Raw genomic sequence first — 72,089 nt, 5'->3', positions numbered from 1 at the left:
ATGTTTCAGCACCAGTATTTGTCCAATAACATCACAAAGTTTGTTAAATACCTGCAGTATTAAACAGCATCTCCAAATCAATAGAGCTGCATGTGAAAAACAGCACTGGTGACTCCATTAGTAACTTGTATTTGTAAATGATCCCTGAGATGGAGACAGGATCAAATGGCAAGTCACACTGTGCATGTTGTTTTACATCAGACAGGTGAGCTTTCACACGCAAAGTCATGGTTTAGTTTGTTTTTCCCAGCTGTTTTTTGGAGTCTCCAAGTGATGTGTGTGCATTTATTTCTGACATGGATACAGGATTGATATGGATCCAACAGCAGTCATACTGTTGTTTTATTGGTGGTAAAATAGCAGTTAGATTATCATCGAACATGGAGAGAGTTTTTAGTGTTTAGGAAATCATAAATAAACAAGGCTGTCTATTATCTGGACACTTTGATAAGCTGCTATTAGTGTAGATTTAGTTTTTTATTTAGCATTGCATTACTGTGCATTGTACAATACAATGTGATTGGAATCTTGTGTGAATGATAAATATTGCATGCATACCACAGTGACATTGTTCATAAATGATATATTTCCTGAGCATATTACCACTGCTAGAACAATATCCTGGCACATCCCACAGATGCTCAATAAGATTTGGATCTGGGGGATGTGGAACTCTGGTGATCTTAGGTCTGCCGTGTTCGCCGGGCCACTCCTGAGCTGGTTTTTGAGTGTGTCAGGGCGCATTGTCCTGCTGAGGGTGAGCCATGGGGGGTTGGGGGGGAGAGGGGAAGGAGTGTGAAGGAGTGAAGGAGTGTTCTGTAGAGTCACAATGACTTTTGTTTGCAAAGCTCTTATTGTGTCATTTCTGACTTTCCCTGAAAATTTCATCCAAATCCCTTAGTCCGTTTTTGAGTAATGTTTCACATAGAGAGACAGATTCACAGACAAAGGTATGCAGATCGTCACATAACTCCACCGTTCCTTGGTGGAGTAACAATAATAAATCAATACTTCAATCACTTTCATGATATCCATTTTAATTGCTGCTCAGACATCTTATCAGTATTTCTATTTCGCCTACCGCTTCAACTATAACTTCATCTGTTTCAGTGTCTCAGATGTCGCAAAAGCCAAATTTTCAAGAGACATCAGTTTGCTTATTGGTTAAAAATTACTTTCTGTGGGTTTTCTCTTCAGTATGTGGTGAAGGCTGCTCATCAGGAGCAAAAACACATATTTTCTGTCATGTTGTTCACCATATTAAGATGTTGCATCATGTCGGCCTACCAAACAATTTCAAGACAATTCAAATTTCCAGTGAGTAGAATTACTGGAACTCTATTTTGCTAATTATTTTGGTGAAGAAAAAAAATGGGACAAAGCAAATTTACACAAAATAATTAACTAGAATATCTTGTGGCACAAAAGATTTAGGCCAAAGCTGTCTTCCGTTTGCAGAATTTGGGTTTTGACTGCTGTTGTGGAAAAGCAATATCAGGATGGCGTTCCCTTCTGAGAGGCAAAGTCAATACCTGAGACAATTCATTTTCTGTCACCTTATCCTTTACTTTCACTGTGCTTCACTCCCAGTACTTTGCTGTCCCAGGAGGTTTCTAAGACAGACAATGGAAATATTCAGAAAACTTCAGAGCTGATGAGAAGAAACACTGAACTCCTGTTTCCTTTTATATACACCTAGCTGATCTTTTCAGAGTGGTGCTGAAATCCCAATGCGAATTTTCACTCTGCTGAAGTTTCTCATCGACTACAGTCTTTGACATGCTTTGCACTGTCTCGTCATGTTCTCATTTGCCTGAGCATTGTCATTCCCTCTGGACATAAGCACAGACAAGATCACACTGTTTTATATACTCTGAACATGTGTTTAACTTTGTCAATTCATTGTTAAGTTTTAATAGCTTTCCATACCTTAGTTGACACCTTTTTGTGGATTGTTTCTCCTGAATACCATTTATTAAAATAAAAATGAATATCCTTTATTTAAACTGAGACTGAATATTCATTTCTAATTCAGTAGTAGATGACTCCTCTTCATTTTGCCTTCCATTTGGTTGCTTATGAGAAACATGTGTTGTTACGTCATCTGATCCATTAAAAGAATGTATGGCACCCCAAAGATGAAATGTTTTTAGTACAGCTCTGGGTGTCTCTTTTCAATTTCAATAATACATACAATTTTAAACTGTATGATTAGGAAGCAAATATGTAGCCAATCACATTTCCTCTTTACTCCTCCTCTTTTATTGGTTTTCTGTGTAAAAGAGAACTCATAAGTGGGATAAATCTAATTCAAAAAATGAGTGTGAGACAACAAGCTTGAGTCGTGACACACTAATGCTTTATTTACTTAACCTCTTTGACGCCTGAACTTATTTACAATTAAATAAAAAACATTTTTGTAGTGTTTTTGCCGATGCTAAAATAGGTGGAGATTGTTAATTTGTCTATTACACATAGAACATATACATGATAATAATAACAGATATGCAATGATAAGGTCCAACTCCGACCGGTCCTACAAGAAACCAGTGCTTGCAAAAGGTTCTGAGGTACATGTTGAATATGCACAAACCACCACTGGGGGAATGGATACGCTATCTTCTGCAGTCTGAATGAAGGTGGTATGTGGCGAATTCGCTACAACAGGCATCAAGGGGTTAAAACATAATGAACAAATCCTGTCACAACCTCAACACAGCAGGCGTTCATATGGAAAGCTATTCAAACTTGTTAACAAAGCTAAAGTCGTACTTCCAAACAGTGGCTATCCTCTCCACCCTGTAGCCCTTTAGAACCTCCCCTTGTAGTATTTGATTGCTGCACATGTAACTAAACAAGTCTGTCGTGGTGAATTAGCATCCTTGAATATGCAGCCATTAAAAAAACGTAACCTCTGTCACAGAATTTTCTAACATCAGTCATCTCAGTTGCCATAAATAACTATAGATGAAATTTTTACTGAGCAACACTGCAATTACAGTGCTGTCTATCATGAATGTTAGCATTCTTGTCTGCTGTTCCAGAGAGGGTGATATTGTTGGCCAGCAGCCGCAGTGATGGTTTTACTGCTGTAACAGCTGTGAAAACAGAGCAGTCACTGAGATACAGGCAGCCGTCTGGCACTTCAAGGGAGCTCCCTGTGGCACAGTAGCACAGAGCAGCTAACACCTACGTTACAAGGCCTCCAGTACGATACAAGGCCTCCAGGTGTAGCTGCACCTTCCTCCCAACAATGACGTTCATCCGAACAGACCAACTTAAAGATTTTGACAGATTGAATTCGGTGCGCGATGCCCTGAAAGCTGAGAATTTCAAGTTCATTGTAATATGAAGAGACAATATGAATTTCTTTAACCAATCTTTTTTTGACCACCTTTTGCTAAAAGTGTTTGGCTCTTAAACAAAGAAGACTTTATTATGGGAACTATTAATTTAAAGGTAAAACAAGGACAGCAGTTGGTTCACTTACTGTGTGGGTGTCTAAGGAAGAAAAAAAATCAATATTTAGAGTTGCAAAAATCAATAGATTTTATTTTAAAAAGTGGCCAAATGGATACATGGGTTGTGAGAGGGTCACTTGTAGTGATGAACCTACAGTTTGATTTGACATCAACTGGTCTTGTAACATCACCGAGGTATTGATTGTTCTCCAGACTTCTGCTGAGTTTATTTTTCATAAGCCAAAGCACACACACTCTATATGTGGCAGAGATAAAGAGGTCAGAAAGGAGCTGAAGGACCAGGGCGAATGAAAGCATGAAGGTCTGTTTTTGTCAAACAACTGGCAACTATAACTTGAATATCATTATAAAGCAAAAATTTTACTGGGAAATAAAAAACAAAAATGTATGAAAGATTTAGAAAACACGGGCTAGCACAGCTGTTATACTCTATACCTGTCTTCTTTCCTGGAATACTGCATCTGTTCTCTCTCTGAAGCAAGCTGAAGCAGGAGCAAGGACTTTCTTTCTCGCTGCTCCATTAAGAAAAGATTTGTCCTCCTAAGAGCCCTCAGCTGTTAGTAATGGTGCTTGTGTGTTACCCTCAAGGCTGCCACTGCTCCTTTGATTCCCTTCAATTGTCAGCTAGTCCTTCAATCAGACATGAGTCCCACATTTTAGCAAATCTTTTTTCCTCTTTCTCTCTCTTGTCTATGGGTTTGTGACTACAGTGGCCATGGCTGGAATAATAATGTCACAGTGGAGCAGATACTGAAGTTAGAGACGAATGATAGATAGATAGATAGATAGATAGATAGATAGATAGATAGATAGATAGATAGATAGATAGATAGATAGATAGATAGATAGATAGATAGATAGATAGATAGATAGATAGATAGATAGATAGATAGATAGATAGACAGACAGATAGACAGATTTTGCTTGCCACAACTGAATTTAATTTTCAAAATTCGGAATTATTGCTGAGAATGCAACACATTTTATGTAAAATAAAATACGAATTTATTTTCTGATTAATTACATTGACAAGTTAATTCATATTAGTCATAATAGTTTAGTATTTTTTCTGTCATTTTATTAATATTTTTGTGAATTTAAAAAATACAGAAAAATAAAGAAAATATTTTTGCAAAATTTTGATTTCTTTCCCCCATGTACTTAATCTAATCTATCTCTACAGGCCCATTAAAACTTGCAACAGGACTTGCAAATACTTTTTTTTAGGATTGCCTCAGAGCTAGATATTATTCTAGTGAAAATAAAGCACCATTGTCATACATATAAGCTTGCAATGATAAGAAAAGCTGAGATAATGCGGTAAGCAGAGCATAAATCCAGTTAAAGTGTTAAACTCTCATGCACCATGATAAAGAAATACTGATTTGTCTTTTGTGTTTAGGACTTTAGAGGCCTTCCACTCTGACTCAGCTAGTCCTGTCCTCTATTCATCATCAGTTCAAGTGGGTGGAATGCCAGTCATAATTTTGCACAAAATGATCTAACAGCAACCCCATTCAGCCCCCCACAGAAAATTAACATTTCAACATTTTGTTCTGTGTAAAAACCTTACAAAAAAGTCCTATGAAAATTGCTTCACTTATGTTGTAACACCACAGTATGCTGCACTCTGCATGTTCATCTGATCATGAGCTGTAGGCTCCATTGTGATCACAGCCAGCTGTAGTGAAGAGACCTCTAAGTGCAGCATAGAGAGGTTGATCCATCCACTTTCTGTAAGGGAGGTAAACACAGATGCTGCTGAGACTAAATGTCCACTTAGAGCCAATCACCAAGACAGTCAGACTGATAGAGATGAAACCCGATCACCTGGCTGCTGCTGAATGATCGACGAGGAGAAAAGGACAACTGATTGAGGGTGTGTGTGTGTGTGTGTGTGTGTGTGTGTGTGTGTGTGTGTGTGTGTGTGTGTGTGTGTGTGTGTGTGTGTGTGTGTGTGTGTGTGTGTGTGTGATGGGATGTGCTGATGGCTCCTCCACAGTGTGTTCAGGACCTGCACTGATAATGCACTGGTGTTCTTGTGTTTATGGACCCTTGAATAGACATTGATCTCTACAACGAGTAGATCTGAAAATTGTTCTCCCGTTTCTTTTCTCGCTGACATTGACACACAAACGGCCTGGAATTCACATTCATCTCAAGTGCGAAAACCTTTTTAACCGTTGTGAAACCCGATCAGGAGAGGGACAAAAGCCACTGAAGTGTGAAAAATCACTTGAGACCAGAACTGTCCTCCATCTATCCTTGATACCCTTCCTCCTCCTCCTTCTGCTCCCTCTCTTCTTGTCAACTTGGGTCTTCATTTATATCCATTTCAAATGTGCACCATGAGACTGACAACATGTGGATGCTACTTTCCACAGAGAATTTAGGATTTATAAAGACAAATGTGCTGGGAGCGTATGTGCACCTGTACCAAAACACTGGCCCATGTGTAGATGAATAATTTGGTGACGAAGACGGTGAGGTAGTGAACTGAAACCAGATTTTATTGGGATTTCACTTCATAACAAACTATGATTAATAGATTTGTTTTATCATGACTATTCAGTTTAAAAACGTCACTCCATTTTAAAGATGCAGTCCAAACAACATTATAATCCTTCCCATCTCCATTACCATCAGTTCCAAGGCTGAGCTACAGGTTGCAGTCCTCTTGACAGCTCGCTCTGGTGCTTCCATCAGCTGCTGGATGATCAGCACATCACCAAACAATGCTGAGACACAGGTCACAATATATCCAGGTAGCCAGCGCTCTCAGGTCAAGCACAGCCGAGTGGCAGTGAACTCACCAGTGTTCTGGCACCGGCTAACTGAAAGTGAGCCAGCTATGGCCCAGTGATGGCTGCCGGATTTGGCTCGACTTCAGTTGTACGGATTCATAGACATACAGACCCAAACTGGATCAGGTGGAGTGTTGGGGATAGGTCAGGAGTGCAGCACTGGTTCGACTGAAACTGCCTTTTTATCATGGATCAGCTATAACATTTTTCAGACCTTTTTATGATATATTGCAGAAAATGGCCCTAAAAATCATATCCTACCTCTCACTACATTTCATATTTTTTAAATATATATGTCAGGGTACAGACTGCGATTTGGTAGAGTTGGAGTTTCTACCAGTAGAGATTGCGATTGGAGTCTCTACTGGTAGAGATTACGATCACAATCTCTACCAGTAGAAACTCCAATCCTACCAGTAGAGATTTGTCAGGGCTAAGGTTAGACTTTTAAGGTTAGGGTCAGGGGTCAGGGCAGGGTTCAGATTTAAAGTTCCATCTCTACTGGTAGGATTGGAGTTTCTACTGGTAGAGATTACAATCGCAAACTCTACTGATAGAGACTCCAATCGCAAACTCTACTGGTAGAGACGCCAATCGCAATCTCTACTGGTAGAAACTCCAACTCTACCAAATCGCAGTCTCTACCCTGACATATACATTGACACATCAATAAAGCACTTTCACAGTCAATATTATGTTATTTTTATTTGGGCCTATTAATATTATTAGTAGTACTAGTAGAAGTAGAAAGTAGTAGCAAGAGTAGTCGAGTTTAACGCAATGGCCCTTCTATACTGCACTGAGAATTTAAATGCAGTGTTTGCCACATTCTGTTTGTGCCCTCTCATCAGTCATGTGTATATTTCATACTCCATATGATCTGTAACAATGCGATTCTTGACATCCACCTCCACATTTGGTCACTGATTGTGATTTATGGAGGAATAATTGTCGAAAGAAGTAAGTAGACACAGCTTTATACTATAAGTTTTTCTTGTTTGTTTTGTTTTAGTTTTTTTCTTTGCACACATAATTTCAGCCTTTTGCATACACATGAACATTTGGTAGGGATCCTATGCACACTTTTATAAATAAACCTCTAGGCCTCAGAGGTACAGCTACGTCTGCAATACATTTCAAGTCTTCTAGTGCATAAAAACTAATGCAGCTAACACATCCTCTGGGTCACTGCTCCAACTCAGCAGCATTATCTTTGTCCTGCACAATAAAATACAGGGAATGTGAGTTCTTTTCTTATTTTTTGTGTTTTTCCTTTCCATTTAGCAATTTGAACATATTTTATGTGAAAGTATACTAGTGTGGGGTCAGCCAATGTTTTTCTGTCTATATGTCAACGTGTGTACTGATGCTGTCCAGTAGGTATGCATGTCTATTCAAGTGTGATTTTCTACACACATCCATGCAACTGTGCTCTTGTGGGTGTAGAAGCAGTGGATTTTACTTAAACAGATATAACAGGACAAACGCTGAGTCAGGGCTGGAAGGCCACTTGCGGAGTGTCTTGACAGGGCTGCTTTGATGTTGAATCGAGGTGGCCCAGTGTCAACACAAGGTAATCTTAGCAGAAGGAAGTCTTTTATTTTCCCTTTGCTCTGTAAACACAACTTACTCCAGAGCTGTGCTTGCACATTGCAGGCATCAAGGAGCTCTCTTAAGGCGTATACGAGACGAGGTACCGCACATCCTCACAGAAACTGAATATCAAAAAAGTTGTGTCTTTAAAAACATACAACAGGGAGGCTAATGAAGATTGCACACATTAGAATAGTCATGCAGTGCCGCTACATTTTTTTAGGAAAGTGATGACATAACCAGAAATGAAGGATTCTGGCACTTTTCTGCAGGCTTCTATTCTACACACACACAAGGCTGCATGTGTACATATTCAGACAACTGAACAAAGCAATCCTCCACATTGGTTTGTGCTATTCCACTGACTTCCTACCAGCAGCAATGAGCACAGAAAAACAGCACTGAGCTAACTTGGGAAAAGTGGAGGAAAATGGTGCTCGTTAGTAAATGTGGCTCCAAACCATGTTGAGTTGACAATATTTTAAAGGTCGGCTTTGCAGATGCTTCATGGGGAACGTCATGCATTCAGAATATCTTTTAGGCATCAATCCTGTAGTATTGAGAAAAATTAAATGGAAGCCTAATTTTTATTTGCAGAAAAAACCCCGTAGAGGACCTTTAAGGATATAAAATAACTTAATACGCATGATGCCTACTGTCTGAGGTACAATTTAGTCATAAAAAGGCGAAAGCTGTCTTCACTTCCTGATATCAGTTTTTATATAATTGTTTTCTCTCTCACTGCTATTTCTCTGTTTTCCGAAAGGAGTTGTCAGATGGCACCACAGAGTCTTTTTGCCCTATATTATGATTGCACTACCAGCCTTCCACAAAATGAATCACTTCTCAATGCAGACAGGTGCACAGCTGGGATCCTTGGCAGGACTCTTTACTTTGTTCGCAGCTATTCTAGCTACTCTGCGTTTCCTTTTTCCTTTTCTTCCCACCTGATTAATCTCTCTGAAACACGTCCCAGTTTTGGTGACGCACAGCCGGTGTGCTATAAATGAGTACAATCCCACACCATAAACTGTGGAGCAGCCATACCGTGAACAATAGGGGTTTTAGAAGGATTCATTTAGAGAGGAGTCATTGGAAAGACAGCCAGTTAAACTAATGAACAAAAGAGACAAAAGACCGACAGAGAGCAGAGTTAGTTCGTCCTGTACAGCAAGGGCTTTTAGATATTGTGGCTTGGCGCTATATAATATGCTGCACAGTACAGCGTGCTGCCTTGTTAGCGGGCCATCACATCTGAAGCAAACTAAACAGTCTGTGAAAACATCAGGTATCTGTCATGTTGCTCCAGTGAACGGCTTGCATGATGTGAGTAGAATAGTATTCATATGTCAGTGTCTGCCTATTAACTGTACATGTTGAAGTGTTGCACAACTTTGTTTAAATGTACTGGGAGGGAGTGCACACACCAGTGCTCCAGTTTCACCTCATAGCTCTCCTTGGCACTTCATCCATCATCTTTATACATGGGGGAAACTGTGAGTACATTATTTTGTGTATAGGCCTTTACAAGCAAAAGGAATTACAGACAGCCTCTACTTTATGATCACCACGTTCCCCCATGCCTTGCTGTCTTAGTCACTGTGGTATCTGATCTGTTACATGTATTACTTAATAAGTTAGTAGACTGGAATCTGTTTTGTTTGTTATAGTATTTGAAAGGAGATGCAGTGTTTGCTCTGGTGTCTCTGACCACAGATGGAACCTGCATTATATTCAACCCATGCCATGGGAAAGTGTTCTCCTGTTTACAGAGCCCTGTTGGAGGTGTTTTTATGAGGGTTCTTCTGTCTAAAATACTGATTTAGGGATTCTTCAGCTGTTGTAGACACAGGGGGTTTGTTTGGGGATACTCCTCACTTGTTTCCCGTGTGTTAGACAATAAATAACCATATGTTGTATTCATTTACATGTTAAAACCTATAAAACCTGATTACTGGTCAGTGTCGGCAGGGATTCAATTGGCCGACTCCTTCCAGGCAGGTTCTGTCTGTACTGATGCTGCTCTTTCCTTTAATAAAATACTTTTAAAGAAAGTCAGTGTCACGGACGTCACTCCTTCACCTGCACATCACGGACACCAGAGAGAGAAACAACGACACCACTGTTTTGCGTTACAGGCTACAAAATAATAGGTGTGTTGAGTTTTCCTCTGCTGTGGTACAACTTGAAAGAACTGCTACCTCTGGGTGTATTAAATAGATCTGTGGGGCAGCAGATACAGCAGGTCGTCCTTAATTGCAGCACTGGTGGTTCACCTCTGGCACCTCCTGTCCAGATGTCAAATTGCCCTCAAGCAAGACATTTAACCCCCGACTGCAGCTCACACCGTCAGTGCTTGAGCATGTGTGTGTGTGTGCGAGAGAGAGAATTAGCAAACATGAGGCAAAGAAATTTAAATAAAGGCACTGCATAAATGCCACCAGTCAATTTAACTCTCCTAGCGATGTGAATACTAACACTAGAAGCAATAAATGAATGAACATTGTGGTTTAGATCATGTTGGAATTTATAGATTTCTTTGCTATGACAAAAAAAAGTATGAAACTCATAATAATATCTCATCATTTTTCAGGTAGCAAGTGGGGAAGCTACAGTGGACTGCTCTCTAGTGCTTGAAGTTTCCAGCTTGTTGAGCATTTTGATGCATGCAGCTTCACATCTTGGCCACAGTTGTGTCAAAGTGATGATGTGTCACAGTTGGAAACATTACTCTCATAGGCAGTTTATGGATATCTAAGAGGAACACACATTTTCTCTCACCCACCCATCCCTTATTCACCTCAAGATATGCTTTTCATAATTTTGCAGTAGGCGGAGAGGGGTTTAAATAATAACTGTAATAATTATTTAAGTAAATAGTGTCAATTTGCTGCTTCTATAATTAGTGGGCGTGAGATGCTTATTACTGCTGCAGTTCCCTTTAATGATTTAGGCTAAATCTGTAGTACATAATGGGCTGGTTGCACTTTAGAATCATTCTGCTATAGGGGGAAAACATGCTTTGGCATGTTTGTATTTCTTTAAACAAATGGCATTTATCTTAGATGGAGCAAAGCAGAGGATGTGGCCTTAAAATAGGTACAGGTGGAACTGCTTTGGAGGAACATTCACATGCAAGGAGACAAACAGTGTTATTAAAATGTAAAATCACCCGAATAAAAAACTAGCAGAGCTACCTATTGTACAATTCAGATCCTTTGCAAAACTTGAAATTTTCTGTGTGATGGGTTTCTGTTTTAGAGGCTGTAGTTGTTGTTGTTTTTTTTTACCATAGAAAAGTTGATTTTGAAAAAGTAACATGTACAAAGTGGAAGAAGAGTAGAAAGCTGGCTGACAGGAGTGGCAGGTCCAAAAAAACAAATCAATTATCACATTAAAATCACTTGTAAATTTATATGTCCAACTGTTCCAGTTTCAAATCTTTTTTTGTGTTTTTTTTTTTTTTTTTTTGCTGTTTTCCATTTCCTTGTAATGCGCTAGTATTTTCCTTTCTCATTCTCTGCCTCTCTTATTTGTAATCAACACATTTGCAGAGGCAATACATAAATGAGCTTTGTTGTAGGTTCCAATGCAGCTGTTATGTGGTAAATTGTCCTCCGACAGAGAAAAATACATGCTTTTCAGAGTGCAGAAACTCTTCAGACACACTCAAGCACACAATTGCTGACGCATTAAAAACACCCACGCACATTCATATCAACACCAGACACATGCATTTATTAATTATGTGAATTCATAAACACCTTAAGGAGACACAACCAACTGCATCTCAGTCACAGGAATTTTATTAATAGGCACTGATGTTTGTGTTTCTGTGGAGGACAACAGTGCAGTTTTGAATCCCACACTGCTGGTGCTACAACACTGTCTGAGCTCTGAGGTAGCTCAAATGGTGTTAGGAACTGAGTCGCAGTCCCCCAGTGTATATTCACCTTTAATTAGAACAGCGACACACTGGCACAGCAGGCAGGGTTGCGGGGGAAGGAACAGTGTGTGTGTGTGTACATGTGCATGAATGTAAGTGTGTGGCAAAGTGGTGCTGGAGGAGAGAAAGCAAATGAGCTGAATGAAAGATGAGTGATTATAATTTTTTCAGTAAAAAAAAAGGTACATGTGGTATGGAGGTATTTCAGGTGCAAAATGTTTGAGCACCTGTAACATTGAATTTGTAGTTGTGTACATTGAATTTGTATGTGTATCAGCAAATCTGGCTTCCCACACTCTATGAGTTGTGTACTTGTAAAATAATTTCTTGTGTGTGTCGATTTTTTTTCTTCCCACAAATACAACACAAAAATACACATTCACAAAATCGTAATTACAGGTGCACAAATCATATTTACAGGTGCACAAATCACATTTACAGGTGCACAAATCCTTCTCTACAAGTCACATATTTCAGCACTGACACGCTCACATTTTGCACCTATTGTTGCAGGACACTAAGTGCAAAACATACTTGTGCACCCGTATTGTACGAAGTGAAGCTGAAGTGGGAATTTGAATATGTGCAAATCTGAATGTGAACTTGTGCAATAAGTATGTGAAATAATTTATCACGAAAATAGCTGTGTCCTCTAACACACGAACACAAATTGCTACTTACAACCACTCGAATCCTCCCCACCAGTCACACATTCTCTGTTTTCTACAGGTGCAAATCAGAAATCGTACTTCCGGTCCCGCTGAGATATTTGGTGCAAAACTACAAAACGATCCGATCTGTGTATAAATTCTATGCTCTGAGATTGACTGACTTTTCGGCCAGTCAGAGAGACGCTTTGCCCACCCAGCCAATCAGAGGTTTTTAGTCCGTCCGAGGTCGCTTTACCGACTTCCGGGTGTGGAATTTCACGATGGAGAGAGTGTAGGCCAGTGGTCGGCAACTGGCGGCCCGCGGGCCAAAACTTGTCCCTCAGGAATAATATCTGGCCCGCCAAATGATTTTTAAAATTTGATTTGGCACGGAGCCAAGCCAGTCCGTCACCGCAACACGAAACTCGCTTGGTCGGCTGCTGCCGGGCATTTCCGTGTTTGTGCTACTGGTTGGACACGGTTGTAGCCAGATTCCACTGAGCAACAGTGTGTGCAAAACATGTGTGTGTCTCGGGAGTCATTTTTAATACATCTGTGATCAGAATTGAGAAGTGTGTCCCAAGCAGCGGCGATCAGCTGTAGAAGCTACGCTGCTCGCGGTACCTCACCCCACCCCTACCCGCTCGCGGAATCAGAGCGCAACCCCCTCGCAGGTTGGCCCGCTGTTCGATTGTTTACAAACATTCTGGCCCGAAGCCCCATCTACTTGCCGACCCCTGGTGTAGGCTTTGATTTCAATATACTAAGAGGAATGGATAAGTTATTTGAGTCATTGGGAAATGCGCATTATAGCGATTAGAGCAGACCAAAACAAGAACTCCCTACACTCTCTCCATCGTGAAATTCCACACCCGGAAGTCGGTAAAGCAACCTCGGACGGACTAAAAACCTCTGATTGGCTGGGTGGGCAAAGCGTCTCTCTGACTGGCCGAAAAGTCAGTCAATCTCAGAGCATAGAATTTATACACAGATCGGATCGTTTTGTAGTTTTGCACCAAATATCTCAGCGGGACGGGAAGTACGATTTCTGATTTGCACCTGTAGATTTCTGATTTGCACCTGTAGAAAACAGAGAATGTGTGACTCGTGGGGAGGATTCGAGTGGTTGTAAGTAGCAATTTGTGTTCGTGTGTTAGAGGACACAGCTATTTTCGTGGTAAATTATTTCACATACAGTACTTATTGCACAAGTTCACATTCAGATTTGCACATATTCAAATTCACACTTCAGCTTCACTTCGTACAATACAGGTGCACAAGTATGTTTTGCGCTTAGTGTGCTGCAACAATAGGTGCAAAATGTGAGCGTGTCAGTGCTGAAATATGTGACTTGTAGAGAAGGATTTGTGCACCTGTAAATATGATTTGTGCACCTGTAAATGTGATTTGTGCACCTGTAAATGTGATTTGTGCACCTGTAAATATGATTTGTGCGCCTGTAATTACGATTTTGTGAATGTGTATTTTTGTGTTGTACTTGTGGGAAGAAAAAAAATCGACACACACAAGAAATTATTTTACAAGTACACAACTCATAGAGTGTGGGAATTCAGATTTGCTGATACACATACAAATTCAATGTACACAACTACAAATTCAATGTTATAGGTGCTCAAACATTTTGGACCTAAAATACCTCCATACATGTGGCCTTCACATTTATACAGATGTGTTCCTCTGTCTCATAGAGTGCAATAGTTCAAATCATCTGAAGGTCAGTAGAACTTCCCGGTATTGTTATTTGTCTTTTTGTAGAGATGCAACCTCCATCAGTTTGGATTGTTTTTGAATCCTTTCATGTAAATCTGTAATAGACATGGAACTTAAGACCCAGATTCTTCTTCCATCAAGCCATTGTTCCATATCCTCTCTGCTCTAATTCATATTATTTAAATCCTTTGTTTTCCAGAGTTATCTTAGTCACTTTCCTAAAAACCAGGTAAAAAAACAAGTGCATTGTTTTCCGTTTAGTCATGGTGGTTATTCATGTTCATATTTAATGTCCACTTTCCAATTTCCATTTGCAAATGCAAACGTAAACTTCACACATCTTGACTTCCAGATGTTTATAATATTTCCATTCATTGCTTTAAGGAAGTTTGATCTTCTGAGTCACAGTTCATTGATTAAACCTTAAATTTGTCTCTTGTCTACATCGTAATTACACTCACAACACAGTATTCATTTAAATGTCCATTTACTACTGAATATCACTGACAACTTTAATGCACATGCAATAGAATAGTGTGTACAAACTAATAAGTTAAATAATTTACTGATCATTGTTATTCTTTGGGTTGTTGTCGGGAGTTATTTGGACTGTACTCAAGCAGCAAGAAGTTTAGCAGCAGCAGACAGAACAAATGTAGTTACTGTTATTGATATAGACAGCCATTTAGCCGAATTTCTTTCTGGAGAATAAGATCAGTGTAGCAAATTGACCTGACAAGTTTAAATATTAAGGTTAAGACCCTACAGTGCAATTTACGATCTGAATATACTAAATACTTCAGTTAAAACCCTGCAAAACTACATTAAATGCAAATTTACCTCACTAAATTAAATTGTGAGATTAAAGAAACCAGACAGGAAACACAGATAGGTGGACAAGAGCCACGCAAACAGGTGGTACACAGGCAGGTATTCTGGGAGATTAAACATGTTTGCAAACCAGCAAAAGACAGGGGAAGATACAGGACTGTACATACACAGAGCTGGTTGAGGGGACAAGGCACAGATGAAACATGACACACAGATGAAAATAATGAAGGTGATTTAAAAAAAGAGGGAAACATACAAGGCATGGAAGTAAAAATACAAGGGAGACCCAAGGGAATGAGATGCCGGAACTAAACAGGAAATTAAATTAAACTAAACCGTAGACAATGGCACCTCACAGAGCAGAAAATGGAGTTTACATATCAGTGATTTATTGTGGAACTAAATGAATATGGACCTTCAGAACAGATAGTAAAATTCTAAACTTAGTTCTATATTTCATTGGTAGACAATGCAAATGAGACAGCAGAAGACTGAGCAGGAGGAGCTGAAGGAGAGAGAGAGAAATCTGATAGTACAGTAAAACATATAGCAGTCATTCATGTAATCTGGGTTGTTACTGTGTACTGAGATTTTTCGTCACTGATTTTAGCCTTCGAGGCAGTACATCTTTTATGCATAAGTACCCTGGTGACCTTACCTGCAGTTTCTGCCCCTCGTGTATCAGCATGTACATTCAAATCAAGGCTGATTTAATGTTTTATTCTTCTAAAAGTACATTTACCAGAAATGTTCTGGAGGTATTTCCAGGATCATATCTTCTGTTTGAATGACAAGATTTTTAATCTCTTTCCACAGTTGAGACTCTATTTTCTATCTGGATATCTTCTTGGTTGCCATGTTTGTTTCAATTCAGGAACAATCCAACTCAAAAGGTATACTGCTCGAGGGTGTATGTGTATGTCAAGTGCCTAAGGTGACTAAAAACATCATAAAATATATTAAGCCCATTAACTTGACCATCGGTACCTTTTCTATGTCTCTTGGGTTTCATTCAGTGTGAGAGCGATGTCCCTACAGGGAAATGAAAGCAGAGGAAGTGCTTCGCAAATTAATAACCTCTACATCCCTCACTTCAGCCATTATTCATTAGGCAGCGTGAGTGTTCAAGAGAGAGGGAAAGAGAGTTGCTGTGAATATCTTTGTTTAGAGGTGAAAATACAAGAACACAAAAATGTGAGAGGAAAAGGAAAACAGGGAACATGAACAGAGGAATAGCAAGCAGAGAGAAGCTGCTTTGCCGCTGCAGTTTTCTACCAAAGTGTGTGTAGACATGAGGGCGGATGATCCCCCAGAGTCTGTTACACATTAGACCCAGGCAATCACCCACCATCAGGCCTCTGCCCATTAACTGCCTGAATCCTAATTAGATCCATGCCGATGCAGACACTCACACACATACACACTCACACTCTCTGAGAGCATAAAATCTCCTTATGATCACATCCAGCATCTAGCAATGTGATTCAGTTCATATGTTTTACTGCTGGAACATGCAGTGCAGCTAGAGGGACTAATGTCTAACTGGATGGTCATGTTTGACATCTCCGTGACTCTTCTGTGCCTGTGTTTGCTTATTTTCAATTTGGCTTTATGATAAGTAATTGTATGGTTATTGGAGTGGATTTTTTTTTTCCCTTTTGAAGCAAACCAAAGAAAATATCACATACCTGCAGATTTCCTGAATATTCACCAGATGTGTACTTCCTCCTCACGTCCCTCTGTTCTGTTATTTTCCAATTCTTACAACTGAACTTGCCACAGTTCTGCTGTGGATTTAGGCTGTCTCAGTTGCTTCTGTCTCTAGTCTGACTCTAATGTTCAGCTCGATGCTTTATGGGGCCCATTTCACCATCTGCTGTAGGACTTCTTCTTGTCACTGAAGTGAGATTTCTGTGAATTTGGTCATGTTTGGTGTGGTTCTCATGCTTCAGAATGGATTTGGGCCCAATTGTATGCCTCTCCAATGGCATTGCACGGTGGAAACAGATCTGAGAACTACAGGCAAATTCTTAGAGACCGCTAATTCTTTCCAAGTCACAAACCCCATGTGCAGCAATGGGGCCAAACCTGCAAAAGAAAAATGATCATGCTTCGCTGTTGCCTGCAGACACTCATCTTTGTTGCACTCTCCTGCTCTTCGAGGAACAAACTGCCTTCTGCTCACGCCAAATAGTGGATGTTTTTACTGATTAGTCCAGAGCACCTACTGCTGTATTTCTGCTCTCGAGTCCTTTTGTTTTCAGGCACAGATGAGTCCTACATAAAAGGAATATCTTTCAGTTAGAAGCTGCAACAAACCGATCCAAGTCAGTTGCTAGAATGTGAAAATATATGCTTCAACACCCAGCGTATAAAAAAAAGCTGAGTTTAATCACAGTTCGTGGCACTTTATAAACTACTCTCTTGCATATTTTTTTTGTCAAAATACTATATACATTACTGTAAAGCTTACTGTAGCCACAAAATACTTCACAACCTTAAATAATCCACTTACAACTAAATGTATTTGTAGGACACAGAACTTTCAACTAATTTACAATAAGCCTTGAATTTTTAGAATTAATCCTTATTTATAATCAACAACAATGTCCTGCGAAGCTTAAGAAGTACGTTGAGGTCAACCATGTGATTAAAATCCTGATATATTCTTTCATCACAACATGAATGCATATCACGGTTTGTGAAATTCTATAGAAGAACTCAAGTGTTCATGAATGCAATAACAAACTTGTTTGCAAACCAGGTCAATTAAATAGCTGAAAAATATTTGAAGTGACTTAAAACATTACTCACAGAGGCTTATATTTAAACAAATTAAAGGGATAGATAGAACAGTGTAAATGGTAAGGCAAAATCTCGACTGGCAGATATTTTTAAGTCATCTGGTGTTGGCACAAAACGAGAAGTTTTGATTCTAAACAAAGGTGACCCTGATACAGTGATGCCATTTGTCTTCATCACACTTTGTGCTCTCAGACGTCCGTGTATGAAGTGTATTTGTGTGTATGTTTGTGTTTGTATTTGTCATGCACCAAATGCTGAGAGAAATGGTGAAATGATCCCCTCTGTCTCAATGAGTCCAAGCTGGCCACATGGTGGCTGAGCCCGGCAGTGGCCATCTGGAGCGGCTGGTGGTGCTCGGCTAATTGAGCGCAGACTGGAGTTTTGGCTGGCAGAGTGAGTCTTCAGTTTGGATAATGACTATAGTGATGGAACGGGGTGTGGATTTTCAACTTGGCTGGGAGAACATCATGCAGTAAGTAGTTTTCATTGCTGATTGTGTAACATCTGTGAGTGTGACGCTAGATGATAATTGATTAGGCCAACAAACGGTCCTTCTAAATGGCCATGCACTTTGTTGGTGGTAGAAAATAAAGCACTAATATCTTTCACCTGTTATTCCGAGGCACAAAAACAATTTGATAAGTTCAGGAAAAGATGAGATTGTGGGAATGGAATGAAGAGCCCATATTTAGGGAAAAAATGCTGCAAGTTTGAAACTATAAATGCTTCCTGTGTTAAAGTCCAACGTTTCGTCAACCCATCCATCCACTTCAACCTCCTCCTTTGTGGACTTTGTGACTTTTTAGCAGCACCACTTTACTCTGCTCTTCATTTGCTCATAACCTAAGTGCTGCAGGTGCTAAAATGCTTTCTACAAATACTTCATTACCATGGGTTGTAATTAGTTGCTTGAAAAAATTACCTCAGAATGTTTTTTTTTTAAATTGAAGGACAGATCAGTTCGTCTGATGGAGAAGACATGTCCTGAAAATCAATCTGATTTTGTGAGAACATAAATGTGTGGGAATCAATATATCTATGGAGTTTTTATTAGTAATTAGTTGTCATTAGTTGACTCTAAACATATCCACTAATGCTAATCAGAGTCATTAATGTGAATATGGATCCAAACCAGTCTCTTGATAGGACAGAATTTTAAACTGATAATTAAAACTGCATTACTGCATGTCTACTCTGATTTACTCCTTAAAGTTATGAATAACCCTTTGGGGAGTTACTGTGGCAATACATACTTCCAAGGTCTTACAAAACAACTGAAGGAAAATGGCTTAAAATACACTGTGAGAAAACAGAGAGGGAGTTTTCCTGTATTCACTCCCTTAAACCTGATCTCCTCTCTGTAAATGAGCATGAGAAGGATTTTTGCAAACCTCATTTAAGGAAGGCAGGAGAAAAGGCCAACTCAACAAAAACAGGGTTCTGATTTCCCTCTGGCATAGCAGAGGTCACCGTGGAGGCCTCTTCACTGTTTTGTTCTCTTTCCCAGTTTATCACTCTTCTTCTGTATTTTATTTTATTTTACTGGGTGTTTCATGGTGGTTTGAGGCCTCTGGATTATTTACCTATATTATTTTAGAGATACATTCACTCACAAGCACACTCTGACAGACACCTGTGTACACAATAAAATTAGATTTTTACAGTATGAGTTACCCCAGAATGAATTTACTACTGCCCTCAAATACTAGACAAGCAGGTTTCAATAAATTATGTAATTAGTCCAATAGTAGCACGCGTATTTTAATAAATGTCAGCCAAGAGGTAGAAGAAGCATGTTTCCTCTTTGCCATTGTTTTACAGTGGAATGCCTTAGTACATAGACTATTAATTAGTGAGGAACTTATTAAAACAATGTCAATATATTCTTTTTGCTACACAACAACTAGTGTCTGATGTATAATCATTCGATTTTTTTAACTCTCAGATATCAACACTGATGTTGACCTCAAAAGCTGTACTTAGGCTGTAATATCACTGCACAATTATAGAATTAATACGATATCATATTGTATTTAATCTAAGTAGCACACGAAAGGATGAACTGACAACCCTGTGCACATGAGCAGCATGCTATTTTATTCATAATTAGAATTTGAAATTTGCCTGCCAACAACTGTTTTCAGGAATCTGCTAATTAAAACATCTCAGTGTTGGCAAAGAATCAGTTTGCAAAGAAACAACAAAAACTTCTTGTGTATCTGAAGTATCCTGGCAGTGTCTCAGTGATTCACCTCCCTGTGTACCCCTCTGCTATGCAAATAGCTGCTGAGTAAATGACCTTTTTAACTGGAAATAACATGCATGAATATGGAAATGTATGCATCTGGTGACTTTGGCCTACAAGCAGGGGTGCATAATGGTACTATCATCCACCCACAATGCCTGAAATTCTGAGTGTGTGACCTCCACTGTGATCGTTCTGCCTGACGGCGCAGAGACAGACTTGCAGACTGTGACTGTGTGGTGGACAATGGACAGTGGAGGATACTGATAAAAGCTCAGTGCACAAGGGGGACACTTAAGAGAAGTGTCATGCTACGCGCTTGTGTGTGTGTTCGTACTTCTGGTTGTCTGCGAACACACAGCATGCACATATAATTCTGCTGGCATCCCAAGAGAACTTTTGCAAGTCTCCATCTGTATGTATGATTCTCGGTTTTGTGAATCTGAATTTATGCACCTCTGTCTCCATATGTTTTTGTGTGTGTGCATATCTGTGAATGTACTTCTGGATCAGAGCAAGTCATGAAAGTACACACAGGCTTGAAAGAATTTTGTTTAATGAATGAGAGAGAACGAGGTTTTCCCTGTTTTGAGACTCTTTTGACACTCCATTAGATTTATGGCATGGACCTTGCATTTTCTCGAGCTGAGTTTTATTTACTCCCCACCTTTTGCTGAGTTTTGTAGCCAAATTTTGTCTTGCCACAACCTGCCTGCAATCTGTGTATGCATTTGGGTCCTATTTTCTGAATCTCTTGTGGCAAATTGTCTGCTCCTGTTGTTGTTCTCCTCGGGCTACCTGTGTGTGTGATTGATTTCATACATTCAGTATAAATTACTTTCACACTTGTTAGTTAAAACCAACTGCTAAAATGGGCAAGTAAAATGAATTCAGAGAAAAGGTCCAGCATGGCATGTTTGCACAAAGAAGGCCAGCCAGTCTGTTTATCAAAGCCGGAGGACTTGTGACTAACAACAGAAGAATTACACACAGACGGTCCAGCAGAAGGCACATGCTTGTGAGTAACATCACGTAAACTTTCAAGATAAATTCTGTTCAGCTTTTTGACACGCATCACTGACGACACTGGCTGCAGTCACTTCCTTATTTACAAACCAAAAGAGCAGGACATAACCACTGCCGTTAACATTACCTTCAGCTAGTAGTAGTAATGGCTTTGACAAAGTAGGTAAATGCTAAAGTTTTTAACAGTGTAGTTTTTATCTTATGTTTTTGGTTTTGTAGTGAATAATAAAAGACACCACCTCCAAAACTCTTCAGCTCCATATACAGCTTAAGCATGTGGAGAATTCCAAAGCTTGGCAAAGCTGTCAGACCTACTTATGATTGTGAAGCTAAGATTGGACACTCACTGTATACAAAGGTTTAACCAACATCCAGTTCTCCTGTCTTGCAGCACAGAAACAAGAGTCCTTGAAGTAACCTGTGGCTTATCTCACTGTAAATTCGAGTATTACAACATTTTTACAAAAACAGTTCTTTATGCACGTATGTATCCTCAGCCTACATCTGTAAAAAACATGCAAGCACACACAAACACATAGACCAAGAAAGCTATTACCCTTCCATTACCTGTAGCTCTGGAAATGTCAAGACACCATTATGTGTGGCTGTATTGTGGTCTTTGCTCAGCTCACCTTTGGTATTTCCTTTATTTTGCGTCTGAGATGCCAACGGGTCCACTGTTATGGTAATGTTCATTTTGATAAGCTGGCACAGCAGCTTGATAGACAGGGCCTTGAACAATAGCAGTTCTGGCCCCATCACTCTTGCCAGTAGGGCAGAGACACAAAGGAGACATAATGAGCAGAGATAGCATTGTGATGGGAGGCTGCAGATGTGTGTGTGTGTGTCTGTGTGTGTGTGTGTGGGCGTATATGAGAGATTAAGATGAGGGGTTGGCGTAGGAGAAATCTTGTACAGCGGTTTGATTGTGTGTTTGTGTTTGGCCCTCTTGGCGTGGCAGAGCGATCGAGGGAGAGACAAAATGTCTGCCAATCAATCATCGCATTGAGAAGACAGCCTGCCGTCAGCACAGCACTTGTGTGTGCGTGTAGTGTGCCTTACAGAAATACACAAAACTTCATAAGAGGCTGATCAATAGTCTATTCAAGAGTAATGAAACACCGGTCAATATCACCACCCACATTTCTGACTCATGAACTGATGACAGCCTCTCTATCTCTCTCCCTGCATTAAAATCAAATAACACTGATTCCACTTTCACCGTCTCTGTTTTACTGTACTTTCTGTCTTCTGTCCCCCTTCTTCCCAGGAGGAAAGCTAATCTTGGTTGTATGAAATGAATTCAATCACTATTCTGAAGGTGCATTGTACTGTATGTAGGAGGTGTTCGTATGATGCATAATGTTATAAAGTATATCACCAAAACCCCAGACTCTGCTACAGTTCTCCTTTTGTTTCATTTACAACAGACTTGAGGAATGGTCTGACATTTTAAGCATGAAGAGTGAAGCTGCAGCCACAAGGTGGTTATAAAGAGTGGAAATAGACGGACATGTCCAGCTGAGCTCTGTCCAAAGTGTTAAAAAAACACATCTTATCTGTGGGTTCAGAAGAACAGTTTCTAGATAACAGCACTTCTTCAGTCAGACCAGAAGGGTGTACTGCAAAGCAAGATTCATATAGCCAGGGTTTCGTTGTGCAAACTGCCTCGACAGATGAGTGATTATGGATTTCACAATGGTGGCTATCAGCTCTCTTTGTTAATCCAGGTTTTCATCACTGAGATCTGAGCGCATTCCCTTAGCAGGGGGCGTTTGACATATCATTTGACTTTTCTTCTGCACGAAATGCACTGACGACATGCCACCTTTTTCAGTCAAGAGGAACACGCTGTTATAATGGAGAGACGAGGATATAAAAATGTATACCTGTAGAAAGCGCTGTTATTGCCAATGATGCAAAAAACTGTTAATCATTTATTTTACCACTGAAGTTTATTAGAACTTTCAAATTTCGCACATTTGAACATGATACTCAACAGGTGCATTTAGATAAAAGAAAATCACAAGTTTTTGGCCACAGTAAAGTGAAAATAATGTTACTGATTGAATATTTTCTGTGACAAATGCAAAAATATGAATGAATTTCTAATCTGTGTTCTATTATCTTAGTGCCACAGCCATAGACTTGACAGCAAATTAGGACCAAGCATAAAAAGAAATATATGCATTTTTTGCATCCTCAACTGAATGCACGTATGGTTCTTATGGAAGTATGATGTGTGCAGTTTGAATACCGTGCACAGCTTGAACAGCACTGCTAACATAAGCCTAACAGGTTTGTAGGTATAACATATTGCCTCAGCTCAGAATCTGTATTGCTCACTGGGAATGTGGCTATTAAAGGAAATGGTGAAGCTTCTTAGAGCTGATTTAAATGACAAATTCTAAAAAGTCTCATCTGGAGCAGCGTAGCTGTGCAGCATCAATTACCATGGTAATCTAGCAGCCATGTTCATGACTTTTGTGCAGCATCGTCACTGATTTCCAGATAAACCCACTGTCGACTCTCCAGGAATTCAGTTTAAACAAACAAGACACAACATGTCAGTTACTGAGCTGTAGTGGTGTCAATAGTCATATCCAAGGGGGACTAAATAGATCCACACATGTAAAAGAAGCATCAGTGCAGAGCTGCATGTGAGCCATTTCAAGGCAGGAGGTGATTATTTTCGTGGAAAGAAATCTAAATATGTAACTTTGATGCACAGAGATGAGTTTTAGGGGTTTAGTCAATGACTGGAGAGGAGTTATAATTGTTTTACTTTGAAAAACTATCCCTACATTTAGTCAGTAGTGGCTCCACAGATGTGAACTCAAAATAAGCAACCTTGGGCTCTTAGGATAAAAGACACATGGAGAATTTTCAAATTCAGTAAAGTCCTTTGTGTTTATCACAAGGCCAGAGCGAGGTTGGAAAAGGTCAACAAAAAAGTACATTTTCTGTTTTACCCAATTAAAAATGTAAATTAGACAGTAAACAACAGCTGTATAAGAATGAATGTCATGTCATGGAGCCTGTTCTAAAATTCAGCTCACTGATGCAAAAGAAATGAAACACAGGTACTAGATCCATTCACATCACAGTAGCTCTGTTTGTCCTCCTAAGCAAAAGTACCACACTCAGATACAAAAAAAAATGTTGCAGGTATGTTTTCATGTCATATAGTCGAGGCACAGGGACCAGAGAGATGAAAATGGTTGGGCATTATGGTATTTTTCAGGAGATTGACACCGTCTTCTAGAATTACAAGGAGCTCTATTCAGTTCAGGTGAGATACTCAAACATGTACCAAGTGTTCATGGAAGAAAAACTGACATGATATTCATGAACTGGTTTTAGGGTTGTCACTTAATCATAAATAAAAGTGAAAACCAAGTTAAAATTGTTTTACCCTTTTATAACTACAGATTGGTTAGTTTTGAAGATTTGTAAATGAACCAGCCAATACTGGAGACCATAAAAGAGAAACATCTGTAATGGGGTTGAATAAGAGGATGTTTTATGACTGGATTCGGCAGCATGCCTCATCCTGTGCCGATCCATCCGGGGAAGCACTGCTCTGCAGCAAGCCAAACCTGGCTACACTGTAGGGCTGCAACTACCAGTAAGGGGCTTTTCACCACAGTTCATAGAGCTCACGACCAATTCAGTGCAGCTCAGTCCAGGGACACTGCATTAAATATGTTTACAGCAGGATGCTTTCAACTTGGATCACACTAAAGAGCAGTGTGTTTAGAAGTAAAAATAGTTGCAAGTGCAATAATCATGGATTTTCACGCTTGACTTTGATCTGAACAGAAGTGACAGAAAATGAACACTTGAGTGGCACAAGAATAAAAATTGAATGGATGCCGGTCAATGATGCGCATTTACAGGACCAGTATAATTTTTTCTTCATAAATCTGTTTAAACAATTGCTCAGTGGTTGTCTTGGCAACCACTAGGAGCTGGTCACCCTGGTAAAAATAGACTTTGGACTCTCTGCTAGCTTCCCTCTTTGATTTACTCTGCACCTCAGTGTTGCGATATCATTAGGCGGAGGAGCAGAGGTAAAGACCCTGTGAACAGGTGTTGAAGGATATCAGAGGATACATTTAGCACATGGATGATTGGGAGTACTACGAGATGATTACATTTTTCCTGCACATGCACTGAGTGAAGAGATAAGTAATGGAAAGATGCACCTGTATGATGCAATGCAGTGAAATGCAGCAGCAATGAAACCTGCTTTCCAATAGTTGGTTTTGCTAAGAGTTTGTGTTGACTCGATGCTGTGGTGCAGTTTGAAGTTGTACTTGTTTTGCATTATTTTAAAAAGGTGTCTTTGACGGGTTTGTCTACTTTATAAGAAAACTGACACTCCCAAATGATCAGAAAAACCACAGTGCAATGCATTATAATTTTATGCAACACTACAGAGAATTACTTCGAAAATTACCAGAGTTAAATGTCTTACATAACTGTCAAGTAAGATACCGTGATAGCTTTCTTTGTTGTTTTGGTCAATGCAGTGCTTTCAAAATGAAAGAGCATGTATTAGTATTGATTTGTTTATGGTGGTAGCTTGCAGTGTTCTTTAGAGTACTGAGAGCATGTTTAGATGGACAAAAGGGAAGAATGAAGAAGAAAATAAAGCTTCAATTGGTGTTGTCTTTCAAGTGTACTCCAGTGCAATGTTAGTGTCACCCTTCCTGATACTCTATTGATCAAATTCACTCTCCAATAGCTCTCAGTGAGCTACCTACCTTAGAAAAAGAGATGAAATAATTAGTACTCTTGAAATGTACACAAATGTCTGTATTCTGCAGTATTTGATGTGTGTATTTCCTTCGACTACAGGAGCACTGAAGCTGCATTGACTCCAAAAGTCTGTGCAAATCCTGATAACACATCTTATCTCAGCCTGACCTGACAATGTGTGAAAGAGCCTCTTGGCTTCTCGATTTTCTTTGGTAGTCATGCGTTTATTGTAGAGCCCTGGGGTGTGTGTTTGGGACATTTCTGTGATCCATTACGATTCCCTCTCCACAAAGATGCAAGATGTCCCTGAAAAATGGATTGTTACTTCTCCTTGGTCAGGACATAGTAGATTCAGTTCAGGTGTCCAATCATGGGTTTGATGTGATATCTTCTTTCTCATGTTCATGTCCTTATGTATGCTCTTCCGTTTCTGCCATAAATCTCAACATTCATTCGTAAATGGGACTGTGTTGCGGTCATTCATCCACTGTAAAATGCAGACACGTCTTAGTTTCCTGAGTACTTGTATTACTCATCTTTAGAGGCCACTTGCTTTATTTTAAGAGTACTTTGCCGATTTGAGTCTTACACTCTTTATTTAGCAAATCCCACCACTGATAGACTTTTCACAAAGTGTTTTAGAGTGTCGTACACTCCCCCCATACAGATCTTCACTATTCAAGATTTGACACTGAGCGAGCCCTTCTTCACTTAAAATAGCAGTCCGACTTCTGATCTTTTCACTTTGTTCGAATGCCATGTTTCCACAACCGCAATACTACGTAGCAAGCAGTGTACTGTTGGGAACCTGGCAAACAGTGGCTGCAAGTTGATTTACTTGAACAAGCCACTGATGAGTAAATCAAATCCAACAGAGTGTTATCTGAATACTGCTTCAACGGAAGAAGACAACTGAAGGCAATCTGACCTTTCGAACAAAGGAGTTAACATAGTCAGTGCCACTAATTTGCTTATATTTGATTGCTGACATTTAAAAGGTGTAGAGTTATGGATATATCTTCTTCTTTCACATATCAGCTTCTTGGTTTTTTTTTTCATTAAGTTCCTAAATTCTAAACTTTCTGATTATTTTCAAGTATACATGAAAACGTAAAGATTCTGGATAACAACACCGTTCAGAAAACATGCTGTAGCTGATAGCATAAAATCTTATTTTGAGTAAGGATTTGACATCTATAAACATAAATAAATATGGACACTTTTTTAAAAAAAAAAATATGCCGTTGCCTTTTCTGTTTTGCTACATTATATCCCTCATTTATTACTTAAAACACAGCACATCAACATCGTCACTGACTTTGTAAGTTAACAGATAACTCAGTGCATCTCATTTGTTAGTCAGAAGAAATGAATGTTTAGTGGCCACAATATGTAGATTAACATAAAGCTAACAACATAAATCAAGAATGTATCTGTGTGACTGTACATAATATTACTGTAAACAAATGACAGCTCACACCTTGCCTAGCTGTCATTATTTACTCTCGCCTTTCCTTTTCTTGCTGCTTTCAGCCTGTCTAACTCTGACTCAGTTTATTTCTTGTGATGTCATGCAAATTATTCATTAAGACCAACATAGAAATGGATACTGCATTTGCATCAGCTTTGATGCATTCAGGAACTTTCTCACAGTCAAATCAATCTTTCCTTCTTACAAAGGTTCCAAACTCCCTCTCATGTTTCTAGAAAACAGAATTCGATGCTGTAGAGTAATACTTTTGGATACAATATGCTAAAGTAAAAGATCGTGGAATTACGGCAAATGCTATTGAACTGAAGAGTAGAGTTAAAACATGTATAAAATACATAATGATGAATATTATAGTAATGACTGATGTGTTGACGGTATTGTGTGTGTGGTGGACACACAGCTGGAAGATCATAAAGTCAGATGTATTTTTGGCGTGAAAACAAGTCATGGCTTTTAAGAAATTAAATCAAAACATAATGGTCTATACTTGTGGCAGTATAACTTAAAAAATTGGTTAAGAAACATAATGGTGAAACATCCATAAAAACTGTCACAAAATAATAGGGATGAGTGTACAAGAGACTAGGACAAGTCTGAACATGTCCTCTCCTAATAGTAATCTAATGGGAATGTCCTCTAAAGTGTAACCTAATGGTGAAGTCTGCTAATCTGGTGACAAGATATGACCAATGCATTCAGAAAAGTATAATGGTGTCAAAACTATTTCTCCAATAATGTGCCCTTTAGGCATGGAAAAAAAAATACCAACTCAAAAAAAAAAAAAAAAAAAGACGATGCACACATCAGAATCTTCAGTTTTTCTTGGGGTGCTATTGCTGCCAAGAATTGCTCCTAGATTTTCTGTCGACAATAAATCCTGTCTTCTCCTGGCGATTTGCTGAAGATCTTTACAGAGGCTTTGTGGACATTTGAACATGGTCAAGTCTTTCATTCTGGCCCATGATTTGGGACTTAGTTTCCACATCAGTTTACACCTCTGCACTGTTTTTAGGTAAATAGCGGTAATGTCCTCGGTAAATTCCCAGTGTGGCACTGCCTAATTACAGACAGAGAGGTGCAATTTGCCAGAATAAATGAACACACCTGTGTGACTAGGTCTTAAAAGCCTTGGTACAGAGCTCATGCCCAGTATGCATTCTAATAATGGCCTCGAGGTATTTACTTACAGAGTCTGTCTGCAACCCTGTTAATACAGAGAGTGCTGAATATTCCATTTAGATCACATCAATTCTCAATCCCTTTTTTGTTTTAAAGGTCCCATCATGTGCCTCTTTTCAGAAAATTTATCAAAGTCTCACATGTTTCCTGAATGCACCTTTAAATGTTTCAGCTCCAGAAAGATTGTTCAGTTTCCCCACTTTAACAACTGCGCTCTAGACGGGCTGTTTCAGTGTCTGTAGCTTTAAATGCATCTGAGCTGTCTCCATCTTCTTCAGGAAGAAGACTCTCTCTGTCTGTGATTGAAAGCATGGATTTAAACAGCTGACCACAGAGGAGCTGACAGAGGTAAATGGCTCTGAAGTGATTTCAGATGAACATCCTGTCTTAATGTTTGAGTTTCTCAAATCGATCTTAAAGTTGTCACCATTTCTGAATGTCCCATAGCATTGCAGTTTCCACAGAGCTCTGATCTGTGGCCATACAATCAAAGCTAATGGTTACATTTGTCACACTAGCTGCAAAACATGCTAACAGTAAGGATTTTGTATTTGTTATGATCGTGAAATCAAAAGTAAAAGTAATTGAGTTGGTCTTTAGTTTGAGATGCTGGGAATTTAGGCAGATTGTTATGTTCACTCTTACAGCCAACAGCAGAATATCTGGTGTGTTTGCTTGTGATTGAAACATTTTAGAGTTAGCAGAAAGTAAATGAAACTGGTTGACTGTGAGGTAGCTGCTTCCTTTGAAATATCTGACCTTGCCAGCAGTGGCCAGTGAAAGGACAGTTTATACAAAGTAGTGATGTTGGTTCCTTAGCTAGTACATAGCAGGCAGTCTTTTCTGGCTTGTAAACCTGGGACCAGAGAGAAGCAAACATTTTATTATCATAGCAGCTTTTTCTTTGCACCTCCTACTTTCTTCAACTACTAAACACCATAAAATGGATTTTCCCCATCTGGGATATTTAAAACATTATATAAATACTTGCATCTGTTATGGGAAAAGGCCGGAGAACCCAAGCGCAGACTCACAGAAACTGATGGACAAGTGAATGATTTGAAGAGATAAATATAATATAAATAGAGAACTGAACTAAAACAATACAAGCTAAACTCTAAGAATACAAAAACGGAAATCTAAAAAACAGAACTGAATTAACCAAATCAAGTTAGAGAGGGGTACTCACAATATGGGGGAACTCACAACCGAAGGGAAACAGGCTGGGGAAAATCCATGAACTGACAACAGGAGCACTGCAGAGTCCAAGAGGGGGGGAAAGCAGAAGAGTCCACAAGGCTGAAGTAGTCTGGAGGTGGCAGGTTTGGTGGGGAACAGTAACTATGATCTGACAGGGACTGAGTGACTGAGCAGGGTTTAAATAGTGAACAGGAGCTACAGTGGGCAGGTGAGCTGATTACTGCAATGTGAGTCACCTGCAGTAATCAGCTGAGTGTAGACAGGTAAGCAGGGAGAGCAAGACACAGGGACGAGAGAGACAAGAGGGAGAGAGATGACAGACAGGAGGAGCCAAAGGGAGACAGATCAAAACAGAATAGAAAGAGCAGGAGAAAAAAGGAGAGACCAGGAGGGAGAATAAAGGACAGAAACAGGAGCTAGAGCAGGGATCACGACATCTGTGTTGAAAACCTCATAGCTATACTGTAACCATATCTATTTTACAGCAACTATTTCAATATTCAAAGCATAGATACACATAGTGTCCAATACTCACATTCAGTTAAAACATAAACTCATTCCAATTATAAAATTAACAGTATCAGGGGAGTCCATGTAAAATCTCTTTAGCCTGCAGATGTCCGATCAGTCACAAGAGTCACTGAGTACTTTTAGATGTGCTTTGATAGATAAACAGCGCTGTAATTAGTGATCTCATCTTGGTTTTCTGATTAAACTGTACTTGTTCAAGAGTGACTTCATCTTCCTATCTTCATTTCCTGTAATCAGCAGGATTGTGGCAACAGGACCCTCTGGGAGCCAAGTGGCACTCTGCCCATGTCAGAGAAACTAATCAAGTAAATAGGGGTTGACTTGTAATTTGTACAGTCAAACCCTTGTTGACCTGCAATTAAGGTGCTGTGGAGAGATCAGAGCCAGAGTTTGATGTTAGGCTGTTTAACAGCAGTATTTACTGGGGTCACTGACTCTGGATTGAGTGCTGTGTTTGGTGTTTTTACACTTTATAAGCACTGCTTTCAGAGTACTGCATTAGAAATAAAAAATAAATGTTTCAAAACAGAGTATTGTGATACAGAAGGTGGATTACTTTGCGCCGTATTTAGAAATAATTTGAATGGTAGTGAACTTTTTCAGCAGCATGTATTATAACATGTAAATTAGGTAATCTGTTACATGAAAATCAGTGGGTTTGAGTGTACATCAATGAATGTGTTACATTAAGCATCTTAACTGTTGCCTTTTTCTTTGCTTCTCCTGAGCAAAGCTAATACTGTAGACTCTAAATTATCTACTTGAAAATCTAGACGAGCACATCTAAGCACACTTTTCTGATAATTACATATATAATACATTCACCAAGTGATAGAACTTTTTTATTTCTTTCTTTTTTTAATCTGTTTTTGAACGTGGTTTCTAATATAGTTACAGAGACATTGCAGCCCCATATGTTCTTTCATTTTTTCCCTTATCATCGATTTATTCTTTGATTTATTGCCATGAGGGCATGTGTATTTTTTTCTCCAAAGCTAGTGAGAAATACCATATCAAGAGATTGTGTTACTGTAAAACTGATTTGGATTCTACAAGACTTGAAATGTAATGTGATGTTATTACAGCCTGAGAATAAAAAATCTGTGCCTGCATGTGTGTTACAGTCTTATTTTGCTTTTCTTTAAGACTTCACTGATTAGATTAATATTTGCTGGTATTTACACAAGTCAGCTATTTACAAAGACACACACCTGCAGACACATCGAAGCACGCATCCACCCACAAAGGGCAAACCAAGCAAAAGTATTTATGAGGTAGCGAAATGTGTTTCTTGTCTTTATTAGTGGCTTTGGCAACCAATCTGGGCACCTTGTGACAGTGATGGAGCAGTCCATCTCAGCCAGATGGTAGAGAGAGGGGTGGCGGTGGGGCTGCGAGGGGGAAACAGAGGCAGACTGACCCACATCCCGAGGAGAGAGATTCATTTCATTACAGAACTCCAGAGAAAGAGAGAGAATAAAAATCGGAAGGTGAGAGAGGGGGGCGGAGGTAGAGATTCATTTCATTACAGAACCCCGGAGCTGAAACCTGTCCCCATGGTGACGGATCGCCACAGCAACTGCCTCTGATGTTCAGTGTGAAACAGCGAGGCTCTCTGCAGATGATTAAGTCAGCGACCTATCCAGATACACTGTCCAGCCTTCAAACTCTGATCACACATGCACACACTTACACATATGCTCTCCTCTCTACTGCTGAGTTCACATCAGCACACACACATACAATGAAATGCAATCTCATACTGTATAAGCACACCTTTTTCCAACTAATTTAATTTTATTCCACTTCATTTAATATTGATAGTCATTTTTATTTTTAATCACCCTTTCCTATCAATAATTCTATCATCTATTGCTCTGTGGTATCTTTACGTGCTATTTTTAAGTTCCATCTGCATCTGAATTCATACTCATAACATATTGCATGATGTGAAATTTAAAGAGCTTGATTGTAGTCATGAGAAGAGCAGCCTTGGTAATGTTCACGTCCAGTGTTTGCATCATTGATCCAGTTAGACTTGACCCTGTGCACAGATGATGGAAATGATCCCACGCAGGAGCTGGCTATAAGCTAGTGGAAGGTACTGTATTATGCTAAATGATGCATGTACTTTTGCCAGACCATGGAGGCGATGTAGCCGAGGAGACTGAAAGGACATAGCATTAAAAAAAAATGTAAGAGAAAAAAGCAAAACAAAAATAAGCTAGTCAGTGTTTGTGTAAGGCTTCTTTTAGAGCCATGCAAGACTAGAAAATCTACAGAATATGTGGATATCTTTACATAGCAGTCCAAGACCTTTTTCAAACTTGCTTGTCTTTTTGTTTTACATTTATGATTTCTTTATTTCTTTGCTTTTAATATTATACACTATCTCGTCTATCATCTTTTAAAGTGAATAACTATTTGATGTCTTATCCAGAAAGTTTATTTGCTATAGGGGTTCAAATTTACTTAATAAGTGTCAGATAATTATTTCAGGTGCAGATGTCACTAAAAAAAAAATTAAAGATACAAGCTAAAAGCAGCAGAAGCAATTAAAGGAAAAATTAATGATGGAATAATAATATATATTATATTAATACATAAAATAGTACTACAAGTAAAGAGGAAGGGAAATAATTTTCAACTATTAAATAACAAAAATATAGAAAGAAATTGTGGTTAAATTAAACATATTTCCCCCCAAACTATAAAAATTTCATCATAAAGGTAAAATGTGCAAGTTTTCCTGTTTTCATTTTGAAATGGGTAATTAAATAGTTTGAAAATCTCCCTCAAAATAAATCTTATTTCTGTTTTTTCCCCCAGTTACTTTGCTTTAAGAGGTGCTTCTCAACAAGCAGAGTCAAACAAAAAGGAGCCGGAACAGAAAAGTACTGTCAGCCGGAGATAATAACCTTAACTGTCAGTTCACTATCACGATGACAGACGGGCTGCAGTCTGTCGTTACCGACTGCACACACTCAGAGGCTTCCTTAATTAAACCCCACTGATTAAATATTTTGTTGTTCTCACTGATGTGCTTTGAAGCTTGTGAGTTTCAACCTGTGATGTACAAATGGAGATTTGTAACATTATAAATGCAACACTCTTATTTATCTAATTGACTCTTCGACTTTGCTTGTTTTGTACAGAAATATGTCACCAGAGATGTCAAAGCAGCTTCATGGGTGATTTGTAGAATCATAATTAATCTTGGATATCTTTCCCATTTTCGTTCTTATAGTTTTGGAACAAACTATTCATCACAATATCACCAGAACCCCAATATTGGTCAATATCACCTTCATCAATGCTGGAGAGGGTTAAATGATCAGCAGATCCATATTAAAATGGACTATGTGAGGGATTGTTTTGGGGAGGAAACCAGCTAAGAAGAAGAAAATATTGTGCAACTGAGTTTGTAAATATATACTTACATACAAATTTGCATGAAAAGGAAAAACTTTAATCTTTTCAAACAAAGGGACTGTCTGCACATGCACAAGTACACAGTGGAAAAAAATAATTAGCCGACAAACAAAAAAAAACATTTGCAAAATACAAACAACTTCCTTCCTCCAAAACACCAACAAACAAGAAAACTAACTTATGACAGACATTTTTTTCGTGTTTGTTTTGCAGGTTGATTGAAATCATTAAATAAACAAATGATTCAATCTGTGTCCTTATTATGTCCTAAGCATGCATGAAATTAAAAAATAAAAACAGATTTAAAAAGACAGGACTGCTTTTCTGAGCTAATCAGTTATAGATATAGACAGTCAGATCAAACAACTTTTACAACGATCTCAACTTTTATGAAATTTTATGTGTTAATTGTACTGATACGAAAAATCTGAAAATATCAATAAAATTACAAAAGTAGACCATCAATTTACATGCCTAATGTAAAATAGAATTTAAAAAAAACGTGATTCTGAATAACCACAAAATTTATTTGAGAAAACTGCATTTTTTTTTACATCATAATATATTTGCACTGTGCAAATCAATAATTGAGAGAAGAAAACCTGCTGAATGTCTCGCTAGATTTTCACTGTCATTATATATGTTCAATTCAAAGTGTGGCTGGAAAACCTACTATACATCAACATACAAATGGCTAATTAAGTCAACAACAACATTACATACAAGCTGATTGACCCACCTACTCACACAGAGCCCTTAACTGAATAATCACTGCATATTTGTGGTGTTTTTTGTAGCAACAATTCTAAAACAGACATCCAAATGAACATTATCGAACTCCTTTCCCACAGGCGGCAGAGTAATGGGATTTTATACACTTTAGTAGAGCTTTTGTTAGGTCCAGTGGGGGAGCTGATCAGTGTCTGGATCCATTCCCTCTTCCATTACTCTGAACTGTCCCTGTAACTCAGCAGGCAGTGAGGGCATAGAGGGCTGCAGATGTGTGGAAGTGACAAAAACAGTGGAGGATAACATACATCACTGTACTGGAAGCGTACATGGGCACAAAAAAGATGTACTTCATGGATTCATGTCCTCATACTAAACAAGCAGCATAACCTGAGAAACATTTAAATCATCTTTAGTGGGGAAAATATATCTATAAAAATTAGAGACACATTGAGCAAACATTATTCAAATGGCACCTACTGTTTCAACTGTTTAGACATAATTTTAGTTTTCACTTTGTCATCAGCTGACATCTGCTTTCAGTTGGATAAGCTCTCCCGATGTGTCAGATGAACTAAGGATTTGTGTTTGCAAATTTGCAGTGTTTCTGTCCTGTGCGTATGGTTTATGTACGGTAATCAAAGCTAAAGAAAAAAAATCCAAACACCTGAAATGGGCATTTATCAAAGACAAGTGTGAAACTGGTACACTACGATACCTCAGAGGATTTTAACTAATCAGCAGCGCAGTTTATTTAAAACATCTTATGAAAGGTGGGATTTCAACCAAGGACTTTCCTCTCATAAGCAGCATTGCTGGCTTTCATATAAGACACAAGAGGCTTTTAGATCTCCCAAAAGAACCCCATCGGTTGGATGCTTCCCTCCTGGTGCACTGGGGCACTGAGCTCAGCCAGAAAGAGCCAGATGTTGGATGTGCTCCACAGCCTCCAAGATCGCTCAGAACTCATCATAATATTACGATGCCAGCAGGGCAGCATCCTCCTCCTTGACCAGTTCATGCATCAACAGGCCCATCTGTTCTCAAGGCGTCGAGTCAAGTGCACACGATTCTGCACAAGCACAGAGTGGAGCAAGGCAGGATCGTACATGATTCTTCTTTACTCTTCCGTCTCGTCGTCAGTGGGAACAACAGAGAAGGCTACCATCGACAACCTGATATCTACTCTTTTACTGTATGTGTCAGTGTGCTCAGATGTTTGCGGATGTGTGTTTATATAGCCATGCCAGCTTTGTTTTAGCACTTTTCAGAAGTAAACCACAGGTGTATGCAGCTGTACAAAGCATCGCACATCAAACAAACCTTCAAATTTCTCTTGACTTTATTTATTGTATTGCACTGCAGCCCACACACTCCATTTGTCCCTGTTCATGCGCCGTCGCTGTCAGTTCTGGAAGCCCAGTGCAGCGAGCATGATTTTAAGTTGAACTAACAGTCTGTTTTGCAAGTTGGGTGACACTTTTTCTCTTCACTGCAAGTTTGACCATTAGAAATAACAGAGGTGACGTGATGTAATTCACCCTCAGCAGGGGTCAGATGGGCCAGCGGCAACATGTCAGCAGAAGTTATGCTGAAGACGGACACAATGAGGAATGACATGAGATTTCAAATTTAGCACGGACACTTGAGGTTTGGTGCACAGTTCTGGGAATGTTTGTCTTTGTTTTCCCCACTTTGTCAAACTTATAAACACATTTTTAAAATGCCATTTTTATTATAAAATCATTTAATGTGGGGGGATTTTTAGTCAAATATTAGTCAAAATTACAATGTGTTTGCCTAAAAATCTTAGTAAATTGCCTTGGTTCTTGTCACCTTGAATCTGTACACTGTTATGAACAAAAAAATGGCAAGAAATACTTCATTTTGCAGATTATTATTGTTTCAGTTTATTATGCAACCAATCACCAGGCGAGGATTGACCAAAAAATTCTGCTTGATTAGGTTTAATGACAAAAAATGATTAAAGAAAAAATCTGAAAAATGTTTGCAATTAACATAAAAAAAACACCCAAACATGTTTATTGCCAACATTTTCTCTCTTTTTTTTGTCTTTACAGTAATTGCACAAGATAATTATGATCAAATAAAAGAGAAGAAAACTTCTTGTTTATGACAAATAAATGACAGTGAGTGGCTAAGTTTAGAAATAAAATTAGAAATAGAATAAAAATGGCACTAAAAAAGGGTCGTTATTGATCTGAAAAGCACAGACTTACAATTCTGTTTGTCCTTCTTACATAAGGGTGCATTGTTTCCTATAGTGGTACAGTGTCATGGGACAGAAGCTATGTGCAGAAAAATCAAATATGAGCTACTGGACTAATACTGTATACACACAGGAGCCAACAAGTATTTGGGCAGTTAATCTGTCAGCAAACATCCATGAGCTCCATGTTAGTGAAGCTGGGAGCTGCACAGTGGCTTGCTGGTTAACACTTTGCAGCTAGAAGATCCCTGGTTCATGTCCCCGCCTTCCTGGGATCTTTCTGCATGGAGTTTGCATGTTCTCCCTGTGCATGTGTGGGTTTTCTCCTGGTACTCCGTCTTACTCCTACGGTCCAAAAACATGCTTAGGTTAATTGATAAATCTGAATTGTCTGTTGGTGTGATTGCCTGTCTGTATATGTAACCCTGCAACAGACTGGTGACCTGTCCAGAGCTTCCCCTGCCTTCGTTCTAAGTCAGTAGGGAAAGACTCCAGCCTGCAGCCCTAATGAGGATTACGCAGTGTATAGATAATGGATGGATGGATGGATGGTTGAGCTGGATTTGTTCATAGAAAAGCAAATGCAGTCTTACACCAAAACATGTGATAGCTAGTCCACACTGTGCAATGTATTAGTTTCACAATAAAGACTTTTAAATGAATCAGTGTTTTGTTGGAATATTTGTTCATGTGGCTCACAAGTTTCTTTCACTTTGCACAAAAAAACTGAACAATAAAGCACATGTAAGGAGGGATGGAGGTGGCAGAAGCTACAGGACTTTCACTCAGGATGTGTTTGAGGCCTATGTTGGACTGTTGTTTTGTGAAATTCTTAGTTTTATGTCACTTCTTTGAGTGTTTTTCCATCTGTGGTTGCTTTTGTTTATGCTGCAAAACTGTTTCATTAAAGTTGGGTATAAAACTACTTGGTTGTGTGAGGAAAAGATAATGATTCAAATCGGTCTGTGCAAATGCTAAACAGAAATCTCTGGTTGTTTTTTATTTTTCCAGACTGGTGAGTCCTAAGAACGGCAGCTTTTTGTGAAAATGATGCATCTTGTGCTATTGACCAATATAGCTACTACACATTTTCTTTTGTGAAACTGGGCGGGAAAATCACATTAAGCGCAACTGTAAAAGAAAAACAGATTTAAAAATGTACTTCAACCTTAAATATCTCATTTGCTGGTGGGATTTCTTCAATTCATCCGCTCACAACTGAAAAGTTTCAGGAATTAGTGAAGCACAAGAAAAAAATCATGATGACATGCAAAAGAAAACAATCACACCTTTTAGAAGCCAACATCCTGTCTTCTGCCACACCTGAGGGGAAGTTATGCAAATCTTGAGCTTACTCTGTTTTGCATCATCTGACCTTCTTGTGCTCTAAAGCTTGACAGGGTTATGGCAACAAACAGGGACATATTTATCAGTGTTAGATGCATTATATTTGAATTATTATTAGCTGTTGTTTTTGTTTGTTTTTCAACTTTGAGCTTCGTCACAATGTTGCTCAAATGCTTCAGAAGAATCGGGACTGCTAAAAACGTGAAATCTCCTCAGTTTGTGTCAGTGTTACAACAAACCGTTATCTTTTGGGATAGAAGGCTCAAAGTGGAAGAAATGAGGGAAAATATACATAAAACACCGTAATTATGGTGTGTGCATGTGTTAAACTAACTAAAAACAAAAGATTAAAGGTTTCAGTTTCACAGTTTTACACAGGTGCTACTCTGAAAAGCTAGTTTTGTGTTTTTGATTCCCTTAATAGCTCAAATAAAGGCTCAAACACCGACAAGTTATGTTCTGTGTCAGTCTGCAGCAGGAGAACAATTCTCTGAAGATGGAGCCTGGATGAATCTGAGGCCTGCTGTGGTTTATTTACCACAATAAAAATCCATTGTGCAGTTTCTCAAGCTGAAGGTGTTGATGTCGACCATTATCACAAGCTTTCAGTTCTAGAGAGACTATTGAAGAATCAAAATGAAGAGCCCTCACTTCCAGCTGCTCTAATAGGAAATGAGCCACCTAAGCACTCCATGAATCAGTGTTGTCACAAACTAAAGGGGAGGTTTTGTCTAGTCATGACAGACATGGACAGCATCCTAAGAAGAAAAACTGGGGACTTGAGGAGGAAACCAAGGTCCATATTTGTTCTGTGAAGATTGTAGAAGCAAAAGTGCAGAGAAGAAATTGAAATGATCCAGGAGGAGGCTCTCATGAGTAGCTGGAAACCATCAAGGCCTCCATTTCAAAAGAGAAATTGGGCTGGCTGTTCTTGATTTCTAGAACAGGAGAAAAAAAAAATTCTTTTTTTTGTACCCGATCTGCAAAATACCATTATATATGTTTGTTTTTTAAAAAGATTTTAAGTTCAGATTCCAAAAAAGAAAAAGAAAGTAGCTTAAATTACAACACAGCCATGCTAATGCTATTTAGTTTATTTGCTGTTTGCTTTTTGCTTTACTTTTTGGCTACAGAAGTACTTTGTTGGGTTTAGAAATCAAAATTTCTTGAGTAGGTGTAAGAGATTTCATATTTTGGGCTAAAATACATTCATGCAAACACTAAACACAAAGCTCTGGTTATTCTCTGCGGTGCGACCAGTGACACTAAGAACATCCCCAAAAATTATTTCACACCTTTTTTTGTGATAATAATACATCTTGTGCTGTGGAGCAACACAGCTATTACACATTTTGTTGTGTGAAACTGGGCTAAAAAATCCCAGCACAACTCAAAAGAATATTCTACTAAAATAAATAAATCCTTCCGTTACTCGACAGCACGAATATATCAGTCTAAATGGCAGCAAAATAATGTTTGGACAAGTTCTAGTTATTAATCTTAGTGCAACGTGTGCATCTCTAGTGTAACACCAGTGTTTTGTCCACCAGGGGCACATATGTGAACTTAAACCCACTATAAATTGCATTCAAACAAGTTAAAAAAAACAAACAAGCAAAGACAAGTGAAGCGAGCTCAGTGGAAAAGTCAAGCATTGTCCAAGTGTACAGTTTGCAGAAAGAAGGCCAGTTCAAGCAGCAAAGATCTCTTCAGAGGATTTCCAGAAACAAGTCAGTTCATAAACCTTTCAAAACAGGATCAGTCAGAATTAGTGGGGGGGGGGGGGGGGTACGGAGGAACAACCGCTCATGAGCTCAAAGAATAAGACAACTTGGATTAAATCTGCACAAGAACATGCACAGAAAGAAGAAGACAGCAGCTTGTGGAGACGTGTGTTCAGGCCCGGACTGGCAATCGGGAGAGGCGGGACTTTTCCCGGTGGCCTGCCTCCTTATTGGCCTGCCTGGACAGGCCAGCCACGGACTGGCAGGACAATGAAAAAAAGTTGATCGGCTTTTTGGCAGACAGGCCAGAGACAGCAGCGCCAGAAGCCTTACAGAGTACACGCCCACCCTCCTGTCACTCACACAAAGCAAGTGCTCTGAGCGCTAAATCAGAAGGATAGGGATTGGTCAAAGTGACATTTTTTTAGAAGAAATGTGCCATGATTGGTTAGTTGCTTTATGGCCCGCCCCTTCATAGCGAGAACGGGGAAGCATGCATTGCAGAGCGGTGATATGAGAGTGAGACCAGAGAGTGGAAGGAGCGAAGATTATGGAGCACCCTTAAGTACACAAACGGTCGGTTCTTCTCACAAATGCATCATCAGACTTCAAAGGCCAGAATATAATAAAAAATGTCCGGCCCAAATAAGCTCCACAGGTGTCAGGTGGGTTGCAGGAAGCCTGAAAACGTTTGAGACCCCCTCTTCAGGTAGGATAGGCAGTTGACTTACAATTTTCAATTATAAAATGAACATTGGTGTTTGCATATAGTATTAGCTATGACCAGCTGACATCTAAATGATTTGCTGACAAAATAATATATATTTTTTAATTCCACATGTTATATAAATAATAGGAAAAGGAAAACATGGGAAAAATTGGTGAGGGTAGTGAAGAGATTACAGAAGAGAAAAGTACTGGACTGTATGGAGCTGTCGTTATGGTTGTGTTTAACAAACTTACTGTCTGTTTAGTAGTGTTGTAATTGCTATAACATAACTGTAAAAGGCATATTTTTGGAAGGAAAAAAAACAAAATTTTGGTGCATTATCCCATGTGAAGTGGCCTCACTGATTGTAAATCTCCCGGCCTGAATTTCTTTCCCAGTCCGGCCCTGCGTGTGTTATTTTCAGATGAGTCCAATTTCAGCCTACATGGATGTAATGGTAGAACATTTGTGTGAAGAGAGCCAAGAGGAAGAATTCCCAAGACTGCACAGAGGTGCACAGTGAGGCATGGAGGCGGAAACCGCAAAGTCTGTTTTTATTTCGGTGATACAGGGGAACCTTGAGCACCTAAGAGATGAAAAGAAAAATGTCAGCTATTCTGGTGAGGATGAACGGAAAGCTTTGCTGGCTGAAACATGGAGGAAACATTCACCACAGTTGTTACATAAAATGTTTGAGTCCATGTCCAAGACTGAAGGATGGGACATAAAGCAGTAAAATATTGAGCTCTCAAGTTTTTGGAAAGTGTATCTGTTGATTTATTGTTTGCAAACCAATTAATTCAGCTAAATTCAGGGGTTTTTTTGTAGATTAATTTGCTGAACAGGTGCATTTCTGCTGTCTTAATTTAGGATAAATATTATAATACAATTACATTTTTAAGAATAGCTTGAGTGTTACTTCAAGGTCACACTATTAAATGTTTTTTTTTTTTTTGCCATCAAATTGGGCTCAGATTGTAGTTTATTTGGCAAATGGTACCCAATACCAAGTGTCTTGTGTTCAGGTACAGTGAACACACACACACACACACACACACACACACACACACACACACACACACACATGTTTGTTTTTCTATACCGGTGGGGACTTACCATTGACTCCCATTCATATCTAACTCCTAACCCTTACCCTAACCCTAACCTTAACCATCACCAAATCAATGCCTAACCCTAAACAAACGTTTTTGCACTTTTACATTTTTTATTAACAACAATATGGCCAAGAAAACGGTGTTGCCACCCGTGGGGACCTCATTTTAGGTCCCCACCGTAAGACAAGTCCCCACCTTTATAGCAAATAGTCAGGTCAAAGTCCCCACCGGTATAGCAGAAACAAGTACACACACACACACACACACACACACACACACACACAGAGAAAAGTATTAAATGGTCCGACTGCACACATAAACAAATACAAACACATCTGCCCCCTCAGAGGACAAAGCCATTACAGTTTACTCCTCTATGAAACATGTCTTTCCACAGAAGGCTCTGTATGACCTGCCATGGACGTTATAAATATTCCACCTACCATCTACTGCAATTCCCTTTAATAGCCTTTTCCAAGTCCAGACTGCAGCTCAAATCTGCAGTGCAACCACACTTATGGAAGGACGGAAGGAAGGAAGGAAGAAAGAAGAAGAAAAAAAGGAAGAATAAAACACTGTGGACACCACTGCTTTTTGAATGTGTCCAAGCAGAAACACAAAGAGGGAGAAAGAAGTGAAACTTTAAAGTGATGGACATATATTGGTTTAGAGAGAGACAGAGGCTATCAAGGGAAATTTATTTAGGCTTGAGGCTGAGGCTGCTGCGGGTACACAGGCGTTATTGGTGTTTGGAGGAAGGAGGAAGTTAGGCCTTCTGCACACTGAGGTGCATGTTTTGTTTATTTTTGCCTTTAGGTAATGCGTCTAACAAAAGATGGAGGCGTTTCAATGTGCAGAGGATAAAATTAGGCATTTAAAACATTAATGTCCTCATACTTTTTACATTTTGGCAAAGACACAGCGTAGTGAGCACACAAAAAGCGGAACATCTTCATCAACAGCATTTGAGACAGAGACTGATTTGTTTTGGCGTGGGCTAATCGTCCAAACACTAAAACCAAATTTCTAATAATAGCTTACAAGCCAAGAGCTGAAATTACGCACATTATTTTATCATTCATTTCCTGCTAAATTTATGCTTTAGGTGGTTTTGTTTTTATAGGCCGAACCTGGAGGCAAAGTGAAGTTTATTTCTTCACATTAGGACTAAAGCACTCATAAATATGAGTACAGACGCCGAGCGGGAGACGTCAAAGGCCTCGGAGTTGTACCCCATTAAAGCAACTCACACAAACAACACGATAAATATGAGCTATAAAACTATTGCAAAGCAGCAGAATGTAAAAATGCACCTGCTATAAAGCTCTTTGTGCCACACTGTAGAGGAGAGAGAGACGAAGAAGGATGGAAAACTTTTTGTCAAAGTTAAACATCTGCAAAGCTTGAATATACAAATAGTACATCACATACTCTCCCCTCCAAAAGTATTGGAACAGAGAGGACAATTCCTTTTATTCTGCTGTAGACTGAAAACATTTGCGTTTGACATCAAAAGATGAAAGTGAGACAAGTGATCAACATTTCAGCTTTATTTCCAGGTATTTACATCTGGATCTGATACACAACTTAGAAGATAGCACCTTTTGTTTGAACCCATCCATTTTTCATCTGAGCAAAAGTATTGGAACATGTGACTGACAGCTGTGTTTTGTTGCCCTGGTGTGTCTTATTGCATTGATTATTTAAACAATAAAATATGAATATACACTACTGTTCAAAAGTCTGGGGTCACTCAGCCAATTTCATGTTTTCCACGAAGACTTTCATTCATGTGCTAACATAATCGCACAAGGGTTTTCTAACCATCAGTTAACCTTCCAACACCATTAGCTAACACAATGTAGCATTAGAACACAGATGGTGATGCTGGAAATGTTCCTCTGTACCCCTATGTGGATATTCCATTCACCCTTTGATGCACAACATGGACCAAAAGTGACCCATATTTAATGAAAAATGGGTATCTCTTGACAAATGTGCATCATCAGGGTTAAAAATCAGCCGTTTCCAGCTAGAATAGTCATTTGCCACGTCAGCAATGCCTAGGCTGTATTTCTGATTAATTTCATGTTATCTTCATTAAAAAAAAAAAAAGCTTTTCTTTCAAAAATAAGGACATTTCTAAGTGACCTCACACTTTTGAACAGTAGTGTACAAACACTCATCAGCCACAACATTATGACCACTGATGGGTGAAGTGAATACCATCCATCATCTTGTTATAATGCAACATTCTGCTGGGAAACCTCGAATCCTGACATTCATATGGATGTTTACCATGTACCACCAGCCTAAACATTGCCCCTCCCCCAAAGGCAATATCCTTCCTTGATGGTAGTTGCTACCCTCAGTGGGACAATGTACCCCGACACCTCACAAAGCTGCTTAGGAGTGGGGAGCACGACAGAGCTAAGCTGTTCACCTAGGTTACACACTGCTCAGATCCAAATCTTATTGAGCATCTGTGGGATGTGCCAGGATAAGCCAACACAATATTAGGCAGGTAGTCATAATGTTATGACTGATCGGTGTATATGAGAGGTATAATTTCACATCTGTGTGTCTTTCTTTGACTTTATTGTCTTTCTTTAGCCTCGCTGTCAGTGGTTAAACTTAACCGCTGCAGTGTAAGGAAGAAAAATGGATTTGTTAATTGTGGGTGAAAAAGAATCACACTCAAAGTGAGGATGTTGAAGTCAGCGTCTTTTTGTTCAAGCAGTGTGCAGAATCTCACACAACACAAGGTTATGGGAGAGAAGCTCTCCGAACAAAAGGGTTGGCAGTATTTATACACTTGTATCACGATGTTTATCTACATGTAAGTTCTCTCTATTCTGCATAGTTTCTCTTTGTTCTGACATGGGAAGACAGCTCTAAATTCTATCTGAACTGGCACAGGGATGTAACTCTCTCTTCAAGGCCACCTGCACATTCTCACAGACTTTTAGACTCCTGCAGAACATGTAACACAATCCTGAGTATTTTTCCATCATTAATGAAAAGCAGGAGCACCATGGAGTCATTTGTACATCTCATATAAATTAATCTCCTGTGTTGTCAGTCATCTCTCTCAGATACTAACAATAAACACACCCCAAGGCTTTATATCCCTTCTCTTGATCTTGTCAGTTTTGTCATCTTATTGTATTTATTTTTCCATCATCCGACAGTCTCTCAATTTCTCTAGCTTCTTCTTTTTTTGCCATTTTATCATCTTACACTGCCCGTCCTTGCGTTCGCCATTACCTCTCTGCCTTTAAAACACACACACAGTGAAGTAGACACACACAGAGGGACTGGGATACTTAATCTCTTATTTTCATAAACACACACACACATATCATCTGTGTCTCTCTCACTTCCTTCTGCTTTTCATACTTTTTTGTGTGTGCGCACACAGTCATCCCTCCACCCTCTGTTGAATCGGAGTTGGTCTCCAGTGGGCCGACCTGTCCGTTCCAACCAAGGTCGCCACGGTGACATGATGGAGAGCCTGGCTGAAAACATTTAGCCAGCTCCATAACTCCCCTTCCTGGGCCCTTGTGTCTCTCTCTGTGTGTGTACATTGTGTGTGAGGCTGCACTATGAAGTGATTAACAGAAGCAGGGCTATCAGAGGTGGACAGAATAGAGGGTAGAGGAGAGCACAGGAGGGAAGAAAGGAGGGAGGAGCAGAGCAGAGTAGTACGTCAGGACAGAAGTGAAGCCAGAAAATCAAGACACAGCTTCAGAATTCTATCTAAGATCATCAGGGGTCTTCTGCTCAATCGTTTCTGATTTTGCTTGAAACTTTTTTTTAAAGTCATAAACTATGGATGTTTAGAATGGTGTCTCTGATTGATGTGATTTAGATTGATATATCAAATACTTCCCCACAGAGTTCTTTTCTTTAAACTTGCCCGCTGACCCACTTTCAGAAAATTGAGGTTATATTTGAATGACAATATCTAAGGAAAAATTAAAGGTAAAAGCCTCAAGTTCTTACTTTTATTTCTCATCATGTCATTGATTCAGAATCTCCAATATTTGACAAGAACATCAAAAGAACACTGAAAATGAGTGAGTTGGAAAATTTCATTTATTTATGTTTAAGTATGATAATTGATTGAGCAGATGTGACAACGAAAGAGTTATACTGATCCAAGTAGTTTCAAAGCTTTAAAATGGTTTTCAATAATATAACGAAGACCAACACTGTGGAAGACCTCCTGGCTGGTCCCAGTGCTCAAGAAGTCGTCTGCAATCGGACCTGAACAACGACCGACTCGTTGCCCTCACCTCTCATATGATAAAGGTATTGGAGTGGCTGGTCTTTGTCCACTTGGAGCCACAGGTGAAACCATCTTTGGACCCTCTGCAGTTCACCTACCAGCCCCTTCTTGGTGTGGATGTTGCAGTCATCTATCTGCAGCAGCGGGCTCTCTCACATCTGGATGGTGTCGGGTGCACTGTGAGAATCACATTCTGTGATTTCTCCAGTGTATTCAACACCATCCAGCCATTTCTGCTGAGAGAGAGGCTGTGGGTGATGAGTGTGATCGACTTCCTGAAGAAGAAGACAGCTACAAAGCCGCTGCACATCCTGGGTGAAGACAACGCCATTGTGAAGGAGTATAAGTACGTGGGTGTCTACCTCGACAGTGGACTGAACTGGAGGACCAACCCTGACCCTGTGTACAAGATACACATGAGCCACCTCTATTTTCTGAGCAAGGTGAGGTTCTTTAACGTGTGCAGCAGGATGTTGGAGGTCTTTTACCAATCAGCAGTGGTCAGCGCCCTGTACTTTGTAGTGGTCTGCAGGGGGAGCAGCATCACAACCGACTGACCAAACTGATCAGGAAAGCTGGCTCTGTGATTGGCTGAACTGAACTGTTCTGAAGCTGTAGTGGAAAGGAGAACTTTGAATGCACTGTTGTTCATCCTGGATGACCCTGACCACTTGCTTCACCCACTGCTGGACAGGCAGCGGAGCAGCTTTTCCAACGAGCTGGTCCAGCTCTGCTGCCACAGGGACATATACAGGAAATCTTTCCTACCACAAGCAATAACTCTGCCCCTCGATTGTAATATGTAAAAATGTAAATAGTACAGTATGCATAGCATGTACAGCACTTGAAAAAAATATTTGTTTTTTTCTTTAATGTGATTCATGACATTATAGCTCTGCTATACAACACAGAAGACGCTTTTGAGTTCTGTCTACTTCTTCTAGGGCTTTTTACTGCAGTGACAATGAGCCCAAAGTGAGTAAAAATGTGACAGGAGCAAAAAATAAACAGAAACTGTTTGAACTTGAGAGGGTTAAACTGCATACAAATTGTCAAACAATCCGTGGTTCTCTTTTTGATTCAGTTAAGACTGACTTACTGACTTCCGTTATGGCCAACACTGCCGTCAGAATCAGCAGCTCCTTTAGCTGCTATGTTGCAGATAGTTAAGATAGTTAAGGACAGACCAGATGGTAAAAGTGTTTTATCAGCTCAGCTACATGGAAAGTACACTGGAAGGAAACAGGTGTTGTTTACGTTTTTCACATCTATTTAATTTATGTCTTGGTTTTTGGGGTTTTCAATACAAAAAAAAACATTGCAGCCACACTGTCAATTTGGAAATATTGCAGATGGAGAAAAATAATGGTGTCACAAAAAGATTATGCTTAACTTTTGAAATTTTATCTTTTGTAAATGTGCTTCCAAACAACACACAGTCTGTAGGCAGCTACAACTTCCAAGTAGCTTTGTAGCATTGTCAACTTGCAGTCATCCTCCAAGTGCAGGGAAACAGTGTGTTACAGATGTGTGTGCATATGCAGGTGCAGTGTGAGCATGCACCCATAGATTATGTATGTATAGTAGCACTCTCTTTCCATTTTCCATCCATCTTCTCAGTGTTTTCAATGAACAGGCCACTCCACAGCCACATATTCTTTTTTTTCCTGTTCACATAAAACATTCATAAGCCAGTGTTTTACTTTAGCTTGGTGCAAATTTGGCTTATATTTTCTTCTGATACTAGGAGAGGCAGAAGCACATGATGATTACCGCAAGATAAAAAAGAGACAAAGTGACAGTGCGTGACAATGAGGATGTTTTTAAACCACTCACATCTTTTCTTCATCTTCCATGTCACTTCAGTTCAAAAATACTTCTTCTTCCTGTGTGGTGGGCGTGTTCAGTCGTTGCATTTCCTGTCTGATTTCTCGCACCATAAAGCCTTATGAAGCCTACTAAACACACGGTAACTATTCCCATTGGGTGAAGGACTGAATTACCATGTTTTCAGTATAAAGCGAATACCCTCTGACCTTGCAAATGAATATTTTCAAAGGTAATTACCCACAATCCCTCAAAATGTGATTAATCATTACAAATGAGCCAGGGGGAAATACTGAGTTGAACCCTGCATTAGTCACATATATAATGTATGCATATATATTTCAGTCCGAAGTTGGACTTACATGTGTATTATTCAAGTCATCATCAATAATTTCTCTGTGATTGAACATGTTTCCTCAGAGGTAAAGACAGAGGGGATTTAGTCTGCTGCCTTTAACATGTTTTGTGTCATTGAGAAGCAGCACCTTATATAAGTTAATCACCTGTTCCATGTGTCAGAGTGCAGGGCACAACATACTGTGTTAATGAAGTCATTTGCATGTGAGCCCTGATAAAACTGACAGAGCCTATGGTTTGCATCTCATAGAGGGTGTGACAAGATTGTCAAATATCATGAGTTGCTTACACAGTATGTGGTAAAATCTGGACTCTTTTCATGATTTTCAATGTTATCTCTCGATCTACATCATAGTTATCTGTTTAAAATAAACACATTTTATATCAATAAATCTAGGAACAAAAAATGTAAAGCACACTGAAAAATCAGCTTTGTCAGAGTCTCAATCCAAGAATGAGACACAAGATGATATTTAAAAACATCTCAAGACTGGACTTGATTACTTCAGCCCTACTCAGTTACACCTGTTAATGATCAGCAGTGACAAAGCTTTGTTTGAGTGTTCAAATCTTATAGCCTGAGGAATAATTTCCTAAATAACCAGAAGAATGTGTTATGGGGCTCAATTTAATATTAAACTTCTCATACTCCTTAAACGTGGTAACTGGCAAATCATAGCGTCTCAACCTGATTGCGTTCGGAGAAAATTCCAGAATTCAGTAATCTTCAAATAAGAATATATTTTATTACTGATGAGACAAAGAAAAGACATTTAAAGACAATTAAAGGATTCAATACAAACTGTAGCGAGGTTATTGTAATGCAACTGTCTGTGGCACCAGCAATGTTGTAACTGGTTAACTGATCCATACATTGTGAACAGAGAAGTAGAGGTTTTGGCTATGTAGAAAGGTTGATTAAAATGCGCATACATCCCCCGTACATATGGCTCTTTCTACAATGGTTCACTTTTGTTTGTGTGTCTCCTGTATATTATTCAGCTTAACAATACTGATAATGGGAATTGCAATAAGCTTTAAGAGGTAAACAGCCATAGTCTGAATCCCTGTGGGTTCTACTGTCCTTCATGCAATGTTTTTCCTTTGAAGGTTATTCCATAGGCTACCAGATGGCCACTGTAGAGAGTGTTTGTGTATTAGTGTGTAAGTAAGAGTGTGTCTGTGCAGTGTATAAGCATGCTGAGGTTAAGCAGTATCAGGAAAGTCCTGCATGTGGAGCCTCTTATCTCTATTCTGACTGATGCAGTTTGCCCAGGGGCCGGAGAGCAGTCAGCCCCCTTCACTCTTTTAAAAACAAACGTACGCACTCACCTGCCTTGCAGTGGATTATCTGTGCTGCGCTCCACTTGATCATTACAAGGCGGAGAGAAAACACAACCAGGCAATGAAGAGTAATCATTTATCTCTCAGCCAACTCATTTTACTTGACCTCTTTTTTTAAACTGACCTTTTCATTTCAAGTGAATCGCAACTCCGTTCAACCAGAAAACAGAAAGCTATTCAATTATCATTTCATCTGCAAAAAGATATTAGCATACAATGGTGCACAGCACACTCTGACAACAGAAAAGGGGAATAAATGTGCTTTTGAGATCCATGAGCTCAGAACATCTTTTCTCCATAACATACTTTCGTCCTATTAGACCTCCGTGGGTTTATTTTCATGACTTATATGGCGAAATGCAAGGCCACTGGCACAAATTTAATTATGGTTCCCTAAAACTGGTTTGACCACACTAAAAGAAGCCTTTTCAGTCATTGTCTTAGTAACTAACACTCTTCACGCATGTGGTGATATTTCACACCATTTATCTATATTAAATTCACAGTAATTAACTAACAACAGACATGTTTTGACAATTGACATTGATTGTGATTCTTCCTTTCAGAAGAAAGCTGTGGGGATCTCAATTCACACTCTGCTTTTTGTGACTCCTTCTTCTCCCAAATCTCTGCCATGGACTTACAAACCCACAATATCCACATTACAGTGACATACACCAGTTAGAAAAACAGATTCTATATTTCATGGCTGTGCATTACTAAGACATAGTTGAAGACCGTAGTTGAATCATCTTAATCCCACACATTAACTCATTGCCACTCAGTTTTCCCGCCAATGCTACCAGGAGGGTTTCATTATTTATATCTTTTACAAACATTCATTGTGGACAGTCGTGATAGTTTAGAATATAGGTGATAAAAATCATTCTGTTTCTTCCTGATATCAACCACATGGTTTTATGACACCATTCCTTCATGTGTCAATGAACTCGGTGTACACTGCAGCCTGGTTTCTCGACCTTAAGCCTACCATGAATATGTTTTGTTTGTGTAAACAGGACAAAGCCATGCAACGTCAGATCCTTAGATGGCTTAAGTGGCACTTGCTGCAGAAACAGACACAGAAATCATTCTCAGCGTGGACTACAGAGCAGCATCCATGGAAAGAATCATTGTCCTAATTTTTTTTTGTATTGCTGTTGAGGCAGATATAGGAAAACACATTTATATCCCAAAGAGTTTGAATTGGCCTGATGCTCAGACTTACTGCAGACAATATCACACTGATCTTTCCTATTTTAATAGCCAGAGTGATATAGACAAGCTCCGAAAAGATGCAGGTGGAAATATTCACCTCGGATGGATCGGCCTTCACCGAGATCCCAACAACAACACTGCTTGGATGTGGTCAGGAGGAGGACACATGACATACCAGAACTGGGCTGATGGACAACCAAATAATCATAAGGGAAAACAGAATCATGTAGTCATCACACGTGATGGAACATGGAATGATCTCAGTGGCAGCTCTCCTTACAATTTTTACTGTGTGAATGTGACTGTGGTGGAGGAGAAGATGTCCTGGGAGGACGCTCTGAGCCACTGCAGAGAGAAACAAACTGATCTCACCAGTCTGATCTCTGACACCGATCTCTTTCTGGCCCACACTAAGATCAAGTATATTACCAAGCGAGTGTGGATCGGCCTGCGTTTCCTGGGTGACCGCTGGATGTGGATGAACAGTGACCCTCTGGAATATGAGGCCTGGTCCCAAGAAGGAGGTCAGGACCACCAGTGTCCAATCAGGAAACGCTGTGGAGCTTTAACCAGAGAGGGACTGTGGGAGAACCGGGACTGTCAAGAGAAACTGTACTTCATCTGTGTCTGACACATTCTGAAGAGATAACGTATAAACATCCACATATGCTGATATTTATGCTATATAAATGAATCTAAACTGTCATCTTCCATTTCCTTTTCTGCAGTGATGTGATATTAATTTTTTCTATTCTTATTACCTCCGCCAAGGAGGTTATGTGACACCCGGCGTGTGTGTGTGTGTGTGTGTGTGTGTGTGTGTCTGTCTGTCTGTCTGTCTGTCTGTCTGTCAGCAAGATAACTCAAAAACGCCTGGGCAGATTCACATGAAATTTTTTAGGGGATGTAGACTATGGTAAGAGGAAGAGCTGATTTAATTTCGGTGACAATCTGGAAAGGATCCTGGATTCTGGATCACTTTGAATTTTTTAGCATGTTGTAGTTATTTATTTCTTGACGAAATAAATAACTTTGAATAGTATGTGGTCCAAAATATCACAAAAACATCATAGGTTAGTATGTCGTCCAACAAATTAGAGCACAGTGTCCAGATAGCTCAACTGGTTAAGAAGGTGATTTGTAAACAGAACTGTGTCAGAGACGCAGGTTTGATTCCAGCTCATGATCCTTTACTGCATGGGTTTCCTGTTTTCCTCTATCCTTGGTGGAGGTCTGCACTCTCTGAGTGCTTTTCCAGTTTGAGGGTTTGTAATTGTCAGGTGAAGGGTTTCATGTGTTCTTGTTTGTGATTTACATTAGAATAATTTGTCAGGCTTTTAATCCATTACTGATTTTCAAAATATCCTCTGGTTGTGTTGTTGTAGAATCAAGTTTTAGAGACAGCTGACATGATAACTTGTTCACAATTTGTTGTTCACCAAGAGAAATCACTAAAAAAATCGAATCAGAGATGTGTTCTGCACTTTTTTCATTTTGTGGAATACTGTTTTTTTTTTCTAGAAATGGGACATTTCAGTTTATAGCTGAAACATAAATGTCATATTTGATGTACCTTTTCTTATTTTTTATTTGGTGGCTAGTACTTGTCAGGTGATATGTCTTTTGACTGAAATTAGAACACAATGTTGGGGGTTGAATGGATCACTTATATAATATCCTCTAATTGTGTTGTAGAAAAAGCTGTGGTGAGAGTTAAAATGTTGACTTGCTCATAATTTGACTTTTTCAGTTTGTTATGATCAATAAAAAAGTAAAACTTTCTTCCTTTGCATGTGCCCTTTGTAATGAAATGCTGAGAATTCCCTTAAACTAAAAATACTGCCATTTAACATTTAAATATTATCATGACAAGCTGATTATAACCTGTCCTGAACTGACAGTCTTTTTTTCATATTCATCTTATAAATCCTGAATTGTATGTCAAAATTTTGAGACTGAACATATTCTCAAAAGAATTAACTGCTGTGGTCAGTGTGTGTGCATCACATTATTAAACATGAGTTATATGTTTACACTGGAACCCCTTTCAGGAAAAAAAATTCAGTGATTAAGTAACATCATAAAAAATGAAAAAAAGAAATTATGCAACTGTTAGACAGAGAGCAACGAAAACACACTCCGCACAGTATTATTGTCACTGGTTTTATAGAGAACCCACACACAGACACTAATGAGGAAGGAGGAGAGCAGAGACTGTGTGAAGAAGGTGTTTATTTACAATATGTTATGGCTTGTTCAGTGCAGACAGAGACATGACACACAGATTATTGATTTAACAATTTCTTGACAATATTAACACATTATACAGAAGGTACAAGAGGTAAAGGAGCAGGGACAAGGGTGACAATAAAAGGCAGGGAATGAGTCTAGAGAATCTAGAGAGGCCCACAAGAGGTCAGGGGAATGCAGGCAGAGAGAGTGCTGTGGTTGCAGAAATCCAGGAAGCGTGATCAGGGTGGAGTGGTGTGCTGGGAGAGCGGTTAAGATGAACCGCGATCCAGGCAGGAGTGGGATGCTGACAGCATGGAAGCAGAAGAAACAGACTGAGAGCAGCACAGAGAAGTGAACAAGAGAAACACAGTTAGAGAGAGCAGCGCAACAGAACAAGAACTTTAACTGAGTAGGCCTGAGCTGACTGACTGGTTGTAGTACAATGGTCCGATGTTGAGTAGTGGACTGAGCTCTTCTTTTATGGCAGGTAGACAATGTAAAACAGGTGAACAACACCCCGTCACAGGTGTCCATGCTCAGGGGATTTTCTGATCATCTGTATGAGGAAATCATACACTCACACATACCACATTCTTGGCCAAAATGGAAAGGGAAAGGAGGAGGGAGTGCTGCCAGCTAAGCAGTGGAGGTGGAGGGCATGACAATGTGTGAAATAAGCAAATGGGGTATACTATGAAGCAAGTTTGACATAATCAAACTTTTTTTATTTAAGTCGACACAACAAAAAATACAACCTTCTGCTTCAAACTCTGTGCGTGTTCCCACAAAAGTGGGCATTTACCATGTCATGTGACTTTTCTTGTTGAGAACAATGAGGAATATAAAAATGTATGATGGTAAAAAGCATTGCTTCTGCAATTGATGCAAGACAGGAATGCTAGTAGAAAACTGTCAAACGTGAGTAATGTATTTATTTTGTTGATCAGTGCAGCCGCTTATTTCTAAACGGAACGGTGACCCTCTGGAATAAGAGGTCTGGTCCCAAGAAGGAGGGCAGCAACAAGGAACACCAGTGTCCAATCAGGAAACGTGGAGTTTTAACCAAAGACGGGCCATGGGAGAACTGGGACTGTCAAGACAAACTCAAATTCACCTGTGTCTGACACATTCTGAAGCGCTAATATATATATATGGCATGCCGTTTAGGAAATTATATATATAATGAAAGTCGATATATATATAATGAAACTTGATATATATATAATGAAAGTTGATATATATATAATGAAAGTCGATATATATATAATGAAACTTGATATATATATATAATGAAAGTCGATATATATATAATGAAACTTGATATATATATAATGAAAGTCGATATATATATAATGAAACTTGATATATATATAATGAAACTTGATATATATATAATGAAAGTCGATATATATATAATGAAACTTGATATATATATATAATGAAACTTGATATATATATAATGAAAGTCGATATATATATAATGAAACTTGATATATATATAATGAAACTTGATATATATATAATGAAAGTCGATATATATATAATGAAAGTTGATATATATATAATGAAACTTGATATATATATAATGAAACTTGATATATATATAATGAAACTTGATATATATATAATGAAAGTTGATATATATATAATGAAAGTTGAGATATATATATAATGAAAGTCGGAATATAGAATGTTCAGATTTTCATTCCATCTATTCAAAGTTTCATTCCATATATTCAGACTTTTTCCTACTGAGCCCTGGAAGGACATGGCAAACAAAAACAGGAACCTTATTGGACATTTGCTCTTCAGATGAGCTCTTCTGTGATTATCTGTCTTCATGGTTGTCACAGGGAACGGCGACTACGTTTGAGAAAACAGGTAATTTTTAGAGATGTTTTGATTCTGAACACTGAACGTGTTAGCATTAGCTTAGCTACTTAGCTTCGACTACATTTGCATCCCTACATAGCTTAAAGGTTAAACACATGCACCATATGTTGATGATAATGATAATATCTATGTTTATCTTTATAGCTGGTCTTAAGGCTAATTACGAGGCAGAGGTCAGCTGCTGCCTGGACACATCCATGATCACGCCACTGGTGGGACACAATTGTACTGGATTTCAGCTGAAGGCTGCTGTTCTGTCCAAACTGAGACATTTTTATTGTGACATACCCTCCACTGTTGTTAGCTTTTGATTCAATAAATTTTTTTGAGATGAGGAAATCACTATTGCATGTTTCTAGTTAAATACCCTATTTTTATGATATATCACTAAAGCATGCACTTTTTATATTTTCCATCAATTTCACCCAAAAGTTGAATAACTATTTGTGAGCAGTGTATGTAGACACATAATAGAAGCACATTTCAATAATATGTCTGCTGCAGTAGTGCAGTTTATCTACCTAGATTGGTGTAACAGTAAAAAAAAACATATGCTACTGATGTTTCTGACTAAAATCTGCTTGAAAAGCACAACTGCTTATCTGTCAAAATGTGTGTAACAAAAGTGTGCACTGAACACTGAATAAAGTCTCTGTAGATTATAGACAAAATTTGCATCTCTCATCACAAATTTCTGTTTATTCACCCAAAGTGCATGAGTAAAATACAAAACAGGTGAAGTACTAAAAAAGATTTATTTTCTAGAAAAGCCAATAGTCAACAATGCAGTTTAATTCTGGGACAGTTGCTCCAGCACCGACGCCATGCGTCCCATCAGTGCAACCAAGGTTTTCATTCATCTTCTGGATGTTCTGGAGAATGGCAGAGGTCACGTCTTGGTGTCTTCCGATCTGTTCCAAGAACCGTTCCTCTGACCTCTCCAGTTACTGCAGAGGATCCAAAGCAGCTTCCTGGTTCCCTTTTCCTGCATAAAAGCACCAAAAAGTACTAGTTGTCAGTAATTATTTTCTATTTTCATAAACACAGTTAACTTAAAGTAAATGTTCTATTTTGTGATTTTAGGATGGGTCAAAAGATAACATACTGATCATGTTGATGTCTGCATAGCCTAAACAGATCTTACTTGATTTGGTCTGTAGAGAGGAGGACAGCGTGGAGGAGCTGCAGGACGGAACCAGTAAGCTGCAGACTAGTGCTCCTGGTAACTGGACCTCATCATCCAAGGCCGACAACTAAATAAAATGAACAAGACATGCTGTTGATAGCATCTGTAATACAAATGATTTTATCCATTAACTGATTTATTGCTTTGTCCATACAATGTTAGAAAGTGTTACAAATAATACCTGTAATAATTTCCAACAGTGATAAATGCCTTGTTTTATTTTACAACAAAAAACACCAAAAGCATCTGTGTATAAGAAATCAGTGCATTGGATTTCCACATCTGCAAAGCTAGAAAATCACACATCAGAATTTTACCTTGAAATTATGAAAATAGCTGCAGATTACCAGTACTCTTTACTTCATTGTGTTAACTTGATCATTTGAATCAGTTTTTTAGACTTGTATTACTGATACGAAACATAATCAACACATAAATTAAAATGTGTTCGCAAAGAGTTCACTGGTTCTTCAAGGAAAATTTCAATGATAACCATATAGTTCAGTAATATGATTAATGGGTCATTGTGTAACAGCGTGGGAGGTTCTGAATACAGGTCTTGGACTGAAATATTGCTGCTGCTTTCCTCCGGTTTTATAAGGAGTTGTTTCATAGCTTGTTAGCTTACCAGCGGCTAACTGGCTGGCAAACAATAGTTCAACGCCAACCTCTAATCAGTGATCCGGTGTCCGGACCGCGTTAGCTGGCGGAACGTTCATAATACTGATGTGGGACTGTTGTAGCTAGCGTATTCATAGTAGGATAACAGCAGGATGTTGGAGAAATAAAACTTACCATTATCAGGATCGCTGGTCTGCATGGCAGACTCTTAGCGCATCGCACTGCTTGAATGTCTGTGTATTTCAGGCCGATTTCAAAATAAAACTCAATAAAATTCTCGTCCGGGTGAGTGTCCTTCATTGTCGCTTCGCCATACGGACATGTCCCTTCCGGGGCTCGGTAGGAAAAAAGATTTGATATATATATAATGAAAGTTGATATATATATATATATATAATGAAAGTCGATATATATATATAATGAAACTTGATATATATATAATGAAAGTTGATATATATATAATGAAAGTTGATATATATATAATGAAAGTCGATATATATATATATATATATATATCAAGTTTCATTATATATATATCAAGTTTCATTATATATATATCGACTTTCATTATATATATATATCAAGTTTCATTATATATATCAAGTTTCATTATATATATATCGACTTTCATTATATATATATCAAGTTTCATTATATATATATCAAGTTTCGTTATATATATATCGACTTTCATTATATATATATCAAGTTTCATTATATATATATCAAGTTTCATTATATATATAATTTCCTAAACGGCATGCCATATATATATATATATATATATATATATATATACGCACGGCAGGAATTGGAGACTACAGAGAACTGCAGTGATTGACTCACCTACTTCTGTAAAAGCCTATTCATCTGCTCTCCGCCAGACCATAGACTCTTAAAGACTCTGTTTCCCCCGTAGTCCTGCCAGTCCCTGATCTGTCTCCAGCCTGCTTACCCCAAGCTGCTGCCTTCTGCCTGCCCTGTTTCAGTGACACACTCACCGGTCTGAACCTGCCTTGCCTGACACCGGCCCTGCTCCAGCTTTTCACTGGCCCTGCATGGACGATGCACTTGCCAGCCTAATCCTGTCTTACCTGCGGCCCGATCCTGCTTGTACCTACCAACAGCCCGGCTCGTCTGCCGACCCTGGATTCCCCAAGCCTGCCTGCCTCCCTCAGTTAAGCTCCTTGCCTTCTAAGTAAGTTGTTTAGTTGGTTTAGTTTAGTTTTTGATCTGTGGTTTTTGTAGCATTTCCCCTTTGAGGGTTTGTTGAATTTTTTTCTAGGTTCTTGCCTTTTTTGTATTAGGTTTGGTTTAGTTTTTTCCCCAAGCTTAGTTTCTTGTTTTTCCCTGGTTTGAGTTTGTTTCTGTATTTAAAAAAAGTTCTTTTGGACCCTCCACCTGTCTGTCTGTCCTCTGCATCTGCATTTGGGTTCTCTGCTCCATGACAGGGAATTTCTTCACAGATTGACCTTTTCAGCAAGATATAATTAATAAATTATTCCATATTTCTTTTTATGTAGGTATCCAGCATAATTTGGAACGTCATTCCTTAGAATGTCTTGCTACTGGTGTTAGTGGTGTTATTACAGAGGAAAGCCTATTTAAGTCAGTTTTGACAGTGTTGATAGTACTGAAGCTCCTCGTTAGACAGCCTATTTCATTTGTAACTGCTACAGAGAAAGCTGACTGCTCAAAAGCAGCACAACAAAATAGTTAAGTACAATCTTTGTCTCCGTTTGCTGAAGGAGAGCCCAAGCGCAGACACTAATGAGGACGAAAAGATCAGAGACTAAGTGAAGAAAATGTTTATTTATAAAAGCAATTTACAAAGTGAAATCAAAGTGCAAATACACAGTGAATTACTAAGTGCAGGCATCACAGAACAAATAACCAAAGAACCCAGAGGAGTGAACTAGAAATGGTCAGCAACTAACTAAACTCAAGACTAAGTAAACTACAAACACAGAACAGGGCGAAAGCAACAAACACCAGGGTATGAAGCTAAACACACGGGGCTATGAATCAAATGGGATAGCCCTATTTCCCCATTCTGATTGGCAGAATGGGGAAATAGGGCATGTGATAAACCAAACTGAGAAAGCAAATCTAAAGAAAAGAGCCAAGCACCCAGTCTGGAGGGCAACCCAAAGGCTGATTGGGAAGGCAACAGGTAGAGTGGCAACAGGGATAGAACCTTTCAGGGAGCCAGACTGAAGGTTGACAGCATCAGAGACAGAGCCCTACTGAAGGCCATGCAGGAGAGCAGCAATGGTTGAGTCCCTCTGGATGTCAGTCAGGAGGACAACAGCAGCAGCTGACGGCGGAGCAGGGGGCTCTGAGGCTGGAGGCATCTGTAGGTGGAGACTGTGGAGCAGTCTCTTGGCCAGGGGAAGTGTCAGCTGACTCTGGAGCAATCTCTTTGTCAGGGAAAGATGTCGCCAGGGAGTCCTGTTGGGTCCTGTCCATCAGGATTCACATTATTCAAAGTGTAGTAGTATGCAAATTAATCTATAACCATGAATAATGTCAGCACTAGTATTAAGATATATATTAACCAATGTTCACTGTTGGGAACTAAACTGTACACTGGAGTTCTGCTATTATATTTGTAGCTACTACAGAGAAAACTGATTGCTCAAAGGCAGCGCACCAAAATAGTGTTTTACATTCGAGTATAACAGAAAACACAGAGCAGATGTTGATAAAATCTGCCCGTCATAATTTATATCCAGTTAAAGATAAAATTAAATTAAATCAAATGTGTCTAATTTTCTGTTCTCTTCCATTCTTCTCTTCTGTACTTCTGAGAGTCCTTTGTTTTTCTATTTGATCTTAGATTACCGTGACTATGTTTTGTTTGTGTAAACAAAACATATTCATGCAAAGTCATATCCTTAACTTATTTAAATGACATTTGAGGAAACAGCCACAGAAAACATTCTCAGCTTAAGCTACTCAACAATAACCATGGAAAGAATCATCTTCTTTGTTTTTCTGTGTATCGCTGTTAAAGGAGCTATAGGAAACCACATTTTTATTCAGAAACAAGCAAACTGGACTGAAGCTCAGGCTTACTGTCGACGATGTCACACTGATCTTTCCTATTTTAATAGACAGAGTGATATAGACAAGCTTCGAAAAGACGCAGGCGGAAATATTGACGTAGCCTGGATCGGCCTTCACAGAGATCCAACAACAACACTGCTTGGATGTGGTCAGGAGGAGGACACATTACATACCAGAACTGGGCTGATGGACAACCAAATAACATTAATGGCAAAGAGAACAACGCGGTCATCAGACCCAGTGGAAAATGGAATGATGCCAAAAGCGGAAGACGCCTCCATTTTTACTGCGTAAATGTGACTGTGGTGGAGGAGAAGATGTCCTGGGAGGACGCTCTGAGCCACTGCAGAGAGAAACAAACTGATCTCCCCAGTCTGATCTCTGACACCGATCTCCTTCTGGTCCAGACTAAGATCAAGAACATCACTGAGCGGGCGTGGATGGGCCTGCGTTTCCTGGGTGACCGCTGGCTGTGGGTGAACGGTGATCCTCTGGAATATGAATTCTGGTCCCAAGAAGGAGGTCAGGACCACCAGTGTCCAATCAGGAAACGCTGTGGAGCTTTAATCAAAGAGGGACTGTGGGAGAACCGGGACTGTCAAGAGAAACTGTACTTCATCTGCGCCTGACACAATGTTAAGAGATAACATATTTACATTCACATATTCTTATATTTATACTATTTAAATGAATCTAAACTGTCATGTTACATTACCTTGAGTCTCTGATGTTATAACAAGTTTGTGTATTTTATTTGAGGGTTTGAAGTTGTCAGGTGAAGTGTTTCGAGTGTTTTTGTGTCGGTGCTTTGTGATTGAAGTGAGAAGACATTGTCAGGCATTTTAATAGATCAGTAATTTTAAATTATTCTCTGGTTACGTTGTAGAATAAAGTTACAGCGACAGTTAACATGGTAACGTTTTCACAGTTTGTTGTTCATAAATAAGAAGCACAAAAACAAATCAAATGAATAACATGTAATGTTTTTGTTTTTCTGTTTTACTTTCTGTAATTGATTTATTTGAAAGGAACTGTTTATAGCTCAAACATAAATGTCACATTTGATGCAATTATTCTTACTTTTTATTGGGTGGCTTGTCCTTGTCAGGTGATCTGTTTTGTGTGTTTCATTACCTTGTTTGGTGATTGAAATTATAAGACATTTTCAGGGTTTTGATCAGATCAGTTATTTTCAAAATGCCCACTATATCTTGCTGAAGAATAAAGTTCCAGTGACAGTTAACTTGTTCACAATTTGACTTTTTCATCATATCATGATCAGTAAAAAATAAGAATGCTCTTTCTTTCCACTCGCCATTTGTAAGGAAAGCCTGTGTTGTGCAAGCATGGCATCACTGCAGTCAATTCCGCCTGAAATTTCTACTGAAGATGTACCCAAAGTAAATTCAATGCTGTTCTTGAACTGTTTGGAGTACATGCATGGTTCTGGTCTCATTTGAAAGTTGACAACCTGAATTTTCACCCAGTGCAGTCAGAATCACTCTATGTGCTACTGGCACAGAGTATTTTATGTTGGAACATGTGTTTATATTACCCGCTGTGGTAATCACATCTGAAAGTGGTTTATACCGGCGGATTCATGAGAATCTAAGCTTTCCATGGGTGTATAATGTTTCTATCATCGAGTTTGCAGCTTCGGTCAATTAAGCAAAATACTTTTGCACATCTCAAAACGGCCCGAATGCGGGCTGCTGAAGTTTAACAGGTTAAATCTAAAAATAATGTCCTTTATTTAAACATCTTAAGGAGCTGATTGTAATCTGTCCTAATGGTACACCAAGTCTGTTAGCTGCCTCCAGCTGCCATTTGTTCTTTAACCACCATCCCTGAGCATTGTTTGTTACTGGTGTTGGTGGTGCTATTAAACCAGTCAGCCCATTGAAGTCTGCAAGTTTGTATCCCATGTAACAGAACTTGTTTTGTGTGAGCTGAGCATCCCCTAAAACTAATTAAACTTAACATTGTAATGTTTGCATGATGAGCTGACTATAAACTGTCCTGATTATAACATATGAATCTGGATGTCAGATAACATATGATTTTACATCGTCTGTTTTAACACTCATGTCGTAAATCCTGAATGTTATGTCAAAACATTGTGAATTTGATATGATAGGAGCTCATTACGGCCTATATGATGTGAAATATAAACAGAGTCAAGTGGAGGCACAGAGTAGTTCAGCTCGATCAGGATTTGTGGCTGATGGTGGACTGGTTTACGGCGTGGGCTGTTTAATGGAGGGACGGCTGAAGCCAAAGAAAGCCACATGTTGCTTTTTTGATGGATATGTGCAGAGAGAGTATGGTGAAAGATGGCTGAAGGATTGTAGGAGGAAGAACTTGATTCGTGATAATGCATTCAGAGCTCTGGAATGTGGGTACTGACAGAGGCAGTTGAGAGAGCGAGAAGATGCTGGCAGTATTTCAATCTTTTTTACAAACATTCATTACAGACAATGGCGATTTGGAATCCAGGTGATAAAAATCATTCATTCTGCTTCTTCTTCATGGTTTCAAGTACCCCTCTTTCCTCTGTCAACCAATGTGTCGTACACTGCAAAGCCTGATGCTACAACACTGTATGTATGTTTTCTGTTCTTGTGAGAGTCATTTGTTTTCCTCATTGGTGTTCAGCCTACACTGAGTGTGTTTTGCATAAACAGAGCAAAGCTCATGCAAAGTCATATCCTCAATTGATTTAAATGATACATCCTTTGGAAGAAGCCACAGAAAACTATGTCAGCGTGGCCTACAGAGTGATGACCATGGAACGAATCATCATCTTGAGTATTTATTCATTTAATTAATTGATTTGAAATTTAAAAAAAAAACAAAAAAAAACAATGTATGTTCCAGGACTAGTTGTGATAACTGGCCTGTCATGTCCAATATTACAACAAAATGCAGAAAAATGGGCAGAAAATCCTGTAATTGCTCTATAGGTTAAATATGATAAAAAGACGAAATCTGATGGAAAACAATAAAAATGCCAGTTTTGAAGCCAAAACCCCAGAAAAGAAGCCTAATGCATTATTTCAGAATGTAACGGTAGGTTAATGTATGCCAATGGGGATAATTTTCTACTTTTGGAATTAAGTTTAAATTTTTTTGCTAACATGGTATTGATGTATAATGAGGATAGGTGAGGCTGAAATTTCAAAACTATAAAAAAAAATGAAAGAAAATCTTACATGAAAAGGTCAAAAATGTACTTATGGTCACATGTGGGTTAACCACCGCTCCTTTCCATTACTTGTTACTGGTACTGGTGATGATATGACAAAAGTATGTATTTTTTTACAGCTACTTTTGACAGTGTTGATAAAACTGAAGACAGACTATTGCATTTGTGGATGCTACAGAGAAAGCACACTGCTTAAAAGCAGCATAACAAAGTAGTATCATACACTCAACAAAAATATAAACACAACACTTTTGTTTTTGCTCCCATTTTTTATTAGATGAACTCAAAGATCTAAAACTTTTTCCACATACACAATATCACCATTTCTCTCAAATATTGTTCACAAATCTGTCTAAATCTGTGATAATGAGCACTTCACTAATCAGCATCTTGATATGGCACACCTGTGAGGTGGGATGGATTATCTCAGCAAAGGAGAAGTGCTCACTGTCACAGATTTAGACAGATTTGTGAACAATATTTGAGAGAAATGGTGATACTGTGTGTGTGGAAAAAGTTTTAGATCTTTGAGTTCATCTCATAAAAAATGGGAACAAAAACAAAGTTTTGCGTTTATATTTTTGTTGAGTGTATATTAATTTACAGAGGATATTCCTGAGAGTGGACAATGCACTAACAAACAGAAGACTGAATAGAAACTAATAGCAGCTTATGAAACAGTGCAAATACCTAATAGTCGAAACTGTGAACCTGTGTGTCACAACTCCTTTCTGATGTGAAAGAAAGTACACACTGTGACTAACTGTTAGATCCTGACCTGGACCGATCTATTCACCAAGGGATAATTTAAAGTATTTCATGAAGCTACCGGCAATGTTGTTCCACATCTGCTAATATGTGCAGCTGTCTGGCTTAGGAGACCTGTAGGTACTAGAATACGGATCCTGCTGCTGCTTGACTCAAAGTGATGGTTTTTGCTTCTTAATCGTACCGACCGTACGGCTGAATGACACCACTGCTTCACGTGTCAGTGAATTTGGTGTACACGGTAGCCTGGTTTCTCGACTTTTAAGCTTACCATGAATATGTTTTTTTTTGTAAACAGGGCAAAGCCATGCAAAGTTGTATCATTTGATGGTTTAAGTGGCGTTTACTGAAGGAACAGCCAAAGAAAACATTGTCAGCTTAGACTACGGAGCAGTGATCATGGAAAAATCATCTTCTTTCTTTTTTGCCTTGCCGTCGACGGAGATACAGGGAAACACATTTATATCCCTAAGCGTTTGAACTGGACTGATGCTCAGGCTTACTGTCGACAATATCACATTGATCTTTCCACTTTTAATAGTCAGAGTGATATAGAAAAGCTCTGAAACGATACAGGTGGAAATATTTACCACGGCTGGATCGGCCTTCACAGAGATCCCAACAACAACGCTGCTTGGATGTGGTCAGGAGGAGGACACATTACATACCAGAACTGGGCTGATGGACAACCAAATAATTATGAGGGAAAGCAGAATCATGTAGTTATCAGACATGATGGAAAATGGAATGATCTCAGTGGCAGCTCTCCCTACAAGTTTTACTGCATGGATGTGACTGTGGTGGAGGAGAAGATGTCCTGGGAGGACGCTCTGATCCACTGCAGAGAGAAACAAACTGATCTCACCAGTCTGATCTCTGACACCGATCTCCTTCTGACCCAGACTAAGATCAATCTCTTCACTGAGCGAGTGTGGATCGGCCTGCGTTTCCTGGGTGACCGCTGGCTGTGGGTGAACGGTGACCCTCTGGAATATGAGGCCTGGTCACAAGAAGGAGGTCAGGACCACCAGTGTCCAATCAGGAAACGCTGTGGAGCTTTAACCAGAGAGGGACTGTGGGAGAACCGGGACTGTCAAGAGAAACTCAACTTCAGCTGCATCTGACACATTCTGAAGAGATGACATTCTGACCTTCACATATTCTGATATTTATACTATTTAAATGAATCTAACCTGCATTTACATTTCTGTCATGATGTTTTATTCATTTCTTATTTTGTGATTTGGGTGTTTGTACAGGTTTTTGTTTTGTGATTGAAATTAGAAGACTTTGTCAGGCTTTTCAATAATTCAGCCATTTTCAAAACTTCCTCAGGTTACGTTGTAGAATAAAGTGATGGATACATGTTAACTTCTTCACATTTTAACCTATTTAGCATGTTGTGATCAATAATAAGTTTTAAAAAGTCTCTGCATGTGTTATTTGAAATGAAAAACTGGGTATCACTGTAAACCTAAAAAAATTATATCAGTAAATCTTTAAATATTTTAATGATGAGCTGATTATAATCTGTCCTGACCTGACATCAAGGCTTTTTTCTTACTCATCTCATAAATCCTGAACATTGTATCAAAACTTTGTGAGTCCGAATATATTCCTGAAACAATTAACTACTGTGTGCAGTGTTTGTGGATTGTGTTATCAATCATGAATGTATAGACAATGGAGTGCTTTTCAATGATTATGTTACCTCCTTGATTATGTAATGTCTATACACACCCACACATGCACTCCTTTAACTGTTATATATTTATAATCCTTATATATCTAAATGCACACATATGCGTGCACACACACATTGCTGGGTACGCACAAACACACCACACTGTGGCATTCACTCCCAAATCTTTATAGTTGAGTACAGTCATTCCATTGGCCTGTAGTGCCCTATGATAAAGAAAATGCCAAAAGGAGAAAATAATCCAGTGTTTGGTCCATAGGATAAAAGTGACAAAATGACACAAATGGGTGGAAAACAGTAAAAATGAAAATTGTGAAGCCAAGACTTCAGCGTGAAAGCCTAACAACATAGAATGCATTATTTCAGGATATATTTGGCAGAGGGACAAAAAATAGCAGTTTTAACGTTTTTTAATGGGGACATGTTTGTACTTAATGGCATAAGTGCATTTTTTGGTTTGTTTTTCGTACACAATGTAGTATTCATGTAAAATAGGAGTTGAGATAGAAATTTTAATATTCCTCAAAAATTACCACCTTAGCCAAATGGGAAGTCAGATGCATTCATACAGTCAAATTTATCAAAAAAAAAAAAGAATAGAATAAAATAAAAAATCAAACATGTAAAGAGCAAAAATGTCCCCATGAGGTTGAATCACCATCTCTAACCATGACTTGTTAGTGCTGTCGGAGGTGATATTACCAAGGGAGCCTGTTTAATTTTTTAGGTTAGTTTTGACAGCGTTGATAGAAATTGAAGGTCACATCATTAGACAGGCTGTTTTATTTGTGGCTACAGAGAAAGCTGACTGCTCAAAGGCAGCACACCAAAATAGTGTTTTACATTTGTGTACGGAGGATATTCTTGAGAGTGTAACATAAAGCACAGAGCAAATGTAGACAAAATCTGCCCGTCATTATAATTTATATCCAGTTAAAGATAAAAATTAAATTAAATGTGTTTAATGTTTTGTTCTCTTCCATTCTTCTTTTCTGTACTTCTGAGAGTCCTTTGTTTTTCTATTTGATCTTAGGTTACCGTGACTATGTTTTCTTTGTGTAAACAAAACATATTCATGCAAAGTCATATCCTTAACTTATTTAAATGACATTTGAGGAAACAGCCACAGAAAACATTCTCAGCTTAAGCTACTCAACGGCAACCATGGAAAGAATCATCTTCTTTGTTTTCTGTGCATTGCTGTTGAAGGAGATATAGGAAAACACATTTTTATCCAGAAGCAAGCAAACTGGACTGAAGCTCAGGCTTACTGTCGACGATGTCACACCGATCTTTCCTTTATTAATAGCCAGACTGATATAAACAAGCTTCGAAAAGATGCAGGTGGAACAATTCACCAAGGATGGATCGGCCTTCACAGAGATCCCAACAACAACACTGCTTGGATGTGGTCAGGAGGGGGACACACTACATACCAGAACTGGGCTGATGGACAACCAAATAACTTTAATGGCATTCAGAACACAGGGGTCATCACAACTAATGGACAATGGAGGGATCAAGCTGACAGAGATTACTTCCATTTTTACTGTGTGGATGTGACTGTGGTGGAGGAGAAGATGTCCTGGGAGGACGCTCTGAGCCACTGCAGAGAGAAACAAACTGATCTCCCCAGTCTGATCTCTGACACCGATCTCCTTCTGGTCCAGACTAAGATCAATCTCTTCACTGAGCGAGTGTGGATCGGCCTGCGTTTCCTGGGTGACCGCTGGCTGTGGGTGAACGGTGACCCTCTGGAATATGAGGCCTGGTCCCAAGAAGGAGGTCAGGACCACCAGTGTCCAATCAGGAAACGCTGTGGAGCTTTAACCAAAGAGGGACTGTGGGAGAACCGGGACTGTCAAGAGAAACTCAACTTCAGCTGCATCTGACACATTCTGAACATATAAACATCCACATATTCTGATATTTATACTATTTAAATGAATCTAACCTGTCATCTTCCATTTACATTTCTGTTGTGATGTTATATTCATTTCTTCTTTTCTTATTTGGGGGTTTGTCAGGTGAAGGGTTTTGCGTGTTTCATGACTTTATTTTGTGATTGAAAGCAGAAGACATTGTCAGGGTTTTGAATAGATCAGTGATTTTTAAAATATCCTCAGTTTATGTTGCAGAATAAAGTGACAGATAAAATGTTAACTTCTTCACATTTTAACCTGTTTAGCATGTTATGATCAATAAATAAGCTATAAAAAAAAATGCACTTGTCATCTGTCATGAACCGCTGGGCATTTCAAAAACCTAAAAAAGATGGTGTCAATAACCCTTTAAAACTTTAATGATGAGCTGATTGTAATTTTTCCTAATCTGACATCAAATCTTTTTTCATACTCATCTCATGAATTCTGAACCTTTTCCTTTACCTTTTCTGTAAGTAGGCTCTGCACATCCAACTAATATGCAAAGTGTGGCATTGCACAAGTAAAGCTACAATAATGTATAGTATCAATGCAAATAAGAATATAGATTTTTGTAATATTTGTGCTTTGATGAAGCTTGACTATGCTGTGGAGTTTCTACCAGGATCTAGAGCCAATAAGCACAACTAATATATCTGTTCTGCTTTGAATCTGACTTGATAATGATCTGGTATCTACTGTGTTTACTGAAGATACAACAGTTTAATACACCCCAGGTAGGAGCAGAAGAGAGGTTTTTTTTGCTTGTTTTTCAATAATTAGATCTGTATTTCATAATGTGCCCTCACTACAGAATTTTGCACTTTTACTTTTGCATTTGATACAGTTACATGCCAACTTACAACCAAAACTGGCCAGCAAAGCATGAACAAGCAGTGATAAAACAATGTGCATTGTAGCAAGAAAGTTGTATACAGTAATGAACTGCAGAACATGCATGTGAGCTAATCAGATATCTAATCGCAGCAGAACGACAGCCTTGGTTTACTGTTTATTATTATTATTATTATTATTATTATTATTATTATAATTATCGTTATTGTTTTATGCATTGATTTACTTGTACTATTTTTTGTTTGCTATTGTATATAGTTTAAAAAGGGAGGGGGGATGAGAGGAGAGAGGATGGGGAGGAGTGAAGGAAGGGGGAGAAAAGAAAAAAAAGAAAAATACATATATATTTATAAAGAAGAATAGTGGGAAGGGGAAGGGGAAGGGGGGAGGGGAGAGGAGAGGAAGGAGAGAGGGGGGAGGAAAGGGAAGGAGGGGAGGAGGGAAAAGGAGGGAAAAGAAAATTTTTTAAAAAAATTAAAAAAAAAAAGGTATGTGTGTGTATATATATAAAAGAAGATTAAAAATGATAAAATACAGTGATGGCAATATGAATGGTTGTAATAATGATAGTAAAGTACAAGACGGGGAAAAGGGAAGAAAAAGAAAGAGGGGAAGGAAGGAAGGAGAGAAAAAGGAAAGAAGAAAAGGAGAGGGGAGGAGGGAGAGGGGAGGGGAGTCGAGGGAAGGAGGAAGGGGAAAAACAAGAGAAATCTTGTGACACATTATCCCTCAGTTTTGTTTTGTTTTTGTTTATTTTAATGCATCACAAAATCGACAAATACATACTACCACCAAGTGAGCCAGCAGTAAGCTTCACTTTTTTTTTTAATGCATCACATCTAAATAGGCATACAAAACAATCATTAACGAGGAATCAATGTGTTGCTTGAAGTTTAATTTTCTTTGGACGGCTCCTTCCTACAGTTCTTTTCAACTATTATTGCCATTACTGCTACTCTGACTAAATTTCATTAATTTCCCCTTCAAATATGTTTTGTTACATCTCTTTGATCCTTGTTTTTTTTCTTTCTTTTCTTCTCCTTTCTTTTGCTCCCTCATCTCCCCCTCAATTTAGCATTATCATACTATAATGTGTGTCTACTTCCTTTTGTTGTCTTTTTGTCATGTTTTTTTCCTATTCTTTTATTTACTTTTTTTTAGTGATTTATTATTATGACATTACTGTTTAAAATACTGCCTCTACTTAAGCACTCCTCATTATCTCTGATGTTACTTTTATTGTTATAACCAGCTAAACAACCACCAAGAAAGTACCACAAACTAGCACATGTACACGCTCACCCCTACACTCCCGCACACACACAATACTCACAACTTATTGTATGTTTCAATTTTGTACCCTTGTTGTCTGTTTTTTTGTTTGTTTGTTCTTTGCACAATGTTTTGTGTGCTTACATGTTATTAAATGTGAATTTAAAAAAAAGAACAACACAAAATTAGTGTTTGTGGAGTACTAAGGAGTAGAAATCGCGTGATAGCGTGATAGCTCGCGCCAAAACACTGGTTTTGGCGTGAGCTCTCGCGCGATTTCAGAACGAGATTTGCGTTCTGGCGTCCTGAGATTTGGATACAGACCACAACAAAGAGCGATCGCCAGGTAATGTGGAGATTTTCGTTCACTTCTCATCTTTAGTATGTTGTGGGACACTCATTGGGACTATCTGAGCCGGTCAGTGTGGGGCAAAAGCACATTAGGGCGGACTTTGACGTGGGGGTGGGGGGCAGCCGAGCCGCTAGCTGAGCTGCTAAGCTGCCTGTCTGGCTAAATACTGGAGCTATGTCGAAAATTCATTTCTCCATCCCTCACATGTATGAAATTACATATGGAAACAGACCCCAGGTTGAAAAAAACCGAAGTTACCCTTTAAGTCTTATTTTTCTTATTCAACCATTTTCAGTTTAAAATTTTCAATCATGTAACTTCATGTAATTCCACACTTTGTATGCATGTCTCCATTTTTTAAAATTATCTCAGGAACCACATAAGATGCACATATCATGTTTGATATGATTTTAATCACCTGTTCAGTGGTATTTTAGAAGTATAATCATAGTAGCTATTGAATTTATACATTTAAGAAATTCACTCAAATGGAGTCCTAAATTTAAGAACTAATTTGGAATCAACCAGAAAAAAATAATCACCTATTCTACTTCTTCATAACGACCACATGGCTTCATGATACCCCTTGTTCCACTGTCAACCAATGTGTTGTACACTGCAAAGCCTGATATTACAACCTTGTATGTATGTTTTCTGTTTTTGTGAGAGTCATTTGGTTTTCCTCTTTGGTTTTCAGCCTACCCTGACTGTGTTTTGCGTAAACAAGCCGAAGCTCATGCAAAGTCATATCCTTAGCTGATTTACATGACACAGTCTGAGGAAACAGCCACAGAAAGCAATCTCAGTGTGACATTCAGAGTGCTGACCATGGAAAGAAGCATCTTCTGAATTGTCATTTCTTGCATTGTTACAGGAGCTGTAGTAAAACACTATTTTTCAATTCAGAAAATTAATCGAAAAAAAGCACAGTTTTACTGTTGATGATATCTCAGTGATCCACGTTTGTGTGTGTGAAAATGGTCTGTATTTATATAGCACTTTACTATACCTGCAAGGTACCCAAAGCACTTTACAAGATACGTCACATTAACCCATTCACACACTGATGGTGGAAGCTGCCATGCAAGGCGCTAACCACGACCCATCAGAAGCAATTAGGAGTTCGGTGTCTTGCTCAGGGACACCTCAACATGAGCACGACGGGCCAGGGATTGAACCAGCAACCTTCCGGTTACAAGACGGCCACTCTACCCACTGAGCCATGCTGCCCCAGGTGAAATTGTTGAGGGCCTTTCTTTAAGTTCACATTTTGTCTCTGTAAAAGGCAGAATGAATGAAAAACAATGTTATAACAACCACTTGGTCTCAGCTCATATGATGGTGGGGTCACATTCGCCAACTTGTAGATACAAAAATCCCACCCTACAAAGATGCACACACTCCCACCACACACATACAAACAGACGTAACACACACACAAACTCAATCACAGAAATGCACTGCAAAATGTTGACAAAGTCTTCTCTAAATCATTTCACACAACTGAGAGTACTGTTTGCTTGTGCGTGCCTATCTGGCACTGTGACTGGGTGCAATTCACACTTTGGCTGTATAAAGTGAAATATAAATTACAAGAAAGAGCATTAAAAGAACACAGAACAGATTGAACGTCACCAATGTTTATTCCTTTTTTTAAACATTTAGTGAAGACTGTGGTGGTGATTTGGAATCAAGATGATACAAATCTTTCTGCTTTTTGTTGATATCAAAATCATGGCTTTTTGACATCAGTCCTTCCAGTCTTAACAAATGTGATGTACACAGCACCTGGTTTCTCAACCTTTAAGCCTACCATGCATACGTTTTGTTTGTGTAAACAAGACAAAGCCATGCAAAGTCATGTCTTTGGATGACTTCTGTGACACTCACTAAAGGAACAGCCACAGAAATCATTCTCAGCTTGGACTACAGAGCAGTCACCATGAAAAGAATCATCGTCCTCATTCTTTTTTGTATCGCTGTAGAGGCAGATATAGAAAAACACATCTATATCCCTAAAAGTTTGACCTGGACTGAAGCTCAGGCTTACTGTCAACAATATCACACCGATCTTTCCTCTTTTAATAGACAGAGTGATATAGAGAAACTCCGAAACGATACAGGTGGAAATATTTACCACGGATGGATCGGCCTTCACAGAGATCCCAACAACAACGCTGCTTGGATGTGGTCAGGAGGAGGACACATTACATACCAGAACTGGGCTGCTGGGGAACCAAATAATCACTTGGGCCGTGAGACCAATGGATACACCAATCCCGATGGAACATGGAATGATGCCAGTGGCAGCTCTCCCTTCAATTTTTACTGCTTGGGTGAGACTGTGGTGGAGGGGAAGATGTCCTGGGAGGACGCTCTGAGCCACTGCAGAGAGAAACAAACTGATCTC

General features: G+C 38.9%; 2 long non-coding RNA genes across 2 annotated transcripts; one reads left to right on the top strand and one right to left on the bottom strand.

The window, feature by feature from the left end:
• Nucleotides 1-54,361: 54,361 nt before the first annotated feature.
• LOC127533147 (uncharacterized) lies at nt 54,362-55,325 on the top strand. The gene is made up of 2 exons (XR_007940890.1): nt 54,362-54,715; nt 54,872-55,325. It is a non-coding gene; the product is annotated as an uncharacterized LOC127533147 (long non-coding RNA).
• A 138-nt stretch (nt 55,326-55,463) lies between these two features.
• LOC127533146 (uncharacterized) lies at nt 55,464-56,879 on the bottom strand. Its single transcript, XR_007940889.1, has 3 exons — nt 56,709-56,879; nt 55,872-55,980; nt 55,464-55,712 (listed from the first exon to the last, which is right to left on the bottom strand). It is a non-coding gene; the product is annotated as an uncharacterized LOC127533146 (long non-coding RNA).
• Between the last annotated feature and the right edge of the window lie 15,210 nt (nt 56,880-72,089).

The sequence above is a fragment of the Acanthochromis polyacanthus genome, chromosome 3, assembly GCF_021347895.1.
Source record: "Acanthochromis polyacanthus isolate Apoly-LR-REF ecotype Palm Island chromosome 3, KAUST_Apoly_ChrSc, whole genome shotgun sequence".
NCBI lineage: Eukaryota > Metazoa > Chordata > Actinopteri > Pomacentridae > Acanthochromis > Acanthochromis polyacanthus.
This window is presented reverse-complemented; position numbering and strand designations above follow the sequence as displayed.